The sequence below is a fragment of the Ochotona curzoniae genome, unplaced genomic scaffold, assembly GCF_017591425.1.
Source record: "Ochotona curzoniae isolate NIBS_2020 unplaced genomic scaffold, NIBS_Ocur_1.0 contig_3368, whole genome shotgun sequence".
NCBI lineage: Eukaryota > Metazoa > Chordata > Mammalia > Lagomorpha > Ochotonidae > Ochotona > Ochotona curzoniae.
Genome location: NW_024465837.1, coordinates 813,518 through 885,606, shown reverse-complemented (window position 1 = coordinate 885,606; position 72,089 = coordinate 813,518). Strand labels below are relative to the sequence as shown.

General features: G+C 38.7%; 1 long non-coding RNA gene across 3 annotated transcripts; it reads left to right on the top strand.

Moving 5' to 3' along the window:
* The first annotated feature begins 18,222 nt into the window (after positions 1 to 18,222).
* On the top strand, positions 18,223 to 46,916 carry LOC121156344. Of its 3 annotated transcripts, none has more exons than XR_005883848.1 (5): positions 18,223 to 18,449; positions 19,362 to 20,211; positions 27,458 to 27,602; positions 44,586 to 44,735; positions 46,680 to 46,916. It is a non-coding gene; the product is annotated as an uncharacterized LOC121156344 (long non-coding RNA). The 3 variants fall into 3 exon arrangements; XR_005883847.1 differs by lacking the exon at positions 46,680 to 46,916 and having other exon boundaries at positions 19,362 to 19,452; positions 20,133 to 20,211; positions 44,586 to 44,990; XR_005883846.1 differs by lacking the exon at positions 46,680 to 46,916 and having other exon boundaries at positions 44,586 to 44,990.
* Positions 46,917 to 72,089: the final 25,173 nt, after the last annotated feature.

Genomic DNA, 72,089 nt, shown 5'->3' with positions numbered 1-72,089 from the left:
TTAAACAATGCTAATTCTAAAGATATGTGAATACTAAGAATACAACTGTACACAAAATATATGTGTCTTCATTTTTATATGGAAATATGTCCCTCTTTAGAATAATAACAGTTTAGTGTTTGGCATGTTATAATTTCATTGAGTCCCATTTGTGATCTCCACAACGTATTTAAGTTTGTCTTTAAAAGTGAATGTGTGTATTTCAAGGGAGGGCTGGGGATCTCCATCCACTAGTTCACTGTTTCACTGCCCAGATTAGCCAGAATACAGGGGGTTGGAGCTCAAAGAACTCAGGTTTTGAGTCATTATCTGTTGCATCCCAGATTACACATCAGCAGGTATTTGGAATCAGGACCAGAGTAAGTGCTCAAAATCAAGCACTCTTACAGGCAATGAACATACCCCAAGCAGTATCGTAGCTGCTGGGCCCAATGCATATCTTTTATAAATGAATTTTTGAAACTAATAACCAGGTAATAAAGATTACATACAGCTGAGTTTGAATGTGCATTTGAAAACCAGTGGCTGATGAAGGAAGGAAATAAAACAGCCTTTTTCACGAATGATTTTTAGAGCCTGGCATATATTTTCTGGTAGTGTTTCCCCACCCTCCACCCAACAAGCCTTAGGTCACTCTCCTTTTATCTTAGTGAACTTCAACTTTGTCCTTTTTTTTCCCTCTCATCTGACCTCCAATTTTTTAGAAACATGGCCTATGATTTAATATACATTTTATTTTCTTTACTGTATAACACTTAATCTCTTACGTGGAATAATTCCTCTTTTGGTCTTGATTTTATTTCTTCTGCATCTCCTAATAAAGAACTAAACTGGTAATGATGGTAATGAAATTCTTTCCCTTTCTTGAGAAGATGCCTCTGTGCCCTTGATTAATTATTCAATATTTATTACGTTTTCTGTGTTCCTTTTTATTCTAGATAAGCTGACTTGGCTTATTTCAGAACACAAGTCACCTGAGGACAGAGAAACTATGATAGAACTCATATTATGTTACATTTTGGAAGCCAGTAAATATTAATAATGGTGAACTCTGAAGTTCATGAAAAGTATGCCCAAGGTCACTTAGGAGCTAAGTAATATAAACCTAATTCTTTCAAATGCTATCAATAGAATAAAGCAGAAGCAAACTAAAAAGGAAATAAAACAAACTGAATAACACACTCAGTTTATTTCAGGTGAACTTAAAAGAACATATTGCAATGGCCTTACCACTATCATCTTATGAACAATTAAGAAAACATTATTGCTGTACAACTCCTGCATGGTTCAAGTCTGTTGGAAAGAATATGTGTGGGAAGCTAAAATCTCAGTGCAGCAGTGTTGAGAAAAGATCTTTAACAGCAAGTGTGGAGGTGATAAAGGACCTGACCCTGCAAACAGTTTATGAAAATTATAAAAGGGACTGTTCTCTCTCTCATTCTGTCTCTTCTCTCTCTCATCCTCTTCCTCTCCTGATGAGGCAGGTGCACACTCATACTCTTCCACTGTACTCTACAGGATGACCCATCATGAAGTTCTGCATCAGACTCAGGCCTCTTGATCTTGGACTTCTCAGCTTCCACAAGTGTGACAATTAAATCTTTCTGCTTTATAAATAATCAACTCTCAGGCATCCTATTATAGCAACACAAAACTAATTCAGATCTGCATAAAAAATCATTTGTTGTGATGACTAGAAGGAACTTCAGGGTTTTCAGTATTCTGTGTTTGAATTTTTATGTATATATATATATTTTAAAGATTTTTAAAAAATTTTTTTGATTGGAAAGGCGGATATACAGAGAGGAGAGACAGAGAGGAAGATCTTCCGTCTGATGGTTCACTCCCCAAGTGAGCGCAACGGGCCGATACTATGCCGATCCGAAGCCAGGAGCCTCTTCTGGGTCTCCCACGTGGGTGCAGGGTCCCAAAGCCTTGGGCCGTCCTCGACTGCTTTCCCGGGTCACAGGCAGGGAGCTGGATGGGAAGCGGGGCTGCTGGGATAGAACCGGCACCCATATGGGATCCCGGGCGTGCAAGGTGAGGACCTTAACCACTGTGCCATCGTGCGGGGCCCCTGTGTTTGAATTTTTGAGAGTTCAGTACTGACCACCACTTATTTCCCTTCTTGGATTCAGAATATATTAAGACTCACTCAAGAGATGGGGAGTTGGAGAATCTACCCTAAGCAATAAAACTGCTGTTGAAAAACATGAAGATTGATTTGTGAGCAAGATGAGGTTGTTAGTATTTCAGAGACACTGGTAGTTCTGGCCTACTGCAGGTCCTTCCCTCTAGAGACTCATCTGGGTAGTACTTATGGCATGGAAGAGAAGATCAGGCTGGTAGACACTGAAGAAAGAACCCACTTGATTTATGCTCTTAAACCGGCCTACACAATGGTTACCCTCCCTTTAAAGGCAGGTAGCTCCCCACTGCTTAAACTAGGGTGAAGGAAATGAGAGTAAGATAAGTTAATGCAGTATATCATGTTACTTTTTCTGAAAATTTGTTTCATCCATCATCTATTTTTGACATGAACTCATTTTATTTTAATTTTTACTAAAATCATTCTGTTGATTATTGAAGTTTTAGTACCTCCTCTAATTTTATACTCACCGTGACAGCCTCAGTCATTTTGACCTATTTTGAGTTCAGTAAGACGCTCACAAGGTAACTCTATTAAGTCCCTTCTGCATAGTACTTCCAAGAGTAGGGAACCTTGTCTTACTAAGCTAGATGTCTAGATGCTTAATAGTCCACGCTCCATTGTAGTTGTGTTAAGAGAAGAATTCTGGGAAGCGTTTTTCTTTTGTCATTATGTTGGATTTCTCTTGTAAAATGAAAAACAAAAAAGACAGGCATCACAGACACCAGAAAGTGATGTAATCACCAACAATGTTACTCTACGACTGGTTCTAAAAACAAAGCTGTTCCTTGAAATAAATCTTACTATTCCTAGATTTTTCCCCAAATAAAGTCCAGAAAACATTGGAAATCTGGGGGAAAATAACAGGGAAAAATATAAATACATGATTTCATTTGTGGAATTTAATGCAGAAATACATCTTACTGAGTCTTCAGACTGTGTCCATCAGAAGGACAGTCTGTTCTTTAACAAGAACATGCCTGCCTTTGGAATTCACAACACATTCCAGGAAAATCATATCCTCACAGGCTTTTTTGTTTACTCCAAAGAAAGCATATTTGCACCTCATTTTTCTGTTCCTCAGTTTGTTTACACTGAAGCAAAACATTCTCACACAGGAAGACTGGATAATCTTTCTCAACGGAGGGCAGTTTCTCTTTTCAGGGTCAGGAACTTTATGTCTGCAAAGTTAATTATCAGGAGATTGTAGACCAGTCCTTCAGGCTCCATGTCTGTGTCTCTAACTTTGCCTGGGGCAGAATGCCACTACAGATAGGTCACAAGATACGCAGATGATGCAGTCTAACTGGAATAGCATTGTTGGCTTATTTTCTCAAACCATACAAAGATTCTCATTAACAATCACTTTGCTGGATTTGGAATAGATGTGTTCAAGGGTGCAATAGTCAAGTATTCAAATCATTAGGCAGTTTACTGTCATGTGTTAAATGCTCACACTGCCCTTGACATAATTCCTACATTTGATTTGACTAAGTTCATCAATTGTGTAATTGTATAAGCTCTGACCACTCAACGGTAACATTTCAAGCCAGTAGCTAGTTTTCTCCAAGCAGCATCCAGTAGCATGGCCCTAGGACTAGGGTTAATCATTTACAGAAGTTTAATAAATCAAAAGAACTGTCCTGGTTGGGGGGCTTGACTTATTGATGAAGATGCCAGTTGAAATGCCCATATCTTACATCTGAGTGCTAGAATTCAAGGCTCTGCTCTGTTTCTGATTCTAGCCTCCTGTTAGTTGGCACATTGGAAGAAGCAGCTCCTTGTTCAAATACTTGGGTCTTTGCACCCACAGAGGAAGTTTGGACTAAATTACTTGTTTCCAGTGTGTCTTAGTCCCGTGTGGACTGTGATGGGCACTGGGGGACTCTTGTCAAAGCAGATGAGTTACCTGTTACTCTCTCACATACACACTCACTCTCTCCTTTTTCTCTCAAATAAATAATGAAAACAATGAAAAAAAAACTAATTGTTCAAAGTCTAAATCTCAGTTCTGGATGACTTTGGCTAGCTAAACTGCTAAGCCTGTGCTCTTCAATATTGTAGCCACTAACCACGTGTATTGGGCACTTGAAATGTAACTCAAATGAACTGAAACATAATTTAAGTCCAAAGTGCCAATGGGATTTTAAATATGTAGTTGAAATGCTAATATTTTGGATATAATGGGTCAAATTACACATATTTGTATTATTAAAATTTATTTTATCTCTTTCTTTTGATTTTACTAGATGATACAATCAGGCGATTTAAAATTACATGTGTATCTCATATTCTATTTCTATTGAGCACTGTTGGCCTACATATTTGAGAAATAAACATTATGGAAAAGACTGCAATACATTTTGTGCATTTATAGTGCCTTTGAAGTATTCCAGAAGCAGTAATTTATACAAAACCCCTGTGAGGAGGATAGGAAATGCCTCTTACTAACATCTCAAGGAAAATAGCTTCAAAGGATGTTGTCATTTTGGCTATGATACATAATTGAGAGAAAACCTTGGGATCATACTTCAGAGAGTAAATCATTTGGGGTCAGCTGTTTTTTTTTTCTTAGTATTAACTTTTTCTTGAGTCTAGTTTAAAAGAAAAATTTTGAGCATGGGAGTGGTTGTGGATTTAAGGTGTTAGGTATAGGTAATAATTTTTATGGAACAGTTTGCGAAGTCCTCAACAAATGCTTGTTAAATTGAGATAAGGAGACAACATGACTTTAAATTAAAATGCTCCTATTGTCAAATCACTGTTGGCTCCATGGTAGGCTATGACGTGAAAGGAGAATCAATTCCTTGTTTCAGTGGTGAATTTTTCTGTTTTTCCATGGCAAAGCTACCAAGGTGTTAGGCATAGGGAGACTATAATACAGTACCCAGAGTTCTGAGGGATTAAGAAGGGTCACAAGTTCACACACATCAAACAGGCATACACAATGCCTGCTGGTACCAGACTGGAAAGCGTTGGGAGGCAAGGATTCCAGCAGTATCCCGAGGTTGGTGTGGGCATAGTCGTGACCTCTGATAGAAGGTTGGGTCATGGACAGCACAGCTGGACTCAGCCACGGACCTGGGATCTACTTCTTGCCTGAGTTTTGACATGTTCCACATTGTGGGTCAGTCTGAGCCTCCTGGAGTTGATAGGAGCCAAGTTTGTTTGAATGCAGATAGTAAGAGAATGGCAGCTGAACCGAGATGCAGACTGCTTGTATGGGTTTAGAGTTTCGCTATGTAAAATGTGAGCTAGGCTTGTTAAGTTGCTCAACTTTGGCTCTGGATTGGAGGAAAAGGGTTGCGCATGAGGATCTTCAATGCTATCACGGATTTTCTTACTGCTAAGAGATCAAAATTCCCTTTTGTTTCTCCAACTGCTAAATCTACTAGGTGATCTAGATGTGTGGCTGACTGACTACGCTTCCTACTGTTACACTTTTTTTGCTCACTTTGAGGACCAGAAATAAAAGATAATATTTGACATATTAGAAGTCATATATGAAGACTACCTACATATACTGCAATAATCTATGAACTTAGTTGAAGCTTGTCTCAAAGTGACTGTAGCATATAGTTGCTCACTTTTACTTTGCCATTGTAATGCATAGATAGTGTCTGATGGAGTATGTGCCATTATTATTTTTATTTTAAAAGATTTATTTATTTATTTTTACTGAAAGTCACATATGCAGAGAGAAGCAGAGACAGAGGGAAAGATGTTCCATCCGATGATTCACTTGTCAAGTGACCACAATGGTCAGAAGTGCGCCAATCTGAAGCTAGGAGCCAGGAGTCTCTTCTGGCTTTTCCAGTGGATGCAGGGCCCCAAGCTTTGGGCCATCCTCACCTGCTTTCCCAGGTCACAGACATGGAGCTGGATGGGAAGTGGGGCTGCCAGGATTAGATCCTGTGGCCCATATGGAATGATGGTACATGAAAGTTATGGACTTTAGCCATTAGGCTACTGTGCTGGCTCGCATTATTCTTTTTAAGATTTTACTTTTATTTTAAAGAAAGATTTACAGACAGAAAGAGAGCAAATGAATTTGTAGCTGCTGGTTCACTCTCCACGTGGCCACAATGGCCAGAGCTGAGTTGATTTGAAGCCAAGAGCCAGGAATTTTTTTACAGGTCTCCCATGTGGTGCAGGGTCACAAGGACTTGGTGCTTCCTCTTCTGCTTTCCTAGGGCATAAGCAGGTAGCTGGATAGGAAGTGGAGTAGCTGGGACATGAACTGAAGCCCATGTGACATGCCTGTTGAGTTAGTATGCCAGCCCCACGTACATGACTTTAGGTAATAATCCTGTGTCATAATCTGAGTTGGAATTATCACTGTAGTGAACAACTGGTTCTGGCAAAATGGTCAATTAACAATTAAGCAGCAGCTGCTTGAGGTGCAATTGCCCTATTCGTCTGAGTCAACACTTGGTGTCTTCTGTGCTATTTTTATTGCTTTGAAACCAAATTGTTGGCTAGTGTGTGACTATCAGTAATGATTTAGTGATGAAGAGCCAATAATAATGACAGCATTTTATTTGCCCTTTGAGAACCTGAATCATAACTTCTTAAAAAGCTTCTGGACAAACTTGGTCCCTCTCAAAAGATGGGTCATCTTTCCCACAAACAAGCCATGTGGTAAATCATAAAAATAGATACAGCTCTCAAATCTGACAATTTAACACTTTTCCTCAACACTGAATTTACTGAGAAAATGAACATCTTCAAATTTTTGGTTGTGGAATGTCTGAACAAGCAGAAATACTTGTACAACCCATAATTGCCAGCTTGGACCTTGAAAAAAAAAGGCAATTGCTTTTTGTAGATTAAAGACTAGCATTTCAAGCACTGCCTCCCCAACCCCCACCACCAAATGCAGTAGACTTATAAATACAACATAAATTTTCAGGCACTGTAATTATTGTGGTCTATTATGCTAAACCAAGCACATAGTTTTTCCTCCAACGTCTTCATAAGTCAGGAAAAAGTTGCCTTCCTGACTCATTTTAGAGATGGACTGACAAGTTTGGATCATATGAGAGCTGACTCACTTTTTTTTTCTTCCACATTTAAGATGCATTCACATGCAGGGGAAACTAATTAAATTCACTATCTGTTACCTATACTGGAGCTAAATGAAAAAAAAATCAAAGTTTTTAAATTGTGAGAATATCTTCTTAAGCAGTAGATTTATTGTGTTTCCAGTGATTTTTGATTAGATACTTTCAAATGAAATGTTCTTTTGTTATTGCTGGTAAGCATCCTTATGTAGGTATAATTGACATCCTGTAAGATTTAGTCATTTTAAGTTTACAATGCATGCATTGCAGTGGATTGATAAAGGAGGGAAACCATCATCACTTCCTAGTTTTAGAACAGTTTTATTGTCTCTGAGAGCTCCTTGTCCCTGTATGTAGTCCATCTTTACTCCATTCCCTTCCCCCTCAATGATTCTAGGAATGCTTTGATTTGTACTTTCTGTTCATAAACTGCATAAATATTACATCTAAAGGCAGGTATTTCTCCTATATCTTATCTCTTACAGATTGATCTGTATTGTCACATGTATCAGTAATGCAATGATTTTATTGCTGAGTAATATTCCATTTACCAGTTGGATATTTCTTGTCTTGGACTGTTGCGGACAGTGAAGTTATGAACATTTACGTACACTTCTTTTTGTGCTTAGACTTTCTTTTCCGTTTTACAGATACACAGCAATTAAAGTTTTATATATTAGTAATTGCATGTTTACATTTTTTATGAAATAAGCAAATGTCTTTTAAAGTGGCTCAGCCATTTTATCACACCCATTGACAATACATGAAGAATCCCATTTAATTATGGCAAGTCTAGTAGAACTGAATTAGTTTTAATTTGTATTCTCTAATGGCAAATGAGTCTTTCATTTTCTTAATTAATCATGTACACTTTTGCCTCTTTTTACAATAGGGATGTTACCTGGCGCGGTGACCTAGCAGCTAAAGTGTTTGCTTTGAATGCACTGGGATCCCATATGAGCACTGGTTCTAATCCCAGCCCTGCTTCCCATCCGGCTCCCTCTTCCTGGCCTGGGAAAGCAGTCAAGGATGGGCCAATGCCTTGGGACCCTGCACCCACCTGGGAGACCTGGAAGAAGCTCTTAGCTCTTGGCTTCAGATCGGCTCAGCTACAGCCATTGTGGTCAATTGGGAAGTGAGTGAATCATCGAAGGAAGATTTCCTTTCTGTCTCTCCTCTCTGTATATCTGACTTTCCAAAAAAAATAATAAACGTTTTTTTTTTAAATTGGGATACTGTTTCTATGAGTTGTAAATGTTCTTTATATATTTTGGATACAAGCTCTTTATCAAAAATGATAGGTAAAGATTTCCTCCAGTTTTTGTTTGCCTTTTACCTTAAAAAGTGAAACCTAAAACAAAAGTGTCTTTATTTCAATGAATTATGCAACGGTTTTTAGGATTTACTTATGTTTATTGTTATTTATTTTTACATTTATGTCCATGATTAGTTTTGAGTTGGGTTGTTATATTAAACTATTAGGAATTGAGTGATTTATAAACATCAGGGATATGTTTTTTATAGTTACAGATGCTAAAATATCCAAGTCCAAGGCACTTGCTGATTTCCGGCAAGGGCCTGCTTCTTGGTTTACAGATGGCATGTTTTGTTGTTCCTGTTACTTCTTATGTGACAAGAAACAAAAGATCTCAGAGCTCTCTTTTGTAAGGGGAGGACTCCCCCTCCTGTGAGCTGACCTCCCACGGTCTGCTCACTCTCAGAAGGTCTTGTCTCCAAATCCATCATGTGAGAATAAGGTTTCTGCGTATGATTCATCCTCTATTGTAAGGGAACAGTTTAATGTGATCTTTTTCCCAGCATTTTTCTGCTGAGATGACAATGTGCATTTTTGTCCCTTATTCAATCCTCTGCTCTGTTATGTTAATTGAATTGTGTACAATGACCAAATGGTATTCATTCCAGGAACGCAAGTTTGAACTTGGAAAATCAATTTTGTGTTTCTGAATTGGCTTGCGCATGCTTTGCTAGAGTTTTTGTGTTTAAAGTGATGAAAAACGTTCACATATAGCTTTTTCACTGATGTTTTGTTACTTTTTTCTAACTTTTTATTTGCTATCTAAGGAGGTAGGTTTTGTGAACCTTCTTAGAGATTAGAAGCCTGAAAATTGTAGCAAGCATATCATACAGTTGCATTTAAAGATGTATTTTATTTTTATTGGAAAGTCAGATATGGAGAGGAAAGAAAGGCAGAGAGAAAGCTCTCCTGTCCTCTGATTCACTCCCCAAGGAGCCACAATGCCCGAAGCTGCACCAGTAAGAAGCCAGGAGTGAGGAGTCTCCTCCAGGTCTCCCACATGGGTCAGGCTTCGTGTTGTCCTCTAGTGCTCTCCCAGGCCATCAGAAGGGAGCAGGATGGGAAATGGAGCTGCTGGGACACGAACCGGCCACCATATGAGATCCTGGTGTGTGCAAGGTGAAGACTTTAGCTGCTCTGCTACCACACCAGGCTCAAGCCCATCATATAGTTTTACAGATGGATAATTCAGGGAGTTTCATGATGTATGTTTAAGAATGATAGTTAAAGAAAGCATTATGGGGCTGTAAGTTTTGCCACACTAAAAAGAAAGGCTTTATGAAATGAAACTGACTCTTCACTAAACTGTGTAGGGACAAGCTAGAGGCAAGGTGTTTGTTCCTTTCCTTTTGAGACCGAGTTGTCTGAGAATAGAGGCCTGCAGCTGGGTCCGGTGAGTACCTGCGGTGTAAGTGTGTTTCCCATGCCTACACTCCCAGCCGCACCTGACACCAGGCAGCCCTGGGAGCTCCAAGGTAAGAACTTCATTTTGTGTACATGTGTTTTCTATTCCTTTCTCTTGCTTCTTGTTTGCTTTTTTCCAAAGCATATTCAATTCAGTCTTGGTACATGTTATTTTATCAAAAGGAATTATAGTTTATTTTCTTTCCGACTTAAAAGATAAATATATATCTTATATATATCACATATATGCTCTAGATATTATATATATGTGAGATATTATATATACATATACACATATAATATATCTGTGTTTCTGTAAGTGTTAAGTTGTTCCTGCTGAGTTATCTGCTTCTGAAGTAAAATATGAGTCAATTGATAGTCCTCTTTGGGAGATTTCGCTTCATCATCCAATTAGTTTATTCACCGTGAAGTCCAAATATGATCTTGAGGAAACCTGCAAAAGCCACAGATTCCCATGCTTTGGAGAAGTGCTTTAAGGTAGGCAATACAATGTGTCCAAATCCCAATTTCTGGAAATTGAAAATATGTTACATTACACAGAAAGGGGAATTAAAATTGCTAGTCAGTTGATTTTAATCTAGGAAGATTATCTTGGAATATTCAGCTGGGTTCAGTGTAACCATAAATGTTCTTTACAGTGGAAAAGGTGGCATAAGGAAAGGCAGAGTAATGCAATACGAGAACATAATCGGTCATCGCTGGTTTAGAAGACAGAGAAATAGGACTCTGAACTTAGGGCAAGTGCGTAGCCATAGTGCCTGGCAAGTCTGAAAAAAACTAGTTCTGATTTTGAGATTTCAGAAAGGAACACAGCCTTGTGGGCCCCTTGACTTTGGTAGCGGCAGTGTTCAGAATTTCAGAGTTCTATAATGATAAATTTGTGCTGTGTAAACCATCAAGTTTGAGATGTTTTTTCGTGTTTCCCATCCCACACTTAGATTACCAGTACTTCCTTTGCACAGCTCACAGAAGAACTATTTTCACTAGAAGCTTGCGTCATAGATTGGTCTTGCTGCATAGGTGCTAGACATTAGGAGAAGAAACATTTTCATTGCTTCTGCTGTATCTACATTGTGGGAGGATCATCCATTAGAATACCATTCCTACTTTTTCTGGTGTGGAAAGATGGTCGTTGTGCTCAATGAATTTGAGGAAAGGAAATGGAACTTCAACACGTGGTATCTTCCCTTTGTGATCCACTGGTCTGTAGGAAGTATATGCTATGCTCTGTCCTCTGAGTTCAAATCAGGGTGGTAGCAGTAGAGAGAAGATCGAAGCTGCATCTTCATGTCCAGTTCTTAGGGCAATAAAGATTCTATGACTTTCTGGATTATATGGTCTCTTCAATAGTTCCAAACTCTGGTAGAAAACAAAGGTCATGCCAATAGGAGCTCTAAAACGCCGACTCTGGATGTTTTAAAGCATTTCATCATTACATGAAAACAGAACCCACCAACTTTCTAAATATTTTTCTGATTTACCATCCCATAGGATGTCTAGGTGGAGTCCTGGGTCTGAAATGCCAGTATAACTAAAAAAAAAATTCCATTTTCTTTCTCAGAGTTTTAAGGTTTAAACCACAGAAAGCCTGTGTTTGTATCTCCTGGGAGCTGCACTGTGGTACAACCTAGGTACATGTGGTAAGACAGAATGACAGGCAATTTTTATGTGTAAATGGTTTATGAGGACTTGCAAAGCCTATTCTAGTTCCATCTTCCTGTTTTTACCAGAATTATCTTTCTAATACTTTTCTCCTGACTGTAATTATTTATGGATTTTTCCCAAGCCATAAAGGCACAATCCAAAATCCATTATATCACATGTATCTGCCTTCTGTTCACCTTGGCATGGTTTCCAATCTTCATATGATTTTGGTTCTTATTCTTTGTCCCAAATAAATAGTATTTAATCTATACTCTTAATTACCATGTCCCACTTGCCCCCTGTGTGCTGCTCAGACATCTGCTGGCTGGAACAACCAGATCCCTCCCCACTGCCTAACTCATAGTAATCATCGTTCTTTAGAAAACTCCCTGTGCCCAGTGCTGTAGTCATCTAGTGGCTAAAGTCCTCACCTTGCATGCACCGGCATCCCATACGGTTGCCGGTTTATGTCCTGTCTGCTCCACTTCCGATGCAGCTCCTTGCTTGTGGGCTGGGAAAGCAGTAGAGGACAGGTCAAAGCCTTAGGACTCTGCACCCATGTGGGACACCTAGAAGAAACTCCTGGCTCTTGGCTTCAAATCGCTCAGCTCGGGCCATGCTGCCAGTGAGTAATCAGCAGATGGAAGATCTTCCTCTCCTCCAGTCTGTATATGTGATTTTTCAATTAAAAAGAGAGAAAGAAAGAAAGAAAGAAAGAAAGAAAGAAAGAAAGAAAGAAAGAAAGAAAGAAAGAAAGAAAGAAAGAAAGAAAAATTTTTCTTGTGTTTTCTCCCTTTCTAGCTTGGGTTTGGGGGTGTGGTTCTCTCTCTCTCTCTCAGTGTTTTTGTTTGTTTGTTTGTTTGTGTTTTTTAAAGATATTTTTACTTTCATTGGAAAGACAGATTTACTGAAAGGAGAGAAAGATCTTCCATTTGCTGGATCACTGCTCAGGTGGCCACAACGGCCGGAGCTGAGCCATCCCAAGGCAGGAGCCAGGAGCTCCTTGGAGTGTAACATACCTGCTGAGTGCAAGGTCCAAGTCCTTGGGCCATCCTCCACTGCTTTCCGAGGCCACAGGCAAGAAAGCTAGATGGGAAGTGGGACAGCTGGGACAGGAACTGGCACCAAATGGGATGCTGGCACTTGCGAAAGGAAAATTTACTGATTGAGTCATCATGCTGTTTGTCCTCTTCATATTATTTTTCCAATTTCATTTTTAGTATACCTTTCATTGTGTTCTGTAATTTTCCGTTAAACTATTCTCCTTATCAAATAGTGAAATTGTGTAGAAAAGTATCTTCATGGAAAATATGGCAATGAAGCAGCAAAGGTTATTCAAGGAATAGTTGGCCAGGCCTGTCTGGGGAGTGATAAAAATGTCACAATAGCTGGAGACAGAGCATGTGGGCACAATAGGCTGAGGACACAGGCACAACTCTTAACCTGGCCTCAGAGTCAGCAGCAGAGCCTAGAGCACCTGGAGGCAGCAGGAGCTTCTATTTGTTCATGCTCTTCTCTGCTGTCAGAACTGTCTTAAAAAATAAGTTTTAAGATGTAGATCTTCTTCTTCAAAGGTATAAGATAATCATCATACAGCGACAAGATACAGATTTTGACAGGGCTAAGGATATGCCACCTTGAAATATGGTATTTTACTATTGGAGAAAACAGCAGAAGCAAGAAGGTCTCTCTGACCTTTGCCACTCTCTTCTGAAGTAAGGCTCAGAAAATTTCTTTGACCATTCTCTAAAATAAGATTTGAGATCCTTATTCTAGAGCCTTCTATCCTGTATGATGACACATGAAAGGATCTGAACAAGCAGATGCAGCTAATTTACTCCCAGTGTGTTTGTTTTCTTCTTTCCTTCCTCTTTCTTTTCTTTTTTCTTTATATTTCTTTCTCTTTTAAATAAGTATGTACTCAACTGACAATGAGTTAATGGAGAGAGTGGGACACACACACACACAGAGAGAGAGAGAGAGAGAGAGGGAGAGAGAGAGAGAGAGATCTTTCATCCACTAATTCACCTACCAGATGACAATAGCCAGAGCTAGGTTGGGCTAAAGGCAGAAGTCAGGAGTTTCTCCTGGGTTCCCCACATAAGTGATGGGGCCCAAACATTTTGACCATTCTCTGCTACTTTCCCCAGGTTATTACCAAGGAGCTGGATTAGAAGTGGAGTAACTGGGACACAAGTTGGCACTCATATGGGATGCCAGCTTTGCAGGCAGTGGCTTTAGCCACGACCTCATAATGTCAGTTACTCCTCTCAGTTTATTACTACTAGATCATAGCCTTTTGTTTCCAACCATACTTCTGCATGACTGTCCATAAAAACAGACTTGTTTATTTCTTTCAGGCCTCATTTATGAAGGAGTTGTGTCGTGTAAAATTTATATTAAATAAATTCATATGCCTTTACGGCATCCATCTGTGTTTTGTTGTAAGGATCTCAGTCATGAACCTAGCTATGGGTGATGAAAGATGCTTTTCCTCCCTCACAGTTTTCACATTCTGATGAGGCCCCTAATGGAGCAGACAACGGAAGTACTAGGGAGGAAGGATCAGCTCATATTTTCTTTTGGTAATTGGCCTTTGAAATGGGCTCACTTCTACCACCTTGTGTCCCTCAAATGGGGTGGCCTCCCAGCGCCCCTCCTCATACCCAGCTGAATGAAGGTACAGAAAAAGCAGGGGCACGTCTCTTCTAAGGCTCGCTCACACAATACATTGATGCTTCTTTCTTGTGCTCTCGGATTATTTACTAAGGGGAAACCTATCACCATGTTCTAAGAACACTGAGATAGTTTATAGATCACCTTAGATAGCAAAGAATCCTGCTTTCTAATCGCTGTGTGAGTGTGACAATCCTACCATCAGTCAAGCCTTCAGGCACTGCAGCCACAGCTGGCATCTTGCCTGCTCTCACTCCCAAATTAAAGACTTAAAACAATTGTTTGAGGGAACACACATGCGCGCACCCACACACACACATATTTGGTCACTGAACTTTGGGGCACTTCCTCATGCAACAATCAATAATTGTCACAATCATTCATTCAAGTTAAATTAAATTCTAGAGATTAGGCAGAGCAGGTATTGATAATTGGGTTAAATGTTTTCCATGAAACTTGAAGCATCTATGGAATACTTTTCTATTTCTACTAATCTGTGAAATCTTTCTCTGTTTCTGTTGGCATACACATTGAGGTGATTCTAGCAGACTTGATCTCAAGAGATGCACCATCTTGTCTGAGCTTGCAAGTCTGGTTAGATGATAAGAACTCAATTTTTTTATCACGAGCCCAGGGTTTTTGTCACTGTGTTGTGCTTCCGTGCATTCAAATGGATTAATTTAACCTCTTTAATTTGTATAAAATATCCACCCCCTTGATGAAGATCAGTCATTTTTCTTGTTAAGAATTACTCATCTAGAAAGAAGATAATAGGCTACTTGAAAGAGTGGGAGACAGTTTGAATGTTAATTATAGTAGGCTGAATAATGGCCCCCAAAGATATCTGGGTCCTGTTCCTTGAACCTCTGAATGCTGCTCCATATGGCAAAAGAGATTTTGCAGAGGTAATTAAGTTAAGGATCTTGAGATGGGGAGATTATCTTGAGTCAGCCAGGTAGGTCCTAAATGTAATCACAAGTGTCCTTATAAAAGGAGGTAGACTGAGATATGATAAAGAAGATGAGATATGATGAAAGAACAGGGAGAGATAAGGTGATGCGATGCCAGGCCATGAGCCAAAGAATGAGGCTATCATCCATGCTAGCAGAGGTCAAGAAACATTCCTGCCTGGAGTCTCCACAAGGAGCCACCCCTATTATCCCTTGATTTGAGCCAAGGTGACTGATTTTTTGGACTCCTACTGTCCTGAAACTTACATATGTACGTCCTTTAGGCCACCAATTTGTTGTACTGCGATACAGCTGGCATAAGAGATAAAACATATATATGCCTCTTAGGTCAAATGGATCCTAGATCTGTTAGCTCATAAAGACAATTCTTCTAAGACACTGTATTATTATCTATAACACAGTCATGGTTAAAATACTTCACAGGATTTTTTGGAGAGTGAATGCATGCTCAGCATAAGATTTGGCAGTTGATAAGTTTGCTGTTGGCTGTGAATCACATCTAGACTACAAGATCTCAATATTTATATGCTTTCGTTTTTTTTTTTTAACTGAAGTATTAAGCAGTTCTAAGACTATGGGAAGTTCTAAGTATGTATTAATTATTCTATTATTCTAATAGGATATTGGAGCCTGTTAGTTTCTTCATCTGTAACTATCCCTTCTCAAGAGTGTGGACTGTAAAATGACACCAAAGGCAAATGTGTAGGGTGACGGGAACAGAACCAAGAATGACAAAGCTGAAGATGATTTTAAAGGATCTGACTTATCTAATTTCTGAGTAAATGACACAGAACAGGTGAAAGGTTCTGCTGGTCGAGAAGATCTCTCAAGTAGTACCATGCACATCCTTTCCTGGTATTCCCCTAGGTACATGGGAGGCTGTTCTTCTTTTTAAAGAAGACCGTATTGTTGACTGCATATTCCTCTTTAGAAAAACAGTCTAATAAAGGAACACTTTTGATTTTGAAAATTGTCTGTGACCCCTTATTACCTAAATAAGCTGATTTCAAAGCTGCCATGGATTAGCTGCTCATGCTTCTAGGGCTGCTTCGGGATTACACTAGCAATGGAGCATAATATTCCAACCATTTCCCTAGTCCCTAGATTTTAAACATTCTTTTCATGAAAAGATTATAGCAATCATATTTACTTATATAAGCATCTATAATTCAGTTTTCTGTACATTTTAATATTTCCTGCTAAGTAGTAACATAAGTTGTATTCTGTTGTTTCTATACTCTTATCATTTTCATGTAGATAAAGTATTCTGTGGTTTCTATCACAGTCCTACTGGGCAAGAACAGTGTCTGCATAATTCTCTTGAATAGCATTGGCAGAATATCTTATGCAGTTTGATGATAGTTATGATGCTGTTAACGAACCCAAAGACACCTTTTTATTAGGGTCTGATGCCATTAGGTCTTCATCAGATATCTGTTCATTCATACAATGAAGAACTGAAGGAAAATTGTTGTGTTTTCATAATACACAACGATGTAACCAGGACAGTAATTTTTTAAAGTTCTATAAAATCTAGTCCTGTTACTCAGAGGTGACTTATGGAAATAAATGAAGTTGGCTCATGGCCTTGGCTTCTAGTACCAGCTCTAGAAAGTTATATTACTTGGCACAGGAGCAAAGCCAATCTGAAGTCAGCTGACTAGAATGTAATTCTCTAATGCAGAGACTCAGCTACCTAAATTGGTGATAGATCCAGACAACTCCTAATCAAAGTGGCCTTTCTTGGTCAACAGATGTTGTCAGCAGAGACAAAGCTCGCCTCTCCTTTCTTAGGTCTGCCTGTGAACAGTGGGTCCTAACACTTCCCACAGTGCTGTATGTCTTAAAAGTATCAGTTAAAGCAAATTCTGGCTGCTTTGCTTCCAATTCAGATTTCTGCTAATACACCTGGAAAAGCATTAGAATATTGCTCAAGTACTTGGACCCCTGCCACTCATGTGGAAGATTTGGATGAAATTCCTGGCACCTGGCTTCTGGTATGTGCAGTCATTTGAGGAGTGAACCAGCAGATGGAAGATCTCTCTGACTCTGCTCTCACTAATTCTGCTTTCAAATAAATAAAATAAATAATAATAAAACCCTACCCCAAAGCAGAACTCAGACAGCAAATACTGTATTCTGTGATCCAGCTGTTCTCAGGTCAGGGTGAGTGAGGAATGAAAAACGCCCTCTCCAGACTGTGAAGACTCCCTTGCTCCAGAGACCAGGCAAGTGCTAGTCTTTTACTTTGGTAAGAAATTAAAATTTGATGCACAAGAGTCACAAAGAAGTACATTCAGAATGCTTATTGTTAAATAAAACAATGTGCGGATTTCAAAAATATTTTGTCACAAAACAAATATCTCAATTCATTTTCATGAATTTTTAAGTATCCACATTGCAACCTGAATTCCTCCAAGACTTACTGACCTCAGTTTACCAATCACAAATTCTCAGAGAGAATATGAAACTTATGTATTTGCACTTTGCACATGGATAAATACAATGCACAATCACTTCAGCCAAAAATCTTGTAGGTTTTGATGCATTTTGTCTGTTTGCATGAGGTCAACAATGCTTTCCTTTTCCCACAGTACGTACTGAGTGCTGTTTATGACAGAAGGGCAGTTTCCGCAGGCAGCAAACACAAAACACTCCAGACTTCTCTTCTCCTTTTTTTCAGGGACACCAGGAACTTGCTTGCGCACTGTTTTGCCAGCAACCTTAAATCATTAACTTAAAACCCTTTCTTTTCTTGCTTAGACCTGACACAAGCAACTGCTTTTCCGTCACATTGATTTTTCTGTCCTTGCAAATTCAAAGACAGGGTTGAGTCCTCCTAACAGGGTGAATTCTCTCACAAGGAAGTTTTGCAACCTAATTTACAGCTGGAGTCAAGCTTGTCAGTGAGTGCCAGAGGGGAACTGTCGCAATCAGCTGGTTAAGTATGCATTTAATAGTGTTTATCCAAGCAAGTCTGTGATTTCTTCACTCTCCCTTACAAATACGCTATTTGTAATACCTATCTTCTCCAATCTAGGTGTTTGAAAAATGTCTGTAACTTGTGTGGGCTAGAATGCATTTTGTTTTTATACAGGTGTATTCATTTAGCCAGGGTCACCTCTGAGGACCTATGAAAAACTGCTGGGCGTCTTTGCAAATCATCTCTCTGCAGTGACCATGTCTTAATCCTTAAGGAAAACAAGGTAATCTTTTCAAATAAACATTTTCAAGGATGTTTAGAAGGAACCCAATTGCTAGTACACAGTACCCTTCCAGTGCTTGAAAACAGTTATGTTGGCAGAGTACAATTACAGCAAGTTGGAGTGTTTGTAAACATTTGATATTTCCAGATGATTAGCAATAATAAGCTAAGTTGCAAACAAAGATTCAGTGTGTGTGTGTGTGTGTGTGTGTGTGTGTGCATGTGTGCATGTGTTCAGAAAGGCACTCAGGGTCTTGGTTTTCGATGCTGCTGAAGGCAAATGAGGCACAGAGTAGTTGCAAGCATGTATTATGTAATCAAATTGAAAGACTTCTGCAATATAGATGCTCCTTGATTTACCAACATGTTACATCCGTAGAAGTCTATTGTAGAGGTACAGGCAGCTTACTGAGCACCACGGTGTTGCATAATGGTACACTGTAGAGTCCCAGATGTTAACTGTTTCCAGCCTATTTTGAGACTGGGAGTTGTCCAGCATTGCAAGAATGTATCACAGTGTATATCACTAGCCTTGAAGAAGCTCAAAATTCAAAATTAAGAGTAGGCTGTAATTGAATTTCTATTCCCTTCTTGTTTAGCCTAAGCTTGGTAGTTTCCATTAGGGTAAGTTGTGTCTTGGTGAGAGTAGGAGTGAAATGAAGAAACATTTGCTTATTAAATAAAAAGGAAGCAATAAACCTAACATCATTGGTTATGTAAGAATTGTTAATACAATAACCTTAATTCTATGGAACTTAACAAAAAGAGTGAATTTGGAGTATGGATTGGACAAACAGTAAATTAGTTGGATGATGCAATTAATTAAATCAATAAGAGAATATGTTAGAACTTAAACTACTGACAACTTTATTTCATGTCAATGTTCTCTTTTACCTGTCTCTTTTCCTTTCAGATCTCGCAGTTTCTGAAAGACAAATCTTTCTTCTTACTTGGTATAGATATTCTGAAACTTAGTGCTTGTTCTGGCCCGAATCATGACAAAAGTAAGTGGTCTTGGTTTGACATTTTTGTCTGTCATTGCTGATGGGCCAAATGTCTAATTTATCATACATTGATTAAAGTAGCTGCATATTCATAGCACCTTTTTAATATGCCTTTCTTATACCTAACATAAACATATGATTATTTTCTTAAAATTTCATATAGTAGTGTTATTCAACAGAAATACAATGTTAACCATCCATGTAAGTTTAAACGCTATATAAGATATTTATATTACGTGATAGATATGATTCTAAGAAGTAACCATATTCCCCTAATGACTTTAAATACTCAAATAGCCATTTACAGGAACAAAAAGCAATAGATCACACTGATTTAAACAATCAATTATATTTAACTAAAGAATCATGTATTCAAAACATTGCATTTTTAACCTGTAGATACAAAATTACTAGTAATGTGTCTAACATTCTTTTTTTTCTTGCTAAAGTTTTTAAATCCAGAGTGAATGTTATACTTCCACACAATCTTTCTAGGACAATACGTGTGCTGAACCCAATACATTACAATTTATCTGCTCTGTTGCCCATTATTTTACCTTTTCCAATACCCAGTTTCTTTACTTTATAATGCCAATATTTTGCTTGCTTTTTTTGCATCATGCGAATGCTGTGGTTTAGATATAGTTTGTCCTCCCAAAGGTTTACATGCTATCATCTAGGTCCTCAATGAAGTAGTGAAAATTTGGAGCCATGGAGCCCGAAGGGCAATCATCGAACCACAGGAGTATCCCTTTGGAAGTGAGTGAGTAGTTCACATGGGGCCTCATTTTTAACTGATTTTCTGTCCTGCAATGTGATGGTTCCCTCTCTCTTGTGCTCCCACTGCAATGCAATCTGCTGATGCCATCCAGCCAAGGAGGCCTTGCCAGAGCCAGAGCTGTGTGTTTGAACTTTCCATCTTCGAAGCTGTTCGCTTAATTACATTATTTTCTTGTAAAGCTACTTAGCCTCAAATAATTTGTTCCAATAAAAGCAAAAAGACAGGTAAAGAGCCGTAAGGGACAGATTTCACATTTGTGACACATTAAAACTGAATTCTTCACTCTGGATTTGCTCCTAATGGGGTTTGAGTTTTCTACTTGTGGAATAAAGTGGGTCCATTTATTAACAGAACACCTCAAACAGAAAGCCCTGTGAATCTTGCCCTTCTATTGTCCTCATTCACAGGCCTTCTATGGAAAGTATAATCCAGGATCAAGGTATAAAGAAAGCTTGGAAGCCCAGCGCGATGGCTCAGTTGGCTAATCCTCCCCCTTTAAGTGTTGAGATCCCATGTGGACATTTGTTTGTTTCCTGGCTGCTCCACTTCCCATCCAGCTCCCTGCTTATGGCCTGGGAAAGCTGTAGAGGATGATCCAATTACAAAAATGTCTTCTTTTTGTTCTTTAATAAAAGCTCAATCAGGAAATGTTTCATTTTCTCTTGTGGTTATTAATATCAAATTGTCACCCCATTGTAGCTTTAGGATGTCTTTACTCAAGAATAGTCCAAGAGAGAATGAAAATGTGGCAAGTGAGGTATGTGACATGCTTCTCCAAACATCGCCTTGTAAGCAATGTTAGATGCACAACTGATAAGTTAATGTGTTTCATTAAATATTTAATAGCCAATAAAGTCTCATTTTGAAAGCAAACAAAACAGCAACACTGAAATCTTACACTTTTGTGTTGATGTATTTTTGAAGTCTATTAAATTTTAATCTTAGTATCTGGATTTTCCAATAAATCAGCTTTTTTGAGATTTATTTATTTTTGTTGGGGAGGCAAATTTATAAGAACAGAAGAGATAGAGAGAAAGATCCTCCATCAACTGGTTTGTTTCTCAAGTAGTCATGACAGCTAGCTGTAAGCTGATCTGAAGCCAGGAGCCAGAAGCTTCTTCCAGGTCTCTCATGCAGTTCCGGATCCCAAGGCTTTGGCCCATATTCTGTTACTTTCCCAGGCCACTAGCAGGGAGCTGAATTAGAAATGAAGCAACCAGAATATTAACTGGCACCCACATTGGATCCCGGGGCTTGAGGGGGAAGAATCAGTTGAAGTATTGTACCAGTCCCAAAGACTAGCTTTTTGTTGTTAAATCTTGTTGTGCCTTGGAATGCATTGTGTATGTGCTTAGTTATGAAATCATGGGGAGAGACAGAAAAAACTGTTGTATTACTAGAATTTATTGTATGTCTCCTTCTTGAAGGTGGAGGTCATTTTACGATTCTATTAAAAATAAATGTTAATTAATTACTTTTTGATTATTCTATGAACATTTATGACAATTAATATAGGCTGTGTAATTATAATATTAATTTATAATGACCTTAAAATCCATAGAAGACTATTTAATCTTTATAAACTGGATGTTTTTCCTCATTGTGGATTGATATTAACCTACTTCTCTGCACTATGTTTGTGAAAGTCCTGCCCACATGGTGATTTAGTGGAGGAGTCTACTTACTGGCAGTGATGGCAGTCTTCCAGAATTCAATTGATTCCCACAAAGATACCTCTGCAAAAACAAATCTCCAAGGGCCTGGCGTGGTGGCGCAAGTGGTTAAGGTCCTTGCCTTGCATGCCCAGGATCACATATGGGTGCCGGTTCTAATCCCGGCAGCCTGCTTCCCTTCCAGCTCCCTGCCTGTGGCCCAGGAAAGCAGCCGAGGATGGCCCAAGGCTTTTGTGGCCCAGGAAAGCAGCCAAGGATGGCCCAAAGCTTTTGGACCCTGCACCCGTGTGGGAGACCTGGAAGAGGCTCCTGGCTTCAGATTGGCATAGCATTGGATGGAAGATCTTCCTCTCTGTCTCTCCTCTCTGTATATCTGCCTTTCCAATAAAAAAAAATAATAAAAATAAATCTTTAAAAAAAAAACCCAAACCTGAACATGGCACAGTAGGAAAGTTATCCATCTAAGGATACCAGAGTTAGATCCAACATCTACTTCTGTTATCACCGGCCTTTTCTGTTTTTAAAGACTTATTTATTTTTATTGGAAAGGAAGATTTACAGAGAGAGAAGGAAAGACAGATGGAAAGATCTTCCATCTGCTAGTTCACTCCCCAAGTGGTTGCATGGTCATAACTGAGTTGATTTGAAGCCTGAAGCCAGAAGCCAGAAGCCAGAAGCCAGGAGCTTCTTCCAGGTCTCCCAGGTAGGTTTTGAGTCCCACAACTTTGGACCATCTTCTGTTGTTTTCCCAGGCGACAAGCAGGGAGCTGGATGGGAAGTGGAGCAGCCAGAACATGAACCAGCATGAGTATGGGATCCTGCTGCTTGAAGCAGGAGGAGTAGCCAATTAAGCCATTGTGCTTGGTTCTGTTTTCACTGGTTATTGGATAACACTGGCATGGAAGTCTTTGCTGCTTTTAATTATGCTTCTGAGATATTGATCTGTCCACTGATCTACTCCCCAAATGACCCCAACAGCAAGGCCTAATCTGGAATGAGGCCGTGAGTTTTCCTCGTGCATGCCTGGGGTCTAAGTACTTGGCTCATCTTTCCCTGATTTTCCTGTGCATTACCAGAGAGCTAGATTGGAAGCAGAGTAGCAGGTTCTTGAATAAAAACTCTGATACAGGATTCTGTTGTTGTGGGTTGTCACTTAACCAGTCGAGCAGCTTCAGTCTTTGGTCTTTTCCTCCTAAATTGTGTTCCTTTATGCCAAATCCATTATGATACTGCATCATGATTGGCATTTAAAAACCAACTGAAGATGTTCTCAATTGTTAACAGTTGTAGTGATAATTTTTGCTTTATATGACAGTCAATTCTGCTGCTGCTGTTATCACTATCATTAGTTAAGCTGCCATTTATGAAAACTCTCAAGCCTTCACTTTAACCGAAGCAGGTGCCTCTTTAAGACATAACTTCCTCTCAATATCTTGTTTGTCCTTTTCCTATTCTTTCTCCCTGACCAGGATTCACTCTGCTTATACTCTAAATACATTTGTAAAAGGGCTTATTTTTATCTGGTGACATATCTGAGCAAACTGAGCTTGTAATGCTGTTTTGCCTCATAGTTTAGTTTCTTCTCTGGAATTAATCTCTCTGATTACAAATTGCAAAAATTTAGAGTTGAATTTGTTCACAAAACTGCATCACACATAGGTTAACTGCCACACCAGTATCACCTGCTCTCTGTCCACCTAATCCACACACCAAAAAAGTACCTCTGAAATGTAGGCTATGCTCATCTTGAATGTAAACCACAGGTTGATGAACACTTTTCTTTTTAATCTCCAGAATATTACCTGCCTCTAGCATGCGACTTGTATATAACAAGAGAAGGGTCACATATGATTCAGCCAACAATTGTTTTATTCAGATCACTGATCTGGAAGCATGGACAAGGCAAGAGTCAAGTTCTTCCAGACTTTGCTCATCTGGTCTCTGTCCCATTCTCTGTCCAACATGTTGTGTTGATCCACTCATTAAGGAACTTGTCAAGCAAGAACAGAAACTCTCCTTTGTTTGCCTTGGATTCATTTAGTAAATGTAAACTTCAGGATTATTGGTTGTAAAGCATTGGATTTCTCAGTGTGGGCCATAAAGAATGCAACATGTGGTTCCCATCCTGAGATGGTCACCTCTGCTCATATACATCTGACTTTTTGACCCAAGCTCAGGGGGAAGCCGTAGAATCTGCTTGCTTCTTCTGGACAGGTCTCCTAAAGTAAGAAAGCTGGGAAAATTGAAATTTGATACCTTCAAAAACCTGTCTTCTTTTCCAGACTCCCTTTATTTTGTTCCCCCAATTACATTTTATGTGGTATCCAAACTACGTTTTACTTCCCTTATACCCAAGCTGCCTTTTCCTACCTTTGTGCTTATGGGAACGCTTCCTTGTGCATCTGCCTGTTCTGCCTGCCATCATAAGGGCTGATGGTTCCCTTCTATTCCAAAGGATTATTTCAAAAATCTATCTTTTAGTTCAGAAAGATCCTTTTGTGTCTGGGATGCAGCAAAATGACATAAAACCTAAGCCCTTTGGAGCTTAAAGAACTCTCATTTTATGTCCAGTTCTCCTGCTGACTGTGATGTTCTGTTGGAAGAATTAATCAAAATTAATGATGTTTAATGAGCTTCAGTTTTCACATTTGCAAAATGGACATTAATATTACCACAAAAATGATTATAGCTTCCTGGTGAGATGGTTTACATAAATGACAACATAGTGCCTGAAAGTCTATGAATTCTCCATAAATGACCCTAAACATCAGCATCCTGTCTTTGAAAGCTGAATTATTAAATGATGTGCTGTATAGTTGTTGGCCATGTTATCTCCTGCTAGATTCCAAACAGCTTAAAAATAGACAAGATGGCTTATTCACGCAGGATTCCCTGCAGTCTTGCACAGTGCTTTATATGCAGCAGTTGCTCAGGCATATTGGATCCATCAAGACATTACAGTAAAAATACAAGTGATCATATGTCTGGGAAGAGCCAGGCTCAGCAGGGAGAAGAGCTTGCCTGGGGGGTACAAAGCCCAGGTTCCTTAAGTTCTTTGCCTTAGCTCAGCAAGGCTTCCAAGGGCGAAATGATTGAAAGAGCAAACAGCAGGCTTCAGGTGCAGGCTGATGTGATTTAGAGACAGGGAATGACCTCTGCAGGGGGTCACCCACAAGATGAATCAGGAAAACGAGAACAGAGATGGAGCCAGCTGCTTCCAGATCTTTAGACATTTTAAACAAGGAGGGGAGACTCAGTTTTACCCAATTAATCTTTGATGATTTATCCTTTGAATAGCATCTAGAAGGAGCATTTTGAGGTAAATTAATTGATCTACCCTGGCCTTTTACCCTAATAATATCATGTAAAAAATATGGCTTAGCAAGATAAGCCATTTGGAACGCCTGCAGCCCATATCTGCGTGTCTAGGATCGAGTCCCACTTCCACCTCCAATGCAGCTTGCTGTGAATGTGCACCAATCGGCTCCGCAGGTGCTGGGGGGGCTCCAGATGGATCTCCTGGGTCCTGGCTACCAACTAGCCGAGCCTTGTCAGCACAGGAGTTGGAGAGTGAGTTGATAAGTGAAAAATTTCTCTCTATGTGTTCCGTATCTATTTTGTATTTTGTTCCTTGAATACATAAAAACAAATACACATTATCTTAAAAAAATTTAAATGAACTTTAAATGATTACTGTTGTGACATACAAACTACTAAAGATCATCAGTTTATTTATTTTATTTATTTTTTTCTTATTTTTCTTTTTTCCTCATTTTATTTATTTATTTATTTATTTATTTATTTATTTTTACATTTTATTATTATTGCTATCATTTTATGATTCAGGTCCATATTCCCTTATTCCCTCCCCAATTCCCTTCCCCCCAGTTCCCATCAGTTTATTTCTTTTTATTAAAGATTTATTTTTATTTTTTTTTTTATTGGAAAGGCGGATATACAGAGAGGAGAGATAGAGAGGAAGATCTTCCGTCCGATGATTCACTCCCCAAGTGAGCTCAATGGCTGATGCTATGCCAATCCGAAGCCAGGAGCCTCTTCCAGGTCTCCCAGCGGGTACAGGGTCCCAAAGCCTTGGGCTGTCCTCGACTGCTTTCCCAGGCCACAGGCAGGGAGCTGGAAGGGAAGCGGGGCTGCCGGGATAGAACTGGCGCCCATATGGAATCCGGGCGTGTAAGGCGAGGACCTTAACCACTGCGCCACCGCGCCGGGCCCTTGGAAAGGTTTAGTTTTTTAACTAATAAATAACACTAGTTTTTTTCAGCAGTAACTTGAAACATACTAAGGCTGAAACATCCCTGTTTTAGCAATTAAATGTTGAATGACAGGTGTCAAGGAACTGTTGGTTGTCTTTAGAGCAGTTAGTTGTTATTTTCTTTTATTGTCTCTATACATTAGGAAATCTCAGGCACATGTGGCCATGTTCAGGGATAAAGTGGGCCAGGAAGTGAGAAGTGGAAGCATGAAATGTTCTTCCATTTTTTTTCTCTATCTGCAGAGAGGGGAGGGTTACATGATACCATTTCTACCACATGATTATTAATTCTGAGTTTGTTTTTTCCTCATACGATTTGAGTAATTAGTGGTGAGTATTACAGTACTTTTTAAGTGCAGGTATTGGTCTTCTGGCAGGTCCTGAAATCAATTTTAATGGTTGAAATTAGAATATTTATAAAAATTATGAATAAGACAAAGTAGTAAAGATAAATAAAATAGGAAGCATCTGAATGCATTATGCAGTAAGAACACATTGTGATGGAGTGCAGCCAGTGATTGCTCCTTCACCTCTCCTTCTATACTCTTCCCCCCACATCCTAATTCATCCTGGATGTTGGACGCAGATGAGTCCAATTTGTCTTTTTAGGTACAAGCCCAGTTCCTGTTCCTGCCCATCCCAATGAGCGCCAATTAACTCCTTAACTCACAACACTTAGGTATTTGCTGCTGCCCACCTGTGACTCGTCTATCAAATTGGACGGGACGGTATTGCATTGTTGCATAACCACACCCCTCAGAAGCCCCTTTAAAAGATCCATGAAGCGGGGGCTCACTCACTCTTTCTGGTCAGGTGTTTCCATTACTCTGGCACCTCCACTCTTGGCTGATCCAAGACAGGTAATCCCCTGAGCATGGTCCCTGTATATTGCTTTGATTGGACTTGTGATCTGTTATTTTAGTATGTTCTGTTATCACCAAGCTTGGTTAATAAAGACTCCTTAATAAAACCTTAGACATGTCTGGTGTGATCTCGCTTGCACCCCATAACAACATTCTATAAACTTTGATTTGTGTTTTGTGTGTGCATAATGCCTATGTGTCTAATGAGCTGGGACATAAATGTAAATTTTCAATGTGATCATAGCTCAAAAGTGGATAGTTACTGGATTTCTTTTATTTCATGCTATATTATTCATCAATCAACGATGACAATATAGTTTTGGTCTGTTGTCAATGGATAAGGTTTTTTCCTACAGTACCAGCACCGTGTATAGGTTCATGTCTCTGTGTACTAATTGTTCCACTTCTAATTCAGCTTCCTGTAATGACTTGGGCAAAGCAGGAGAAAATTGCCTAAGTTTGCATCCCTGCCACCTACACGGAAGACCCAGCTGAAGCCACTGAATCCTGGCCAATCCAAGCCTGGGATATTGCAGCCATCTTGGGGAGTGAAACAGCAGGTGGGAGATCTCTCTTTCTTCTCTTGTCTCTCCCTTTCTCTCTCCTCCCTAACTCTGACTTTAAAAGTAAATAAATAAATCTGAAAAAAATATTCTTGACCAATGAGATATTGAGGGATGTCTTGTAGGATGGGCAGATAAAGGGAGACAGGCATATGAAGAGATTCTTTATTCAAAAGCATCAAACAATGTGAATCTCTGATCTTGTTTGCCAACTGCCCCCACACACATTTAAGTGTTATTTTGCTTCCTGGGATGGCAAAATCATTCTATAGTTATGAAAGAAGTTTAGAATCATGCTTAACCTAGCAAAAATGGGAAGCCACAAGGAATCTAGGTTACAGATGTGGTATTAAGTTGTGGTGGTAAATATTTCTGGAATTGTCCCACTTCTGGGCTTATTATATATGGTATAATAAATACTCCTAAGTTTTAAATAGCTTGAGTTGCTTTGATACTTAAAGCTTAAAGCATCTTAAAGGATAAAGAGGATTTATTTCAAAAAGGATGAATAAATTAACTCCTAGCACGGAGAGAAAATGCACAATGATCAGATCATGAAGCTTTCCACTCCAGGTTCAGTCAATGCCAGTGCAGGCTTCCATTGTAAGATCAACTCAATGATAGTTTACCTGGGGTTGTATTTCTAGAGGCCTCTAACTTGTTAGCTGAGTTACTTTAAGAAAGTTAAAGCATTTGAAACATCATGGTAGACTACTAGACTGGAGTTGTTATCTGAAAGGAATTGGAGATAGGAGACATGGGAGGCAGTAAAACTAGTTAGATGACTGCTATGGCAAGCCATGGGTGAACAATGAGTACCTATGCTAAGGAAGCACAGAGGAAAAGCAGGCCTGATAGACCAGATATGGGAGATAACGCTGGGAAGGTGATTGAATCTGGCTCTATAGTTTCAGGGTTAGATGTCTGGATTGCGGAAGTGGATGTGTAGTGGGGTGACTTTTTAGTCTTAGGCTCTTTTCCTCAGCAAATGGTGTTGTATTTATGATTTCCTCATGTCACCCTAGCTTTATGGATGGGAAGTCAATGTCCAAAAAGTTAAGGGGTTTCTAATGAACGGTGTAGTAAATGACACAACCAATGTTTAGTCCCAGGCTTTTTAAATTCAACTCCTTCCTTTGTCCCATTGCACTTTTTTTTTAAAGAGACTTATTTTTAACAGATGTTTTTATTTATTTGAAATACAGTGAGACAGAGAGGGAGAGTTTTTATCATTGAGTTCATTCCTCAAATTCCTGCAGCAGCCATCAAAACTGAAGTCAGGAGCTAGGAACTTCATTCAGAACTCCAACATTTGTAGCAGGGCTCACGGCACTTGGGCCATTCGCTGCTACTTTCTCACATGCGTTATCAAGGAGCTGGATCAGAAGAAGTGAGGCTGGGCCTGCACTGGTTCTGAGATATGGGGTGCTAGCATTATTACAGGCAGCAGCTTCTGAATTAAAACTGAATTGAAACAAACAACACCAGGAAAGTCGTAAAGAGATGATGTTATTCAGGGAGAAGACAGAAGTCCTGATCCATAATTCAGATGGGAATCAAAAGAAGGAGAGAGTCCTGGCTTAAGGTTAGTGCCTTTTAGAATGACAACTTCCTATTGGAACAAAACCGTGGAGGGAGAAAATGAAAGCAAGCATTAGAGGAAGCGATAGGAAGTTTGCAGAGTTTCAGAGAGGAAAATCAGCAGAAGAGAAATGTAGTAAAACCCAGTGGAGGAAGGCACAAAGGGATGTTTTCATAGTTTAACAACTGGAGATACGGGAAGTGAAAGCTGAGAGCAAACTCAAGGTATCCATATACAAGGTATAATGGTGAGTAGGGAAAATTGTGGGCACCTGTTGTGAAATTTAGTGTGAATTCATAAAATAAAATTGACAAGGAAGGGGTATTTGTTTTTCCTTTTCAAGTAGGAAGAAAGGAAGATAATTTGAAAATATTTGCACAAGGGAAGTAAGTGCAAGATAGAAGTAGAGAGAGAGATTGATGGCATAGATAGATAGGTAGGTAGATAGATAATGCCTGAAATCACTCCTACAACACAGGGAGGATTTAAGTGTGGAAAAAAGGAGAGCCATGCAATCCCTGTTGAGTTAAAAAGTCATGGAACTCATACACATAGATGGCATTACAACTCCATAGGAGGTGAGTGGAAAGGTAAGTGAATGGTGTCTACAAGTCAGGAAAAAATATAGGCTGAAACTTGTCCAGTTTTGATACCTAACGACTTTGGGAGAAAGAGAGGAGAGAATGTCCTTTGGAACAGATACAGCTTTGTTTCCTGTGACCAGGAAAAATGCACAGGGGGGTTCCTGAAGCAGCATGGACTCGTGTTAGAGTCCATTCTCACACAGTGCATTCCAACAAACACGGCTAGTGAGGCATCAGGATTCCAATCATGCCAAGTCTTCAATCAGTTTGCCATAGAACTTGGATTTCTTCTATATGTTTACTGGGATACATTGATTATGGCTCCTTAGAATTTTGCTGTGGAAATTTAACAGCAACAACAATAAAATGATGGTGATACAGCACTGATAATGAAAACCCATAATGATAACAATATCTGTTACTCTTAATCTGTAACTATCCAGTCTATTCCATGGCTTTTCTATGGTGGGGTTGATATTCTCGTTTTCCAGTCTTTTAAGTGCGAGCACTTAAAAAAATTGAATGAAAAACTGGACATTGAAGTTATGTTTCTATGGAAATAAATTTTTAGAGCAAAAATTTTGAAAGCTACATACTTTTTTTTACAATATGCTCTTTCGTGAGCTTTTTGAAAGTAGTATGTTAATTTATTTACCCTTTCCACCAATTTTATGAGGTTTCAATAAGACTGAAGTTTTATGCCAGTTTACAGAAGGAACTGAGGTACAGGAAATTTAGTTTTACCGCTAGTAAATGAGACAGCCAGGATTCAATCTAAGCAGTCTGGCTCCAGAGAAAGTTTTAAAAACACAGAGTCTGATATTTTGCAAAATATTATTGCAAGAGAAATGAGATGAGGTAAAAAGATTTTCAATAAGCAATTTTCAACAGAGGATCTATTTTGAATATATTTACTTGTTTGATTACATATTTTTCTAAGCTTGGTAGGTTATTAATAACATTGTGATCCAATTAGGGTTTTCTTTTTCCACTTGGAAAACAGGACTTTCCATCTTCATGTAATTTCCTAAGGAAGATAAAGCTCTGATGTGGCTCCCTGGTATTTATTTCTGTGAGCATGGCATGCCCTGGGAAGGATGTGTCTGCTCTGATGAATTGCTCCTGCAAACAGGGGATGGCAGCTGCTGCCTCCAGCTTCCTGGCTGACCTTAGCCTGTCCAAGTTATCAGGAAAAGATGACTGAATTGAAGAGAATACAGATATTTTAAGGACTAAAGAAAATTCTCCATGATTTTATTCATAAAAAATACATGGAATCAAATTTCGAATATTTATCCTCAGTGCTTCTTTTCAGTGCCTTTTGCCTCAATAGCAGTTGCATTAGATTATAAGCAGATTACACTGGGTTGGTGACATCTCATAACAAGAGCTGTATAGCAATGATATGGGGTCCCAGACTGTTTATTAAAGCGTTTTAAAGCTGCTTGGGAGGCAAGCATTGCTTTCAGTACTGCAGCGGCTTGAAGAGGTCTATTTGTAAAATCTTCAAATTTGATTGGCTACAGTTCAGAATTGCTGTAGCTACCTGGGAATTTGATTGAAGTAAAGTTTAAGGAAGTTAAGTCAGGGTGACATCCTCTCTGAGCTTCATCAACATGCCAACGATGCAGGGCTTAATCACCATCCTGTAATCAGGATAGGAGCTGGGGGTCTGCTCCCACTGGTACAAGTAAGATTTGGAGATTTGGAAATGGCAGTGAGTCTACAAGTGATGAACCAATGCTCTCAATTCCGGGACTTTGTAACTCCCGTAAGGTGGTGTTAGAGATTATCTTGTCAGTTTCCTATCACACACAGCCACAATCTCAGATTAGTGTTCTATAGAGTGAGCAATAACATTTTGACACTCCAAACAGGTATACTTTCTCTTTTGAAGCTTGTCTGCATGCTTTTAAGAGAAGCTTCTGTGAAAACAAAAAAGAAGTTACTGATTCAGAGCCATGAGAGCTGAACAGTAGGACCTGGGAAAGCCAAGAAACCAGGTCAGCACATTGGGTGTCAGCCCAGGCAGAAGTCCGCTGCATAAACCAGCTACCTGGTGCTGGGTGTCCAGGGACAGAACAATTCCAATCCAACAGAAAAGGGGGTGGATTGAAAAATCAAAGCACTTCGAAGTCTGAAAACACAGCTCAGACTCTGAGGGAGGTAAATTTGCCCTCTAGTTAGGCTTCAATTTGTTAGGTTTGTTAGATTCTATTTGGTTTCATAAAATATGTTTACAATCTATTTGCCAACCTTATCTGTTTTACATATTTGCCAAAAAATAAAATGCTGCATCAAATGCAGAATAAATGGATCTCTGATGTTAAGCAGCGAACATGTCAATACTTGATGCCATCTGTGGACAGGAATTCCGTGGGCTTTCACTTTTTCACAGAATGGAGGCATCTATTGACTTAACTTACAAAATCTACCTTGAATGTATATCCAGGTCCACTTTTGTTCTACCGAATCAAACAACACCTTACCTGTTTTTCAGTTAGTATCTTCATTACTTTAGGAGAATCACAGCGAATCAGGTTTATGATACACTTTACTATTGCCAATGTTTGAATGTCATATTGACAATATTTACCATGAAAGTGAACCATCCCACTGCAATTTTTGTAGTTTTGAATTTTTGCTGAACTTTACCCTAAGCGGTTGTGCTCCTACTGTCAAAAGTGAATGTGGTATGCGTATGTACACGTGTGCTTGTAGGTCTGGGCTTCTCAACCTCTCTGATCTCTGTGGAATCAGAATCATTTCCGTTTCTAGAATTTTTTAGATTTTGAAATATATAAACACACATAATGAGATGACTTGGGGATGGGACTGAGTCTAAGAGTAAAACCCCTTTAGGTTTCATAACTACATATATACATACCTGAAGCTGGTTTTATATAAAATCTTTAACGTATTTATGTTTCAAATGTGACTGTCACATGAGATTAGCTGTGAATTGCCCTACTTGTGGAAACCCTTTTGATTCCCCAAAGCTTTGCATTTTGATTTTTAGGTTAGATAGGCTTATTTGCTACTTAGAGATACTATTTATAGAGCTCAGTGTAGTGGCCTAGTGTTTAAGGTCCTCATCTTGTTTGCACTGGGATCCCCTGTGGGTGTTGGTTCGTTTCCCAGCTGTTCCTCTTCCCTTCAAGCTCCTTGCTTCAGGTCTAGGAATACAGCAGAGGATGGCCCAAGGCCTGGGGACCCTGCACCCACATGGAAGACCTGGAGGGGCCTCCTGGCTACCGGTTTTGAATTGCTTCAGCTCCTGTGGTTTTGGCTGCTCCTGGGGTGAGCCAGAGGTTGGAGCATCTTTCCCTCTGTTTCTCCTTCTCTCTGTAGACCTGACCTTATAGATGAAGTTTGGGAGAATTGCCTCTGTTTGAATTGCTTTGAATAGTTTGAGAAGAATTGGGATTACTTCGTTAAAGTTTTGCTAGAATTCAGCAGCAAAGCTCCCTGGTCCTGAACTTCTCTATGTTGAAAGGATCTTTATGACTGACTCAATCTCAGCGCATGTTTGTTTTGTTCCGCCATTTTGGATCTACAAGAATTTTTAAGTGCTAAAAGTTTTCTTGTGCCAAAAGAAACTCATAAAATTCGATTCTTTTCCCAATTTTTTTTAAAGTAACCTCCAGTTATATATCAGTCACTTAAGAACAGGAATGCTTGAGATGATCTAGAGTTTTCTTAGAATAAAATCAGAAATAAATGCATATTTGTACAATATAGTTTCTTCATGTTTTTGTTTGACACTTTAGTTGAGCTGTTCATGTGGTTTATTACAGCATCATTCCCAGGTAATACAGAGGCATATCTTGGCTATCAATGTCCCTTTTCTCTAAATATCAACTACACAATGGTAGAATTTCACTTTTTAAAATTCTTGTTTTTTTAAAGACTTTTCTGTGCCATTTATTTATTTTTATGGAAAGCCAGAAATACAGAGAGAAGGAGAGAGAGAAAGAACTCCCAGCTGCTGATTCATTCCTCAAATGCCACAATGTCCTGAGCCATGAGTTTCTTCCAGGTCTCCCATGTGGGTGCAGGAGTCCCAAAGCACCATCCTTGACTGCTTTCCCAGGCCACAAGCAGGGAGTTGGATGGGAAGTGGTACAGCTAGGCCATGAACGAGTACCCATATAGGATCCTGAAGTGTGCAAAGTGAGGACTTTAGCCAGCAGGCTACTGCACTGGACCCTAAAATTCTTTATTGACTTTCTATAACATAGCAAAAAAAGAAATTCTTTGTACAGCTTCCCAGGATCTACATGATCTGGCTCAGCCTAACTAGAAGTCGCTGTTCCAATTCTCTGCCTGATACCAAACAGTCCTCTTAGTTTTTGCCAATTTAGTTCCACCTCAGACTTTCCACATATGCTGCTCGCTCAAGTCTGGAATTCTCTTCTGCATGGAAGATTTTATTTATTTATTTATTTATTGATATCTGAATGTCATTTTCTCTGCTATGTCTTCCTCAACTATTCAATTTGAATAACTCCCCGTCGGGTTCTCTATGATCTTTGTTTCTAATTTACACATCTTAACAACCACTCTAATGTGTAGTAGCACTTATAGTTAATTCTCTTTCTAGTTGTTTGTCTTTCCACCTACCTATGAGCTCAGCGAGGTCAGGTGCAACATGCTTATGTTATTATTGGAGTGTAGTTGGCCACATGGCACACTGTGGTATTCAACAAGTATTCACTGAGAAGGCCTATGGGTCCAGGATGGAAGTGATGACATATGCTCCAGACACTTCCATTCCTGGAGTAGGGGAACAACAACAACAAAAAAGACATTGAAGAGACTGACTTTACGGATGGCCTTAATATTTTCTAATACATTATGCTCAGTAAAGTGTTTTTAAGCATGATGGCTTATAAAGATTGATCTAACAAAGAATATGTAGCAATTTAGTTATAGCTGAAAAATTGCCCTTAGAGAGATTGGTAATGGAAATAGAGGGAAATGAATGAAACTAACAGGAATGTCTTGGATTAGAACAGAGTTGATTACAATGTTCATCCACTACAGCAGGTGGTGGAACAAAATGTTTTCTCTTGGTGACTATTTCATTTAAAATCTGTTTTTAGCAGTTGTTGGCAATGAAAAAGAAAATAAAATAATCATAGCCATCCTAACTCTGCATCCTAGAAAGGTAACTTCAAAGGATACAATTGGATGTACAGTTTTCAACTGAAAGAAATAAACTCATACAAACTTGCTACAGCATGACTCAGCAGTGTCTAATTTGAACAAATATAAGTTTGAAAAGGACCCCCTCACCAAGTTGAACACTGGTAAGATGGATATAAGAACAAAGACTAAATTGATGAAGGATTATGTGAATGACAATGAAATCTTGTATGCTTATAAACAATGCCTTCAGGAAAACAATGTTTAGTAATAGGTAGATCATGTTAGAAAAGGTTATAGAATTTGAATCCCATAGCAGCCTGTCATTCACATAAACTTTTGAGCAACAACAAAAAAGAACCTCTTCATGCTCTAATTGAAGAAAATGATTTGATTAACCAGTAGAAAATCTTAACTAATGTATTAGACACCTCAATTGGTTCAGTTTACATAATTATGACTAAAACACCATAGTTGAACAAATTTTCTGTTTAATGTATAGTTAACTTTTGGACCTAATCCGTTTCAGAGAAATGCAGAGTTTTGAATGGAAATTGAAAACAAGTAGCATAAAGACTGAGAAACATTTTCTTTTTTTTTTTTTTTTTTGAAGAACTGAAACAGGAAATGAAACATAGCTTTACCACCATGCTTCTGAGTCCAGACAAAGCACTGTGCAAAGCATGGTTACCAAGAAGTGGCTGTGGTCCAGTCAAAACAAAAGTGCAAATGTTAAGAGATTTTTGAGTTGTTCAAAATTTTTCATTGACCGTCTAGAGAGTCAAAAAATGACAACAATTCTTATTGAGAATGTTGTGATACCGTCACCCAAATGATTGAGCAGAAGTAGGCCTAGGAGACCTTCACCAGAGGATCCTTCCTTACCGTGACGGTTCCTTTGCTCATTTTCATCAGCCAGGACAATTTTGCTAGAGTTTTGATGCATAATCACTAGGCATCTGGTTAACCATCCTGATATGACTTTTGACTTCTTTTTGTTTCCTAACATGAAAAATTAGCCTTTAAAAGATACCCATCTTTCTTCAATAATTCACGCAAAGTAGAGTGTATTGACATGTTCAAGTTTTTGGATGCTTTAGCTCTTTGGGAATTTACTAAAGGACTGATATCACAATTTAAACAAGTGTTTTGAACTTGACAACTTAGGTTGAGAAATAATGCTTCTGTTTAAATTTTTGTCTTTATAAATATGCATGCTTGTATTTGAAATGCAGTGTGTGCTTGTGTATGTTAGTGTTTCTGTGTCCATTTGATGGTTCACTCCTTAAATGGCTGCAACAGGTTAGTATGGGCTAAGCTGAAGCCAGAAGCCAGGAACTTTATACAAGGACTCAGGTAGTTGGGCTTTCATCTGCTGCTTTCACAGGCACTTTAGCAAGGGGTTAGATTGGGTGTTGAGCAGCCAGGACTCAAACCAGGTACTCTGATATTGAATGTGAGCATTCAAATAACTGCATAACCTCTGCCTAAGTGCTCACCCTCTCCCAAGTAGTTTTTAGGGAATTATGACCAAAAAAAAATCGATATATGGTCAGAGAAGACACACTACTTAATAATTTGTGGATGGGGGCCCAGCGCAGTGGCGCAAGAGGTTAAGGTCCTCACCTTGCACGCCCGGGATCCCATATGGGCGCCGGTTCTATCCCAGCAGCCCCACTTCCCTTCCAGCTCCCTGCCTGTGGCCCAGGAAAGCAGCAAAGGACAGCCCAAAGCTTTGGGACCCTGCACCCGTGTGGGAGACCCGGAAGAAGCTCCTGGGTTCGGACCGGCATAGCATTGGCCGTTGCACTCACTTGGGGAATGAATCATTGGACGGAAGATCTTCCTCTCTGTCTCTCCTCTCTGTATATCTGCCTTTCCAATAAAAAATAATAAAAATAAATCTTTAAAAAATAATTTGTGGATAGGCTACATGCAGAAATAAAGATAACTGTATTGCAATCACACATGTATTTTCAAAAATAGAAGTCTGTTATTTGGATGATCAAATTGAAAAACACAAAAAGCATATATTTTCCTCAGAAAAGACAAAATTTTCCCCCAAATTGCTTTTTATAGTTAGAACTCCCATCCTTAAAAGAAAAATGCGTACATTTATATTAATTTTGTTTTCTGTTACAGTAGTAGGATTTTAACTTGGATAGCCCCTGAAAACCATCACAGAGACAATTTTCTTCCAGAACATCAAAATTTAAGCACAAATTTAAGTGTCAAACTTACAAAAAAAAAATCAAAATCGAGAACCTTCTTGAAGAGAATGATGCTACTGTATGATCTATGAGTCACTGAAGAATTTAGTCAGAAGAAAGTGTTTTGAAGAGGTGAAACTAACAAAAAATATCAAAATTGAAGAGATACAGTTTCCACTGATCTTTGTTGGTGAAATGTTTGCTGTAGGCAACAGGTAGATGGGTTTTGTTTTTTAATCCAGTCTACTAATCTGAGACATTTGATTGATGAGTTTAATCCGTTTACATTCAGGGTTAATATGAATTGGTGGTAATTTGGTCCTGTCATTTTAGGAATGGGTTGTTCATTAGTTTAGACTTCTATTGTTATTTTACTGGGATGTTCTTCCCATTTGCCTTTGGTTTTGGTGGGTGCTGTTACTTTTCTCTGTCAAGAGAACATCTTTGAGTATCATTTGTAGGGCAGCTTTGGAACAGGCATATTCTTTAAACTTTTCTTTACTGTGGAAGAATTTCATTTCATTTTCAAAGACAAAGGAAAGTTTTGCTGGGTATATTACTCTGGGCTGACAATTTTTTGCTTTTAGAATCAGGAATACATTGCGCTGTTCTCTTCTGGATTAAAAAAAAAGTGTCAAATTTAATAAGGGCCAAAAAGTATAAGTGTTAAGATTGAGGGTTATGTTTGTATGATTAAGCAAATGTATAAAGCAAGTTGCAGAAGTGAAGGTCATTGAAAGAACAAGATTATTCGGGTGAAGATCCAGCCATGAGTAATGCCTTCTGAGACTCTAGACTGGTAATGTAATCACCATCATTATTAGAATCATTGCTAACCATTGGGCTGATACTCTTAAGAGATTTTTTCTGAGCTTTTATTTTTATTTATTTGAAAGGTAGAATGGCATGGAGAAAGAGAAGTCTCTTAGAGAAAGAGATCTTCTATCTGTGTTTACTCGCCATATAACTCCTACTGACCTGGGCTGGACCAAGTTGAAGCCAGGGGCCCGGAACCATCTCTGATCTCCCATTTTGGTGCCAGGGTCTAAGAACTTGGGCTGCCTCTCGAATTCTCACCCACATCAACATGCAGCTGAATCAGCAGAGCAGTAGTCAGAACTCAGACTTGCTCTGATGCCTGTGTGAAAAGCTATTGCTATATCTTAACCCCCTTTGCCACAGCAGTAGCCGCTCTAGAGATTTTCTTTAAACTCCTTAGTGGTATTAACTCTTCCTTTAAAATAGATTTTATTATTATTATTATTATTCAATTGGAAAGTTGTATATACAGAGAGGGGAGAGAGAGAGAAAGAACTTTCATCTGCAGAATCACTCTTCAACTGGCCACAATGGCTGGAGCAGAGCTTATCTGACGTCAGGATCCAGGAACTTCTTCCAGGTCTCCCAAGCAGGTGCAGGGTCCCAAGGCTTTGGGCCATCCTCGACTGCTTTACCAGGCCACAGGCAGGAAGCTGGATGGCACTGCCAGCATATGAACTGACACTTATGTGATATCCTAGCATGTACAAGGAGAAGACTTTAGCCACTAGGCTAACACACTGGGCCCTGAATTTTACTCTTTTTGGTCTTCTTTGTAATTAGAAGGATTAAAGACAAAGTCAAATATAAATCAACAGAAAATCTCTTTTAAGATAAGGATTTTTTTAGCCTCACAGTTATTTTCATATTTAGTTCGAATTTCACTGTTTTATTAGAAATTAACATCCCAGAAGAAGGCTAGTCATATTACAGTGAAACAAATTATATTAGATCTCATTGTGCAAGATAGCTGGGTGTTGAGGGTAATTTCCATGAGTGCAAACTGCATTAAATGTAGATCTTAGTAAATTGTGTTAAAGAAATGACATTATCTTGTCAAAAGTCAGAAAAATCAGTGTCTGATCTTCGCAATAACTACCTATGGTTTGCTGTTGCGATCTGATGCCTACCTGAGGTTCTAGGAAGCAAACATACTTCTTCTGCAAAGGAAACTTACACTCCAAATTTTCACAAAGTTCTTTCATTGCCTCTGATATCTGCTCTGTTTTCTACCTTGTTGTGGATGCAGGAAGTTTGAAGTACATGTTAAGATAAAGTGATAGTTTCTCTGACAGGATGATTACAGGATGATGCAACTTGAAAATAATAGGAAATGGTCCAAAATACAAAGTAGGAAAATGATTTTTAATGGAAAATTATACTGACTAAAAGCAAAATTAATAAAGGATTATGCCAGTTACAAACTGACTTTAAAAATTAGATTAGGAGAAGTAACACGTACTTGTGGTAATGTCACAATTCATTTTCCATGTTTTCCTTGCTAATGGACCTTAGACAGACACTTGTACTAGGCAGATTCTGAATTACAAATATTGGCAACTGAACCCAGTACAAAAAATCTTCTAGGAAACAAATCAAGTTGGCAAACTAAAGCTGTTAATTAAACAGAATCTTAGGAGAAAAAAAAATTGATTCAAAAACTGTTTTATGAAAACTTTTAAAAATGCAAAAAATTCCCTACCTTGGAAAAGAAAGACAATCTAGTCAAATGTTTCTTTGAAAATAGAAGGGTTCAAATGAGTGTAAGTGTTATTCTTTTAGCAATACATGTGACATGCAAGGGGATGACATGTGCCACACCCTTGTACCCTGTAATGAGTATACCTGAGTTGCAATGGAAGCACTTCAGTTGAAGTCCTGAGACTGACTCCTGACTCTAACTTTGTGGAGTTCAGAAGTGACAGCTCCAGGAATCAGGTTCCTGGTACCCGGATGGCAGACCTAGACCGAGTTCCCAGCTCCTGGTCTTGACCCAGGCCATTGCAGGCACTGGAGCATCGGTCAGCTGATGGGAATGTTCTCTAGCTGCCGTTTCACTCTATTTTTCTCTTTGATTCTCTGCCTCTCAAACAAGTAAACATTTTAAAAGCAAATTTAAGACCAAAGTGAGCATGTTTCATAAGCCGTATGAACTGAGGATTTTTGTATAGAGTAATATTCTCTTTGTGTAATAGTTACATCAATTATGAGAAATCACTGAAGAATTTACTATTTAATGTCTAAAGTCTGGCTCAATTTAGTATTAAAAATTTATCCCATAACTGTAATTAATCTAGATTCATTTTGCCAGTTAAAATGATAGAAGTTGGGCCCGGCGCAGTGGCGCAGTGGCGCAAGTGGTTAAGGTCCTCTCCTTGCATGCCCGGGATCACATATGGGCGCCGGTTCTATCCCAGCAGCCCCGCTTCCCTTCCAGCTCCCTGCCTGTGACCCGGGAAAGCAGTCGAGGATGGCCCAAAGCTTTGGGACCCTGCACCCACGTGGGAGACCTGGAAGAGGCTCCTGGCTTCGGACCGGCATAGCATCGGCCATTGCGCTCACTTGGGGAGTGAATCATCGGACGAAAGATCTTCCTCTCTGTCTCTCCTCTCTGTATATCCGCCTTTCCAATAAAAAAGTAATAAAAATAAGTCTTTAAAAAAATGATAGAAGTTTTCTTTTGCAATAGTTATTCATAATTGGAAAACCCTTTGATTAAGAGTTTACTTAAGTTATTTCAGAACTTGAGACTTTGACCTGGTACCATGAAAACGACATTGAGCATTTATTGTTATGAGTTGATGAATGAAGTAATAATATGGTAGAAGTTACTGCTTGCAGCCAGTCTAATGTGACTGAGACAAAGGAACTTTTTAGGGGAAAACTGGGACACCGAAGTCTCTGCTCCCCTTCTCCTCTGCACTACTAGGTCCTTAACCGGAAGACACTTCTCACTTTTTCTCTTCTCTACTTCAACTCTTCCTATTGGAAAATTTGGGAAGAGGATGTGTCAGGCAGGAAGAACTCCGCCAGGCTTCTGTGAATGGTAAATAATGTCAATCATCTTTATAAAGATAGTGATCTGTCTCCTGTAAAGTGTTTAACTTCAGTCATGGCTTCTCACTTACGGTAATGTATAGTGATGGAGTACTGGGGTCTATCATATTCAGACGTGGGGGTATAATGTGAACATGCATCCCTGCATCCAGACAAAAGATGGATTCCCAACGAAGCTGTTGGACATGTGTACACAATGGGATGCTGGGCTCTCTGACATTGTCTGTACCAACAATGTCGGGGTACACTTAAATAAGAGATTGATAGAATTATGATTCCTTATGAAGGACTACACTATTGTAACAAATTGGGAAAAAATCTGACTGGGGGTGGGAATGTGGGGGAGGAATCCCAGCCTACACAAATTGTACCACACAATTCAACATTCAAAAGAAAAATATATTAAAAAAAAAGTCAGTACTTTTTATGAAAGCATGTCTTACTGTGCAGGTGAATTTGAATTTACTACTGAGTAGGTGCAACTGATTCAGTGCTTTCAGCATGTTTATATGACTACACATGAAATGTTCTATTTTTTTAAAGGCTTATTTTTATTATTTTTTTATTGGAAAGGCAGATATACAGAGAGAAGAGACAGAGAGGAAGATCTTCTGTTCAATGATTCACTCCCCAAGTGAGCGCAATGGCCAATGCTATGCCCATCCGAAGCCAGGAGACTCTCCCGGGTCTCCCACGCGGGTGCAGGGTCCCAAAGCTTTGGGCCGTCCTCGACTACCTTCCCGGGCCACAGGCAGGGAGCTGGAAGGGAAGTGGGGCTGCTGGGATAGAACCGGTGCCCATATGGGATCCCGGGAGTGAAAGGCAAGGACCTTAACCACTTGCGCCACCGCGCCGGGCCCGAAATGCTTTATTTTTGAGCTACTTTTGATAGTCTTGATCAAAACAATGACAAATTTGAAAGAAGATCCAGCTGTGGATAAAGTTCACATGAGAACAGTACCAACAGTGTTCTTGGCTCTTTTTCTACAGATATAGCCTTGCAACAGACATAGCTTAAAGTAACGGCCCCTTCACCAAGCAAAACTTACAATATCTCCACACAACCTTACACTGTCAAAGAGGGGAGGGAGAGAAAAAAGTGGGTGTTACATTGCAAACAGCATACGTCAGAGATTCTATGGTTTTGAAACCCCACAGGACTCATAACGTTTGAACCTACTTAGAGATTATAGAAGCAGTGAACTGTGATTTAAAAAGGGAAATAGAAGTCTTTTTTTTCAGTTGGAATATTTTCCGAGATATTGCACAGAAAACAGTAACAGGTATGTCAGAGCTGAGTCTCTCTTTCTTTGCAGACGGGATCAGACTTGAGCAAACAGAATAACAGAGCATTTTACCAACACTATCAACCAGAAAACAAAGCACAGGGTTACACTAAGTATGAGACCAACACCCATTCCAAAGGAGCACCTTGAAAGGGCGCAAGTGCTTCCCCAAAGTCTGCTACACAGGGTACCCTCAGATTATAAGGAAGTCAGTTTAAATGGAGAAATAAGTAGTTGCAATACAAAGTTACTTTGATGAGCATAAATACCCAGATGAAACAAGGTGAGAAAGAAATTAAAAAGTGAAATAACCTGGCATGTGCTTCACCAGTGTCATTTCTAGGTGTATATAAAGGAAACAAAATCAACATATCAAAGAGAAAGCTTACTTTCATGTTTAATAATTAAATATTGAGTCAGCCACGGTGTCCATTCGCAAATGAAAAGAAAAATAAATGTGGCATATATACGATGGAAAATTATTCAACTACAAAAATAAAATAATCGTGTACTTTTATAGGAATATTGCAGGTGTGGAGGCAAGAGGACTCATTCAGTCCTGTATCTCATCCCTAGGCAATGTGGTATATGATTTTTTTTAGATTCTTTAGGAACAACAAGCTTCCACGAAGCAGCTCCTGTCTGTGCTGTAGCTCTGTGTGTTACAATTATGTGTGTGGCCGCTCCCTAGGTTACAACTGCTGCTTTTCCATGGAGTCGCACTTTTCTCTCTGACAAGAGTATTACAATTTTCTCTTACAGCTTCTCTTCTCTGACCATGAGGATGAGTCTCACAGATAGAGAAAGAGAAAACAGCTAATTAGAGTGCCTCTTTGGGTTATCAGCCAGGACTGCCTGGCTCAGGAATGCTATCTGCTTCTAAGGAGGAAGTTTGCCTGACTGAATATCCTAATGAGGTCCCTAAATGGACCAATCAGGACTTGGAAGAGTGTGCATTTGACTGGTTCAGCCAGGAGTCAACCAGTAGCAGTCTAATATGGAGTCATATCACACAGGAAAATGAAGGATGTACTCAAACAGGTTCATGTTGGGCTGACTCTGGTGAGAAGCAAAAACCAATCAGTAATAGCCAGGTGAAAAGCTTATGACGTTAAGAAGCTGCACAACAATCAACCTCCAAATGTTCTGGGACTTGATCTGGTGTCCAGGCTCTCTGGAAAGTGACCAGTGGCCTCTGTATCAGCAATGTGGATGGGGATGGAGGACAGGATGTTAAGTGTGAAGAGTCAGACTCAGACAAATCGTACATGGTCTTTCCTGGATTGAAAATTTAAAATACGAATCTCAGGAAGAGAGAGCAGGCTAGTGATTACTATAAGCTAAGAAGGGTAGGCAGAAAGGAAAATGGAGGTTGGATAATGTGTACCAAAATACAGTTAGGTAGGAATAATTCATATAGGGGCTGGTGAGGTGGCTCAACTGGCTAATTGTCCTCCTTCCAGCGCCTGCATACCACATAGACACCAGTTCATGTCCCAGGTACTCCACCTCTGATCCAGCTCTCTGCTTATGGCCTGGAAAAGCAGAGAGGGATGGGCCACGTTCTTGGGCCCCTGCACCCAGCGGAATCTCCTGGCCCCAGTTGTGGATCAGCTCAACTCTGGCCATTGTGGTCACTGTGGAGGGAAACAGTGGATGTAAGATCTCTTTCTCTGTCTCTTTTTCTCGCTGTAAATCTTCCTTTCCAATAAAAAAATAAGTAAATTTAAAAAAGAATAAATTTAAATTTTCTGTAGCACAGTAGACTAGTTTACTTCATATACATTTCTATGGATTTGAATATTGTTTTTAAATTTTTTTAATTTATTTGATGGTAATTACAGGGTTGACCAGGGTAGGAAGGATTGAGGATCAGGGGAAAGTGCATGAAATCATTGCATTGTAATTCTCCATTTCTTTTTGTCTTTGAGGGAAGGGGTGGAGGACAAAGGGGGAAGCCTCATCCCAGCACCCAGGGATGAGGAACCACCACCCAATATCAACCCAGGGTCCCACTATGGTGCATGTTTCAAGGTTTCTGATCAAGTGGCTTGGATAGATCTGCAATGCTGTCAGTTTCACTAATCCAAGGGTGATGCAGTCCTCCCAATGCCCATTGGCTGATATAGATGACCTCAAGTCTCCATTCATCCAGATTTGTACTGTCATCATCTGCAGAGTTAGTGGTCCAATTCTCTCTGTTCTCCTTCTTCTGTGATGGTACCAGATGGGCTGTCATATTCTCCATGTGCCTCAGGGCATGCATCCACAACTACATCTTTTTGTATTTGCAGGCAGTTCCAGGGCCAGGTGACATGAGCCCTGCAGGGTGCCCTATTCCTGGGGATCATAGACCTGGCACCCACCTCACAGGCAGACCCCAGGACCTGGGCCAGGTGACTTGAGCCCTGCTGGATCCAAGAATGAGGCAACCATATATGTAGGTGAGAAACGACTCCTGAGAGACTCTGAATGAAAGGGTCACAATGCTTACAGGTAAGTGAGGAGGTTGACACCCAGTGGTGTAGAGGAGAGAGACCAGATCTATAAGGGTCAGACAGAGGCACCCATCCACATGTGAGTCCTGAGTTGGGCTTGTTAATATGGAACATTGCTAATCACCACATGCCAGTCCACATGAAATGATGCTGGAGGTGTGTCTGGCAGTGATAGATTTCAGAACCCAACTGCATGTCACGACAGCAGATGGGTCACATTGGGCAGGGCCATGACTCTAGCTAGCATGCAAGAGAACCAGGTCCCAGGGTATATTCTATGGGGAATTTGTGGGTTCAAGCTTATGGAAGCATAAATTCCACCGTTTAGATTAAGAATGAGTGGGGTCTTGTGAAAGAGTACTTCTTGTTTATTTACTGAGCAGCATAGTAAGAGAAAAATAGATCCAGAGACAAAGGATTTGTATTCTGTGGCATTCACTCCCCAAATGACCACAATGGCTAGTTCTTTGCCAGGCCAAAGAAGAGATCATGAACTCCATCCTCATACCCCACAAGGGTGTCAAGGTGTCAATGTACTTGGGCCATCTTCATCTACCATTCCAGATACAACAGTAGGAAGCCTGATCAAAAGTGGAGCAGCCACAATCAGCTCTCCAATTAGGGATGCTGGTATTACTAGTGATGGTTTAGTCCCTGCATCACTGTATCAACCTTAATAGTGTATCTTTTAATGAAGAACTAGAAGAGAAAGGCTAGAAGACTCCCAAGAAAAATATAATAAATATTAAAGGATCTGAATGGTTGATTTCTCTTCTTTGTTCATTAAACCTGTATTTATTTAACTATCACACTATCCTGCATAAGTATCTATAATTATTACATGCCAGTTAAAATGATCAGTGAGAATTGACTGAAATATGCTGTACGCACATAAAATTTCAGCAGCCTAATTTCAAAGTGTCCAAAAATGACCCCCGCAAAACAGGTCTGTATCCTATTTCCTGTGGAATAAGAAGTGGTTGAATGCCTATAACCTATGAGGGTTGCTTTATGGAGCAAAGGTGTGATGTGGGGTCAAAGTTCTTGAGGGGAAGAGCACAACTTGGGTTTTCAGGTGTGTTCACAAAGCAATCACATGTATCCTTGTAGTAAATATCACAAGAGAAGGAGGGGGAAATGTAGCCTCACAGCAGCACTAGGAGCATAAACCAAGGATTGGGGAATGCTTCTGGAAGCTGGAAGAGACTAGGAAGGGATATCTGCATGCCACCCCATCCGCATCTTTGGAGAGAATATAGGTCTGCTGGCATCCTGATTTCTGACTCATGACTTTCAGAATAGCAAGGGATTAAATATCTGTTTCTTCAAACTAAACTAAAACCAAAACATGGTTTCTGGATGTTTTTGCTATGTCAGGGTCAAATAGCATTTTGAATATGATTTTGACCACAAATGGTCAGTTAGAAGCAGAAGGCATTTCAGACCTTCCCTCAGTCATAGAAGTACAAATCCATTGACCTGAATGAAAAGAGGTTGAGTGGAAACAGTGACATGATACCTAAAAGTGAATGTCAGAGCTGGATCCAGTACCTGTGTGATGAGGTGATCTGTAGACAAGCGAGAACAGTGAATGATGAAATGCACACATGTCATTTTTGACTTCAGTAACATGCATTTGCATCATGACATTCTGGAATTCGCTAATGAATTTTCTTGATATTGGACTAAGTTCATTATCAAGTGACAATTTTGAAAGCAATCCTGAAATTCTGCAGTTTGAGAAAAACTAATGTAGGAGAATTCAGTTTAATTTACATTCATCTGCACAAATTGCAAAAATTGTTTGAAATAAACAAATGTACCTTAGCAACGTATTCAGTGTTTTTCCTCCACTTATGTTCTCTCCCTTCTCCCTGTTCTCTTTTACAGTCTCTCCAAAAAGTTGAGAAAAGCCAGATAATACTCCGTTCTAGATCATCAATGTGTTATTTGGTACACCAAGAGAAATTCTCATATAAATATAAACTGCATTTCGGTTCTCATATGTTTTCATACAAAATATCAAGAATAGTTTGTGTTTTGGGACATTTGAGCCACTTCCCTTCAGTCTTCCTCCCACAACCTACTCAGTTCCTATTGATGTAAAATCTCAGTAAGCTGGTAAGCAATTAGAGTTCATTGCTCTTCAAAGTTCCAGGTATTCCTGGGAACAACTCCAACTGGAAAATCTCACTTTTTAAAGATAAAAAAATCCATGTCAAAAAAGTAATATTTGAGACTATAACAATTACAAGACATATACAATAATCATGTATATATGTATATGAATGTATACATAAATAAAATAACTAAATCGGATATAATTCAGCAACCTAGAAACCTAGAGTCTAATGAGGAACATTAATGCAGCGGAAGTGGGAGGTAAATATATTTTGATTTGAAGTTTTAAAGATGTATTTCTATGTTTTATGCTATACTATTAGTGTTTTATGTTATTCTTTTTAAGAAAAGCTTTCTGGAAATTTTTACCAGCATATTGAATTTATGAAAGCAATATTTTTACTTTACTAGTTCCTTTGTGAGAAGAAAGTTATCGTTACTACACAGGATACTTTTGCAAGATGAAAATATCCTCAGGCTAGAACAAATGAAAAATCATGGAAATAAAATAAGTAAAAAGTAAAAGTGTGATGAAAGAGGTCTGGATTTGACGTAGGCATCTTTGTTAGTGTTGAATAACAAATGATCACAGAGATTATGCTTTTCAGGATTGGTAGCAGGGTATAAGAATATGCAAATCTCTGTGAACATATTAAGCAAATAGGTATCTGTGCAGGTGGTAAGAGTCAGTAATGATATTTTCCTGAGACCTAGTTTATCTTTGCATTAAAAGTGAATTCATAAACTCAGAGCACAGATAATTTTTTAAAGTAAGGTGACCCTTACATGTATTGCTTACATAATAGCAGGATGACGCTCAATATCCCGAAAAAGACGTGCTTAATTCACAGGTGAGCTAATAAGGCAAATAATGTAGAAAAATAGCTATTTCAGAGGCAGAAAGCAAAAACAAGAGAAAAACTGCCTGCCCGATACTTTGCTTATTTACAAAAGAAGATATGAGTTAGGATGATCGTATCTGTGAGGTCAGTGGCAATTGGATAGCAATGGATCTGCCAGGTGTTTTTTAGAGTTAAATTTGTACAGGGTATCATGATGGATGCTCATGTCATGGGGAAAAGTCTAGGTTCAAGAAAGTTTGAAAATGTTTGGGTTCAGTAAATAGTTGTGGTCAATATACTGATATGAATGTAGTGTGACTCCCCAGAAGGGGGAGTGTAGTTCAGCAATCCCCCATTGCTTTTAACCACAGAACACTTTTTGGAAGAGTTAACGGGGGAAACAGCTTCTTGGGAAGTTTCAGAGTTTCTCTGAGTCTCTCTGGGTTGCAGGGTTACAAGAACTTGGGCCACCCTTTGCTATGTTCCCAGGCACATTATCTGGCAGCTGAATCATAAATGGAGCAGAATGGTCTTACACCAGTGCCCATACGGGACACTGGTATCAAGGGGGCAGTTCCATCTGCCACGTGGCAGTGCTAGCCACTCTTCCCACATTTTTACATATAGAAGCTTCAGGATTCAATCATGTAAACATTCTTTTGGCATCCGGGCCTCTTCCTTATTTGGAATGAATCACTGTCTACACAGAAATTCCATAGCACCTTGCTTTCCTCCTGACATCCGTGGACCTGATCCAGTTCTTGACCTTGGGTTTAGGAGGGGAAGTTTCTCTGGCTGAAGCAGTTCAACTCGTATGTTTTGAAAGGAGATAACTTTAAAAAGAGACCCTGGTGTGTTATACATGCTAAATAAGTGTTTTTTATCTAGAGGGAAAATCCCGCTAGTATCAGATCCTGACTAGCATGATTATGGTCTGCTTTTCTTCCCTACAACTGGGATTTTCTTGCAGGACTCCATTGTTTTAGACATCTTTTTAGTTGCACTTGGCTTTGCTGGAATTCAGCAGATGCTTTGTGGAAAATAGCAGCCCTTTGATTTATGATACTTTCTGCTTGCTTGTTTGGTTGCTTTTGAAATAAGACAAAATTTTAAAAAATTACTACTGGTTTGGAATCATTAATAACCTGAACTGTAACATCAGGAACATGCTTAAAGGCAAAAAAGTTAGATATATTTCCAAAACTCTTATTTATTTTTTTAACCTCTCCTTGCTTTATCATTAAGTTATGGGATATTAAGAATAAATCAGAGAAACAGAGCATGTACTCCCTAGATGATTAGAAAACCCACAAAAAAATAAGAAAACCCACAAAACCTTCTCTACAAACTAACAGTCCAGCTAGTTTACAAAGCAATTTCTGTAATTACAGAGAACATGGAGCATGAGAAGAAAAAAAAAAGTTATTTTAAGATTTATTTAGTTTCTTTGGAAAGGCAGGTTTACAGAGAGGAGAGACAGAAAGTTCTTTCCTTTTCTGGCTCACTCCCCAAATGGCTGTGACAGCTGGAGCTGGCCCAATTTGCAGCCAGGAGCCAGGAGTATCTTCACTGTACCTTCACAGAATGGACTTAACGGTCAGAGCTATGCCAATGTGAAGTCAGGATCTTCTTATGAATCTCCCACATGGACACAGGGGCCCATGGATTGGGACCATTCTCTGCTGCATTCCCAGACACGTTGATACGGAAATTGGATTGTAAGTGCGACTCATATAGGTTATCAGTGCTTCAGGTGGAAGTTTAGCCTACTATGTCACAGCACTGGCCTCTACAGGCTTTTTTGCTATAAAGGAACAAATGATAGATATAACATGCTATAGTTCATACAATCTCTAAAGCCTCTACTTAGCTTCACCATTGCACACACAAGAAGCCGTGGATTCTATGCAAATGAATGGCTATATACAGTAAAACTTTATGTACAAAAACAGGCCTGATTTAAAGCAGCGATACTGCAAAACATCAACATTATCTGTGACAGTGATGGAAAGGAAGAGTGGGCCTTTTAGATGCCAAAAAGAGCAATCTCTGTGTGAAAAGTACTTGCTTCATATTCTCACTATGGTATTGGAGTTTGAAGTTCTTCTCTATTTGAATGGAAGCGTTCTACTCTTCTTTTCATTAGGTGAATCATGTGGCTTTATCCGAAGCCAGAGTGAGTTGTCTTTCTGCTTCTTGTTTCCAGGAAGGAATACAAAGAATAGGTACAACTGAGCTGTCCACTCAACTGAAAGGTAGGAGGATATGGTAGTCACTCTAACTCACGTGGCTAGGCTGAACTAGAGAACTCATGGGTTTGAATCAGGGCTCCAGGTGAGACTTTCTTGAAATTGTACAACTTGTTCATGATTGCAGTTGGACCATCATCTTTGCCTTACATAATCTTTCAAAAAGCTCTGCAGGTGATACAATTTGGAATGCTGTGCCTATGCACAAACCATAGAGTACAAATTAGACTTGATCACTTCTTCATGCTGTGCTGGAAGACATGCTGGTTTTGCCATTTTCAAAGTATTGTAAACATCTTAATCCTCTGGGAAGCTTTTATAAAAAGAACATTGTCTTTTTCATAATGCTCACTTGTCCTCTTTCACAACTTGGAACATCGTGCTTATTGGAAAAAAAAATCAGCAAAAATGAAGAGAAGGCAACCCAGATGGTCCTGTTTATTCTTGTTTCTTAAACATTATCTTGTCTGCTCTTGACTGCTTGGAGAGTCTACCTTAAGCTTTCTCCTGTGGCTTGTGTATTTGCAATTAAAGTGAAGCTTTGAGTAACCTGAATCTCTTCATGATTTCTAAGGAATGATTTGGATGGGTTCATGGCAGAGGCTGGACCTCCCCAGTAGGATGGTTTGTTCAATATTTGCATTTTCCTAAACTCGGTATGTGTGTGCGTGTGTGTGTATGTGTGTTTTAAAGCAACTCTGTGGTTTGTCAAACTGCAGCTAAGTTGATATGAACTATTTTACTGGGAACTCCCATTGAAAACAAAAGCGATGGGTTGATAGCAGAGAAGCAAGTGACTAATATGCGCCCAATATAAGGATAACTAACAGCAAGTCAGAATACAAGCTGGAAGGAGATCTAATTACTTGTAGGTCCTACTGTATGACTACTTAAATGCATTTCAGCTAATGAGATCTGTCAGTTATAACTGTTTTAGTGGTTAAACCAAAGGGATGATGTAACTAACTAATTAAACTTGGATGTCACTGCCCCACATTATAACAAATAAATGTTTATGAGAAGATGAGGATTCAGATTGGGCCTAGTTATTAGCATGATCATTGAGATAGGTTATTGTAACTAATCCTTAACACAGTCCTCTCTGGACAGTACTGATACTTTTTTGTGTCAAGGAAAATTGATATGCAGAGAGGTCATATAACAAGCCTATGATCTCATTAGGGAGCCAAAATCCAAGTTAATCTGACTCTAAACCATGTATAGTTCTCTAGTCCCTCAGACTGCAAACCAGCTGTAGATGAATTGGAAATAATGCTCATTTCTTGGGGGGAAAGAAAGATAATGAATTTTCTGGTGATCCATCTAAAAGGAGGGTTTCTTTGTTCTGACACCTTGAGGTTCACTACCCAAATGGCCACAATTGCCAGAGTTGAGCCGATCTGAAGCCAGGAGCCCCCTCTAGATCTCCCATGCAGGTGCAGGATCCCAAGCCTCTGGGCCATCTTCTACTGCTCTCCCAACCCCAAAATAGGGAGTTGGATGGAAAGTGCATTAGCTGGGATTTGTACTGACATTCACATGCAATCCTGGCATGTGCAATGGGAGGACTTCAGCCACTAGGCTACCATGCCAGGTCAATATTTTGTAATTAAGGGTAGAACTTTATCATTATACATCATAATGTCAGCACTGTTTTAAGCCTAATTTTACTGTTATAAAGTATTAAATTGTATCTCAATATTGGGACCTATCTACCCACACTTATGCATGTCTTAAATAACTATTACTTCTATAGATCTGCAAATGAATTGACTAAAATTTAAAATGAATTTAAATTTAAAATTTAAATGAATAGGCTAAAATTTAAATCAGTACGTAATACTCTTGAGAAAATATATGGAAACTTAACATTGATTCATTAAATAACAATCTCTGAGTATAATCTTTGATCTCCCTTACAGTTCATCTAACTAACTTTCATGCATGCCATGATTGAAAGCATTGCTGTCAAGTACTAAAAAATCTTTGGAATAATTTGGAAAATATATGCACAATCACAAAAAATACTTAGTCTCAAAAAAAAAACTACAGAGCTTATTAAAATTTATGAAGCTGATTAATGTGAAATTCAGGTAGGTTATTTGATTCTGTACTCAGTGATCATTTTATTACCCAATATATCCCTTAAATGTCCTGCAAAAATGACACACTGTGATTATCACACTTTTATTTACATCTGCATGAGGTTCATTTAAATAAAAATTGTTTAACCATGATTATTTTCAAATAACCCATAAAATTTCTGAACAATTATTGCTTCTGTTTTAATATGCTTATTAGCCATCTGTTCATAATTAATTTTAATCCTAAAAATATCTTCTTATTAGCCAACCTATCTTCAGTTAGTGTTGTCCGTCTTCTTCAATTTCAAGGGACTGTAATATTTCTATCAAAAGCTTCAACATTTTGCTTTTCTAAAGTTCTTTTGGCTGGTAGCTAAGTAATCCAAGGGAGCTCAGTGTGGCATAAGGACTATCAGATAATTCATTATTGTAAAACTGGGAATTGTTTCTTGTAAACTATTAAGTGTGGCCACTTCAGCATGCCTACATATGAGAAGAACTTAGAAGGAAAAATCAATCCGGCAGAGGAGTGTTATTCGTACTTGCCTTAACAAGCGTGGCATGTTCACTGGTTGTTTTGTTTAGATTTTATGTGCATGTGATATGTTTCAAGGATTTATGGAGCTTGAGGAGGGAGGAAAACACTGCCCCCACTACCACCCTTGCTGTTGCCACTGGATCCTGGCCAGTTACTTCATTGGCTTGAATTCCCACCTCAATCAGGTAACAGGCTCCTTCTGCAATCACAACACTCAATTATGACCAACAACTGAACAGAGAAACCTACTAATTGTCCAGACCACTCATGTCTGGCTGCCAACTGGCAGTTTCCTCTGAAATAGTAGTGCATTGCTCAGTGAAAAAAATCACAGCAGACCAACCAGAGACACTTCCATGCCCTCAGGGGGAACACAACATAGGACTCAAAGACTTTGCCAAACAGAAGTCTGAAGACTTAATTTCTCCAGGGAGGAGCAGCCTGCTATGCAAACCAATAAAATCACAAACCAAGAAATCCAACCTATAAAATATGTTTCTATAAAATTCACAGTGTGATGCAGGTAGAACGATAGATCTATGCTCAATCTCTATATTTTAACTTAGGATGAAAAAAGACGAAAACCTAACAATTATTTTTTAATTGAGCAGTTCCTTGGAAAACAAATAAACGGTAAATCCAGTTCTGGAACATATTACACCTCTTGTTTGAGCTTACCTATGTGTCAGACATTTGATTATACTAATGGCCTCCAAAACTCATAGGAAATGTATATTACGGAAAAACTATTCATGTATTTCAAGATTTTGGCACTAAAATTTAATGCTTACTTTTTAATTCCAAAATTTCATAGCATAAGGGCAATTCTCTATACATATTTCTAATTTGATCAAGTAATTAGACATTTTTTGACTTTTCCAAACCTTAAAAATCATGATGCCAGTTAATTTATCATAGAAAGATAAGAGCTGGTATTATAGTGCAATGGGTTAAACCAAGACTTGGGATGCCTGAAACTCATAATACAGTGTAGGTTCTGGTCCCAGCTGCTCCACTTTCAATCCATCACTTAGTAAATGCCTCAGACAAGACAGTGGAAGATGGCACAGTGGAAGATGTGCCACACATATGGAAGACACAGATGGAATTTTGGTTCCTGGCTTAAGCCTGGCTTCCAACCGCATTTGTGACTATCTGGGTACTGAACAATCTAACAGAAGATTTGTCTCTCTTTCTCTCTCTCTCTCTTCCAACAGATTTATTTATGTATAGTTAATCAAGGAGACAGAGTTCTTCCATCCACTGGTTCACTTCCCAAATGGCTCCAACTTTCAGAACTAGACCAGGCTGAAGTGAAGAGCCAGGAGCCAGGAGCTTCCTCCAGGTCTCCCAAGTGGGTACAAGGGCTTAAGTCTGTGGGCCATCTTATACTGTGTTCACAGGCTATCAGCAGTGAGCTGGATCAGAAATGTAGCAGCTAGAACAGCAACTGGCACCCATTTAGAATTATAGCATTGTCAAGTGGCGGTGTGTTTTCTATGCCACAGTGCCTGTACCACCCCTTCTCTTTCTCATATATTTCCAATATTATGCGGTTCAATTAAATAAACCATTTTAAAGAAAAAAACACACAAGTCAAATTGTTAAATCAACTTTCTTTTTATCTTCATGTTCTAAAAATTGATGTCGAGGGAAAAATACTGAAGTAAATATTCATAAACACTAAGATTTTAATATCACTTCATTTCCTTGATGATTGTTCAGCAAGAATGTTCTTTGCCTATATTGAAAAGAAACTCTATCTCCATTGACAAATTGTGACTGTTCTCAGAGGCTGGGGGCTTTCCTTAATGTGGGAACTAAAGAATTAAACTTTCAACTCTCACAACATTCTTTTTATTTTGTCTGTCCTGTAGGTTTGTCCAGATTTAAATACTTGGAAAAAGCATTTAACAAAGAAAAATGTAAAGTGCACATTCATGGGAAATTATTCCTCCACCCATGAAAAGATAAATGGTACTTAAGAACTACTCTTCCCAAGTGAGATGTTTATTGAAATAAGGGAGGCTAATTGTCAAAAATGATGAGAAACAAATGTGAAAAAGCTCTCTGTTTGGAGCTCTGGCCACATGGAGCGTTTAAACAAGCATATGCTGTATTTCAAATGAAAAGGCATAGTTTTGGAAGTTGCCACTTAAAAAAAAATGTTCACCATAAGATTAAAAAGAAGAGCATGTCTGGTAACAGCAGTTCAGGAACACAGAACTAGAAACACTGAATATGGTTACCAACGTTATGTTCTCTGCTAGATTGTAGCTCCACTTTAATATCAGCTACATAGAGGAGAGACATCCTGCTGGTTCACTCCTCCAAATGGCCACAATGGCTGGTACCAAATTGGTCCTAAGCCAGGAACCAGAAGTTTCTCCCGGGGCACCCATGTGGGTGCATGGACCCAAGAACTTGGGCCATTCTTTGCTGCCTTCCCAGGAACACTTCCATGGAGCTGTATCATAAGTGGGATATCCAGGACAAGCTGGTGTCCGTACAGGATGTTAGTGTCATGGGCAGATGCTTGTACCAGAATTCCTTGCAGATACGGAATCTAAAGCTCTGTTTGGTCAATCTCTGAATCCATCCAAGGTTCTGTACTAACTCCCAGAGCTTCATATGACAATGATTCTCAAACCCCTTGTTACAGACATTTTGGTCAGTAATTCTTTGTTAAGAAAAAAATATTCTATACGGTGTAGGATATAGCGTCCCTGGCCTCTACGTATGAGATGTCACTGACAGTTCCCATTTAGTTGTCAATAATCAAAAATTCTCTGAATCTGGTCAAATGCCCCTACATAGCTGTAAAGTGTGGGAGGGGGAATTCTGGTTGCTATTCACTCCTCAACATTCATGTAGGGTTGTCAGCTAAGCCGTGTGCTGTATATTTACAAATGTATCAACAAATGGGTGAAGCAGCAAATGCAAGATGTTTCTCTCTGTTTCTCCTTCTCTCTGTTTCTCCTTCTCTCTGTAGATCTCTCTCTGTAGATCTGCTTTGCAATTGAAATAATTTAAAAAATTAGAAAATATCACCATTTTCATAAGATGGTCAAAAATAGTAACATTTCAAATGAAAAAGGTTGAAGAATTTAATAAAATATAAAGTGTGAGAAAAATTCAGTAGTGGTCCAAACAAAGATAGATAGTTTCAAATACAAGGACATTTTTCATAAATATTTATTCATTTGAAAGAGAGACACACAGAGAGAATTTTCCATTTGTTAGTTCATTCCCCAAAATGGCCACAACAGCATGAGCTGAACCAACTCAGAGTCAGGAGCCAGGAATTTCTTCTGAGTCTCTCACGTGCATGTAGGCCCTCCTTTGCTGATTTCCCAGTCCATCGTTACGGAGCTGGGTTGTAACTGGAGGGTCCAGGGCTGTATCTGGTTCCCAATCAGATGCTTGCACCACAAAAGGTGATCTTACCTATGAAGCTACAGTGCTAGTCCCAAACGGAAGAGATTTAAAAAAAATTCATTTGAAATGAAGAGAGAGAATGCACTGGTTTACTCTGCAAATCGCTGCAAACTCCTGAGTCTGGGCCAGGCTGCAGTCAGGGCACTGGATTGCCACCTAGGTCTCTCACAAGGATGGAAAGAGCCCAGTGCTCTTCCGGTTATATCAGCAGGGAGAATTGGATTGAAAGTGGAACAATGGGGACTTGAACCAATATCCGTGTAGGTTTTTGATATTGCTGGAGGTGGCATCACCCACTGTGCCACAATACTGGCCCCAAACTGAAGGGATTTGAAAGACTTAACTGAGTCTCTCTCAGCTTACAAAAGACAGTTTACAAAAGACAGTTACAAATATTGCAGCACTGTGTGTGTTTTATATTCCTATTAGATGTTTACAGAATAAGCAAGTGACCAAACAAATACATGAGTGAGTGATTATAGGATTTGAACACATTTTTCTTCAACACATGAGGCCTCATGTTTCGCTCAAGGAGTTTTTGATTGTGGGGGCAAGCTATGCCCGCAAAAGAGACAGTAATAGATGCAAATTAAAGTAAGCATGTACAATGATGTATACAACATCACATGCTGAAAGCTTACAAGTTTGTGAGAATATGATAGGAAAAGAGTCTATTTTAACAAAACTGCAAAATGCATGTATTTTTTTTTGCACTATAAGCATATTCTGTAAACATTTTGAAGATCCTTTATATTTTTAGGCAAATACTCCACTCCCCCCAATCTACATGTTTCTTTCAAGCTCTAATATTTGTCTCGATCTCTATTTCTACCTCTGTTTCTCTTTTACAGTCTTTAAAATGCATGATGAGTAAATCTGTGAAAAAATGGTGAAATTTAGGAATGCTCCTCTTGATATTTCTGTATAGTACATGATAGGAAAGAAGATAACTTAAAAGCAAAAGAAAATGAGAAAGGCAGAGCAGGCAGAGATTAAGCCAGACTTAAGTTCTTGAAAGGTATGAAAAATTATAGATTTTGTGGATCATTAATAAATGAGTAGAACATAAAGCAGGCTCCTACCGTTTGTGAAGAATTACTCTTGGAAACAGATAGGAGGGCAATGTGGTCTGAGTTTATGTACGTATCTGATCCTGAGCCAGGAACAGATTCCAGGCTTAGCCACAGAGCTGGTCACATATGTGAAGGTCCTGGAAAATCCAGCCATAATTCTATTTCCCCACACACTCAGCCTCTCCCTGAAATGTTCTTGGAAACATAAATATGCAGCACCCTGTGGGAATCAAAACAATTTGCATGATTGTTTTTCTGAAGAGAACTGTTTTAAAGTTTGTAGCATATAGGATTGGTATTCCCCAAGAATTGTTTGCCATTTTCTGATTAAGATTCTAATGGTATTAAGCATCCTTTATCGTTCCTCTAAAGCACTGTAATAGTTTCCACCTTACTCAAGCCAGTTTATTTTACATGTAAAGGAAACAGAAAGAAAATGGTAGGAGTAAGATGGAAGGCAGTTAAACTGGAGATTTCAGCCACAAAATTTCAAGTGTCTTAGTGGGTATTTTTGGTTCCTCCTAAGTTTTAATAGAAAGTTTGCCATCTTTGCAGTCTAAAATTACATTGTTTGTAAAGTGTATGATATTTAGAATCAGAGGCTTACAAAGCTTCTAGGTCAAAACAAGTTTTTGAAATATCACACGTACAAAAATGTTTGCCATAGTCTGGCTGCCTGCAGTATATCCCCTCATTAAAGAACGCCTTCCAGTGACAAGTGCTGGGCAAGTAAGCCCATTGTTTATTAAAAACGGGTCGCAAAGAAAGGTAGGAGGTATTTCTTAGGTATTTCAAATGCTATTTTCATTTTCAGCAAATATTTGTATTGAATATTTGTAAGATTGTATTTCCATTAATATCCAAACCATGGGGTAGGCATTGAGGAAGGGCAATCCTGTAAGCTGCCGTTTGGGACAGTCACACCTTATTCTGGAGTGTCAGTTTCAGCCCTGACTACAGTGCTTCCAGTCCAGTTTCCTGCTAACACATATTGGGGGGCAGTAGATGATAATTCACTGAGCCCTGGCAACTAGATGAGAGATTTGGATGGAGTTTTGGGTTCCTGGCTTCAGCCTGGTCCAGTCTCGTCTGTTACAAGCATTTGCCAGTGAAACGATGAGTGAAAGATCTCTGTCAGGTAAATGAAAATAAATTTCAAAGTTAATAAACCTAAAAAATATTATGACTTTCAGTTGTTATGGGCGTCATAACAAGTGTCTCTTTACAAAATCGTTCAGGTTCTTTCCATCTTCTGCTCTTTCACATGTGTTTTGGAAGAAATCCAGCCTATTCTTCACTCTGATTCATTTACAAAGTTGCTGTGTTCAGCTTGTAACCCTGACAGTCTGTGTGAGATGACTGATGCAGCAGGCTGTGATTGATGGCCACACGTGTGGCGTCGCCGTTCTTCACTTAGCTGTGCATTCCAAGTGTAGAAGGAAATCTTCATGGAATTCTCTAGTGCGTAGGCCACAGAATTCCAAGTATTTATTGGGCATTCTGGGTTTTCCCGGGTTTAAGGATAAACTTACACTCTTGGTTTAGCAAAGGCATGAGATAGTTTATCATAAAATATAATTTCCTTTGAAACCTGCAGGCCATGGGACTCTGTTGTGGTACTTTCTCTTTTTAAATCCTTCCCTTTCTTCCTTCCGCATAGTCAATCCACTTCCACCAGCTGGAGCGCCCTTGGGTTCCGCAACTGCTGGGTCAGAGAGTGAGGGGTATTGAACCTCCATGTTACTCTCAGGCTGATGTATTACCAATTACAAATTTTCTTGTTTCTTATTGTCCTATAAAATTCAAGGACAATTATTAATATGTATCAGCAGTAATTTACTAAAATATAAATTGCTGATTTTTTTGCAATGCTAAATAAAGAAATACTCCATTAGAAATTTTCTTTTCTTTCTTTTTTTTCTTTCAAGTTGCTGAGAACAATGATGGCTGGCTAAATAAGAAAGAATTTTTTTGGAAAGAAATGAGGTAATTCCTAAAATCAGGCTCATAGAAAAAAAAGAAAGCAGTGACATGTACAGCAGTGACATGCTGTATGGTGCACCTGAGGAGAGATGCGGCATTGTCTGGTCAGAAAGCTGTACCTGACACAGCTACTATTAACCCTTCGTGTCATCCGTCATAGTCATCACACCCATCTCTGTTCCCCTTACACTGAGACCTACACAAATGCCATCCAACATTTTCATCATAATGATAGTACATCTTCACCATTCAGCATCATAGTCACTAGCCTCGTGTCACTACTGAGCCTGAGCCCTTGAAATGTAAGGGGAATTTTATATATAGAGAAAGAAAGAGACAGAAAGAGATCTCCCAACTACTGGTTCACTTTCCAAGTGGCTGCAATGGCCTGTGCTAAGCTGATCTGAAGCCAAGAGCCAGGAACTTCTTCCAGATCTCTCATGTAACTGCAGCAGTCCAAGGACTTGAGCCATCCTTTCCTACTTTCCCAACCTCTACCAGGGTAGAATGACGAATGAAGCAGCTGGGACTAGAACTGGTACTTATTCGGTTGCTAGTGCTGCAGGCAGAGAATCAGCTTGCTATGCCACCACACTGCCCCCAAGAATTTATTTTGAAATTTTATTTAATTTAGTTAAGGTTAACTTATATAAACATACATAACTATTGTTTGCCATAACAGAAAACACAGTTCTAATCTATCAAAACCCAATGCTTAGAATTGTCAATCAAAAGTTTTCTAGGAGCTACAGGTATGAAAAATATCACCAGTACATTTATTTGTTGATTTCTAGACCTTTATATTGTTTCACATACACAAATTCTCCCAGTAAGCATTGTCCTTCAGACATTGAACTAGCATGGTTTTAGGAAGCCCTTCCATCATTTGATAAGTCCAGAAGCTTATGCGAAAACTTATGGAGCTAAGCTGAGTGCCGCAGTGCCAAAGCCATGCTGCATGGGTTAGAATTCTCACCTTACTTCTCAACAGGTTGGTGACCTTTAATAAATCACTTAATCAAGACATTTTTGCCTGGCTGGCTTCATCCCAATGAGAGTAAGAGGAATGAACCAAACTCAAAGAAAACAAAAACAAAAACAAAACAAACAAGCAAACGAACAAAAATATTTTATGCATGCACAGAAAACCCTCAGATACAGAGCAATCTTTCTGTGCATTTTAACTTTCATTGTGATCACGATAGTAGTCACCCAGATAACTTGCAGTGAGAAATCCAATGGATCAGTTCTCTTGTGAAGCAGGTCTCTCAAATTTTCAGAGTTATAACACAGACTCACAAAGTTAAGGATGCCTAAACACACTGACTTAAATGCCTGACTCCCAAAAGGACAACTCTTAAGCTTCTTAACTGATTGCAAATCTATCCTATTTTTTTTAATCTTACCTTCTAGATGCAATTGCTAAATTATTTATTGATACAACTCCTACTCTCTATGTTGAAAAAATAAGGAAAACTTAAAATTCTGTAGACATTGAGGGAAAACAATGTCAATGTGACTAATTTGTGCGGAATCTGAATGATAAAATAATGGCTTCAGGAATTACTTTTATTATCTTGAGGGTTTTTATTTTATAAAAGCAGAAGCCCTGAGCTTGCACTATGGTGTAGCAAGTAAAGCTGCCATCTGTTGGTGTCAGCATTCCATATGGGTATCAATTCCATCCCATCTGCTCCACTTCTGATCCAGCTCCCTGCTTACGGCCTGGGAGTGGGTGGAGAATCACCCAACTAATGTACCCAATGGGAGGCCTGGAAGAAGTGTCTGGCTCCTAGCTTTGGACCAGCCCTGCTATGACCAGGGAGGCCATTTGGGGAATGAACTACTGGATCGAAGATCCCTCTCTCTGTCTCTATCCCCTCTTCTCTATAACCTTGCCTTTCAAATAAATGAATCATTAAGAAAAAAAAATAGAAACTTCAAACCCAGAAAAGAACTTCAGTGTTTAGATTAAAAGATGGAACACTACAATGTTGAAAAAAATGATACTTGCCTCAGAGTTAGGCATTTTTTCCCCTGTCTTCAAACTGTTTAGACTTCACTGTGGGCCTTCAACAGTCACCTTTTAGAAACTTATAGACCTGCTTCCCATGATGAATAAGATTACCCCACTCCATTGCATAAAGGAAAAAAAGAAAAGAAAACAACACAAATGTGCAATTATCTTAAACCCTCAAAAACAGTTTATTTCTAAAGAGATTAAAAAATAATTTTCCGGGACCGGCAGTGTGGCCTAGTGGCTAAAGTCCTCGCCTTGAACGCGCCGGGATCTCATATGGGCACCGGTTCTAATCCCAGCAGCTCCACTTCCCATCCAGCTCCCTGCTTAGGAAAGCAATCCAGGAAAGCCCAAAGGCTTGGGATCCTGCACCTGCATGGAAGACCCGGAAGAGGTTCCTGGTTCCTGGCTTTGGATCAGTGCAGCACTGACCATTGTGCTCATTTGGGGAGTGAACCACCGGACGGAAGATCTTCCTCTCTGTCTCTCCTCCTCTCTGTATATCTGACTTTGCAATAAAAATAAATAAATCTTTAAAAAAATAATTTCCAACTATTCTTTAAAAATAACATAGTTACATAAAATGTTGTTAGGAGTGAATTCAAAAGGTATAAGTCGGTCTTACTCCTCAAAAGAATAAAAGCTACCTGGGATTTTAGTTCATATGAGATCAATAAAAGTTCCCTTGCGTGCACGTGCATATAAATTTTGCAAGTCTTTTACACATGTGTTTCTCAAATGCCACTGGATTGTACAAAATAACAAATCTCCTACTTTTCTAGAAACCAAATCAATAAGCAATGGAATTGTCATCATTCAAGAGCTAAGTACTTTGAAGTATTCATATGTAACAGCTGGGAGAAGCATACCATGCTCCACTTAAACTTAAACATATGTACTGCATGATATTACTACCAAGTTGGTGATGTGTGTGTACACACACACACACACACACACACACACACACAGTGGAGTTCAGTTCTTTCAATGCAACTTAAAATGTTCATGCAACTTGCAGGGTAGCAGGCAGCTAGTTAAGGAGAGAGAGAAAGGCAACAGACATCTACAAGGAAGCTTTAATGTTTTGTCACTCATTTTCTAAAAGAATATGCCTCATTTTAAAAATAAGATGTGAGTTAAATTTTGAGTTAATTTTCTGAAAGTGAAGATGAGTTTTCCCTCAATATTTCACCTAATGGCTCCAAGAACAAAGCACACATTTGAGAGACAGTTGGCCAAGGTGAGAAAAATTTTATTTACAACCAGGAACATGTTCATGTGATAATGAACTCACAGTAAGTTCACTTTTGAAATATGTTTTATTCAATCATGTGAGCAAATCCGAATCTAAGTATTTACCTAGATTTTCCCAATATGCTTTTGAGGTAAAAACCAAGAACACCTATTTTCACACGAAATTTCCGTTTTGCAATAGTAATTACAAGAGCAACAAGGAGTGCCTTAAGTCGAGGAAAATGTGTCCTTGTCTAGGAACACAGAGTCAGACATGGTATTCGTGACTCCACTTCTCCCTCATTTCTGTCTCTAACGTCAGGCTGCGACTTGGCTTTTTTTACTTCTGATTTTATGTAAGAGGTACGAGTTTGTTACCTATCTAGAATATTTTAAAATAACAATTGGCAGGGGAATAAGACCACCACAACTAATAGTCTTTCTGCATGGAGATTTCTCAAAACATAAATGATAAACTTTCCTACAGGAAAGTGACCTGTGAAACCACTCCTTCAATTCACATGCAAGCATTTCCCTTTCTTTCTTTGACTTATTTCTCACAACTTCTACAGTCCTAGAACAGTGTCTTGTTACTGAAGAAAGAGAATGAAATATTATTTAAATACTATTCACTGATAGATGAGAAAGAAAAATCAGAAAGAAAATCAGGTCTCCTTCCTTTTGCTTTGGAAATAAATGCATAAGGATGCACTATTAGGGGGAAGTACATAAACATAGTGTTTATTAAAACACCAAGGAATGGCCCAGCATGGTAGCCTAGCAAATTAATCTTCCACAATTGCACTAGCATCCAATGTGGGTGTTGTTTCATGTTTCAGCTGTTCCACCTCCAATCCAGCTCCCTAGATATGATCTGGTAAAGTGGCAGAGGATGATCCAAATTCTTGTGCCCCTGAGTCCATATCAGAGACATAGAGGGATCTCCTGGTTCCTGGTTCTTGACTTTAGATTATCTTGGCTTTGGTTGTTGTAGTCCTCTTGGGGGTAAATCAGTGGATGGAAAATATCTCCCATGTTTTCTCTCTCCTTCTGCTTGTAAATCTCTTATTAAAATGAACATTTACAAATATTAAAAATCACAAAGAGCTATCAGAGTACAAATAATAGATACTTTTCTGAGTAAATCTTGAAGGCTTAAAGGAACAAGTGTAAGTGATTTTTGAAAGTGCTCAGTCATTTTTTAAAATGTGTTTGTGCAATGCTCTAATCAGCTAAAAGTCTATTTTATGTTTTTTTAAAGATTTGTATTTTAAAGATTTATTATTTATTTAAAAGATTTATTCATTTTTATTGCAAAGTCAGGTATACAGAGAGGAGAGACAAAGAGGAAGAGCTTTCATCCTCTGGTTCACTCCCCAAGTGGCTGCAGTGACCGGATCTGAGCCAATTCAAACATAAGAGCTAGGAGATTCTTCTGTGTCTTGCACAAGTGTAGAGAGTTCCAAAGCTTTGGACTTTCCTCTGCTATTTTCAAAGGCCACATGCAGGGAGCTGGATGGGAAGTGGAGTAGCTGGCACATGAACTGAACTGGTGTCCACATGGGATCCCAGTGCATGCAAAGTGAGGATTTTGCTACTAGGCCATGGCACTGCGTCCAACCTACGAAGGTTTTTGTTTGTTTGTTTGTTTGCTTTTGTTTTTTTTATTTTTAAATCCAGCATTTGATTTCTGGTGTAACTCTTATCTGTTTTTGAATGCAGAATGTGAAAGAGCCACACTGTAATCTTGCAAAAGACAGTCCTACGTCTCTGTTGTTCTCAAGACTATCCTCCTACACAAAAGAGAAATGCTAAGTTTATTCTCCCTTTACTTTCTTTTTTAAATTTTTCATAATGAGTATTTTATTTACAGACTACTCTTTTGGAGAACTGATTTTAAATATGGAGTTCATCACCAGATTGTCTCTGCTTGGGTGATTTAGGAACTCCACATTTTGTTTTATGTTTCTTTGAGATGCCTTTTCTTTCACATTCCTTAAAAACCTCTGTTGCCATTGTTCCATGCTGGGAACTCTTAGAAAATAGCTTGATGGTGAATTGAAGTTCCAGTTCATGCCCTGGAAGACTTTCTATGAAAGTTGACAACAACTAGGAACAAAAAAAGAAATAGATCAAAGGTGTGAACTCCATCCACAAGAAAGCTTGCCAACACAAAACATGTGGGATTTTGTTATTTTAAACTTTCATCCCTGCTTTCTTTAGGGTGGAGGAGGAAATAACACTGAAAAATAAAATAAAGGAGGGAGTCGGCACTATGGAACAGGATTGTGTTTGTGCAGTAGAATGAGCCTCAAAAGAGTAATTGCAGATACAGTTCTGAGTGTTTCATTCCTGTTGACACTGGTGGGACGCTGAGGCCACAGGCAGGACAACTCGTTGCTGTGAGCAGTGATCTTCACTTGAGAAGCCTAGGCTCAGTGGAGAAATCCGAATTCCAGAAGAACTGTAATAAGAGGAAAGTCAGAATAAGTAACAAGTCAGAAAATACAGTCAAATCATTGGCTTTATAAGTTGACACAAACCACTGGTATCCTTTTCAAAAAATCTGTATTGTTTTCATGTTTAAATAATGATGTGAGTAATGATTGGCTATGCCATAAATATCAAATTAACAACACAATTTTAAGCTTTATGGTTTAGTCTTGCAGTTTTATGGTCTGTTCTTCTTAGTTTTATGGTCTATTCTTTGTAAAGGTTTATATATTTGTACTGGAAAGGCAGGTTATAGGAAGGAAGAGAAACAGAGAAAGAAAGATTCTCTATCCATTGGTTAACTCCCCAAATGACCACAATGGCCAAGACTTTGGACTGTCGTCTGCTGCTTTCCCAGGCCATATGCAAGGAGCTGGATGGCAAGTGAAGCACCCAGGACAAAATCCTGCACCCATATGATATGCGGGCGCTTTCAAACAAAGCATTAGCTTCTTGAGGCGTCACTTTGGACTTTTGTTTGCGCTAGAGAATATGAAGCAGTTCTGTGGAAGCAATGGAAGCAGCAAACAATGGATTTGGATTTTGATAATCAGTATTTTTTTATTCCTGCTCAGTGCCTTCCTAGGGCTCTGAACTTGATCATATATCTTGTTTTTTTACTGATTAATTATCATTCATTCCGCGAGTTACAATGAGCCTTTTATTTGCTCTTGGTAATCTCAGCTCCAAATAAATACTCAAAAGATTATGCTAATTATTCCAGCTTTCATAATTCTTGGGGTATAATTTGGATGTTTCTGCTTAAAACGATCTAGTTTGGATAGCTTTTATTTTTCTAGCTAAGTGTTAAAGCCAATGACAACTGTCAACTGAAGTTTCAAAATGGTCCCAAGGAAATGAAGAAGAGCATCAGCCTTTAACCTTCTGATGGCCGTTGAACACATGCAGGATTCTGAGGCGAAAAATTCTTTTGTATAAATTGATGTGGTGGCAGAAAGCAAAGGTATTGTGATTGATTTTAAAGGTTGTCTTTCATTTTAAGAAGCCCCCCTTATATAAACAATTACAGATTTTATATTTTTTTAGGCCTCTAAGGTTTAAAAGGCTTTAGGTTTAAAAATGTTTTGAACTGTTTTCCTCTGTTACGGATTTGTATAAAGAAAAAGATAATTGTAGTTAAAAGTTTGCAAAAACATGATCTCAAATAGTGAATAATTCAGTTTATATTCAAAAGGTGTACAGATTTTAGATCAGAAAATACAAATTAATCTTAAGTGTACAGATAATATGTGAATCAGTTGGTTGGACAAATTAACAAAATTTATCATATATTCTGAAATTATTTTGTTGGTAGTCATTCACACAAATTTTATTAAATGAAAAAGATTTTTCTTAGGTTAAATGATTCTAAGGGTCACTTTTAGAATTTCATATCACTCAAGTCAAAAAAATGAAAGATAAAAATTACTTTTGGTTTCACTTATTATGCGTACCTAAGTCAAGTAACAACAGCCATATAAACAAATGCTAAAAAATCAACCCACAGTATCTTCTGATCTTAATTTGCTTATATAAAATAATAACCTAAAATAATTTGCTTTTGTGACACAGCTTCCAGAAATACTATTGTGGTGAAAGATATGTTTCTGTCCTTAAGTAGTATAACTTAACAAATAATACATTAATTAAATAGAAAGGGTAACATCCAGTTTCCTACCTTGATGAAATGGAAAAAGACATAAAGTAGAAACAAATCAATAGCACTTTAGAGTGATCAAATTATTTCCACAGTGAGTGGATGGATTCATGGACAAGGTGGATTTTTAAAAAGAGAGTCAGCCCAAGGGAAAATAGACAGCTATTTCAGGTGAGTAGGCTTATGATGGGAAGTTAGTACAGGAATTTAATCTAATAGCATGGCTACACTATTTGGTTATTTGTAATAATGGGGGAGGGCAAGATCTCTCTATATATAAATTACAAAGCCATTTTTTTCTACCTTTTTTTTTTAAATTGTATTTTCTTGTAGATAATAAATTTATTTAAGCAAAGTACGGTCTATTGTTTTCATCCTTTTAGTCTGATTAATTTAATAATACATTATAGAGAATATCTGGTTTGAGGGAGAGAAACATTATGGAAGGATATTTAGCTAGATGACCAGTACTTGATAAACTGAATTATACATGTCCTTAGCTACAAAACAGAATAGGGCTGACAGGAGGAACAGAAATGGGAAGGGCCACCAGAGGAGACTGATTCACAACAGGTAACCATTTCATAGTAGACAGGCGCTTTGGGCCTGACTCTGATGCTCGTAAATGGAGCAATGCTCACAACAGAATTCAAATTGCTTTTTCTACTAGAGGAGGGGATGGGTGCATCTCCTCACTTGCCTCTGTTCAATGGACAGTCTTCTCCAGCTCCATCTTCTGTCGTGTTCTGCCTTCTATTTGCGCTTCAGAAACCCAGAAGAACTGAAATCCAGACTATAACAATACGAGTCAAAGTGTGGTCCATGAAGTGGTTGCAGAGTGCAGCATGGGAATCTGCTGTTCTGCAGTAAGCAAAGAGTTGGAGTAAGCATGTAGCAGCTCTTCTTTACCACCTAACTCGATCATGCTATCCGAGCTCATGCTTTATCACACTGCAGAGCGTAATGTTAGTTGAACTACTGCTAAATTTTTACGAAGGATCGTGTGTGGTATGAGCTACATAACGATCATGAACAGTAACCTACAACACTATGTGATAGCTTCAAGTTAGACACCTGTAACTCTGAAGTATACACAAGCAATATGAGAAAGCACAAGCACTTGTTCATTTTATAATGCAAACATTTAAAATAGCTATATTTTAATAAAGTCAAAATTATATCTTAATGTTATTACATATGCAGTGGATGTAAGTTCTGTTATTTCTTTATATTTCCTTTTGGATTATATTTAATCAGAAAAGCATTCAAAAGCTAGAAATATCACAGTGAGAGTAGAAAATTCTAATTACAGATATTTATACAGTGAGGACTACCTTTTCATGGATGCTAATTAAAACAGTTTTCCATGGAATTATAAATGAAACATGTTTCAGCAAAGGAATATTCAAAAGCATTAGTTTATTAAAGTTCTTACGAACCATAACTATTTAAAAAACATTCGAAGGCACAAAATACATAATATGTAGGACTAACAGGTTTTCATTGCTTTGCATAATCACATTACTAAGCCAATCATATTCCTCCAATTTCTATGTCCTACAAATCTGGTTCTTCTCCATTTAGAATAATACTTACTAAAATAAAAGACTTGTAAAATTTTGTTTAGAATATTCCATCCTCTGGGTCACTCCCCAGATAAAAATGTTGGCCAGGGATGGGCCAGTATAAAAACAGGAACTAGGCAATCCATCTTAAGACTTCCACATTAGTATCAGGGGTCCAAGCACACAGACCATGGCCTGCTACTTGCACAGGCCTATTGCAGGAAGCTAGAAGAGCAGTGGAACAGCCATCAGTTGAAACTGGCATTTGTATGGGATGCTGCATTACAATCTACAGTTTAACCTCCTGAGTTGTAATGCCAGCCCCTGAAAGAATACTGGTAAAATATTGAATGGTTCATCAAGAATCCCTAGTTGACATTGTTACACACTTATATTTACAAGATGGACATATGGAATTATTGCTCAAGTTTTTTCCAAAATATCATGCAGAATTTAGTACTCTTTTGAAAATATTCAGGAACCTGTGTGATGGATTATTGGCTAAATCATCACCTTGCAAATGCTGGGATCCCATATGGGTGTTGGTTCATGTCCTGGCTATTCCACTTCCCATCCAGCTTTTTGTTTGTGGCCTGGGAAAGCAGTAGAGGCTAACTCAAAGTCTTGGGACCCTGTAACTGTATAGGAGACTCAGAAGAAACTCCTGGCTCATGTCTTCGGATTAGATTGGATTGGATCGACTCATCTCAGGCCAGTACAGCCATTTGGGCAATAAACCTGTGGTTAGAAGAGCTTTCTGTCTTCCTTTCTCTCTGTACATCTGATTTGCCTTTCCAATAGAAATACATAACTCTTAAATAATAAAAAAGAAAATGTTCCATTGAAAATTCTTTTTAGTCCACATCATTGCCTAGTCTTTCCAACAGGAAATCAGTAAAATCTGATTACAAAGAAAAGTGTTAGATTGATTTCTGGCAACCAGCTGTTGCAGATTCACACTGGGAATTAGGGAACACAATTCATTAAGCTAGCAGATAAAAAGAAAGAAAACAAAACCACTCTAAAACATATATCAGATATTTTCATGAGACATTTGAAATATAAGAGGTCAGAAGAAATTACAGACTTGAATGCATAAAGATAATACCATTCCAAAATTTTCTGCCATAATAAATGATTATAATCTGCAAGCAAGATAAGATTCAGGATAAATAGAATTTATTTCAGCTTAAGATTTCATAACATTCAGAAAATAATAATATATTAGATTAAGGGAATATTCATAGAAGATTGTCTTCACATAATCAAAGTATATAACTCTTTTTCTGTTTGTTTCCATTTTTCTTTGCTTTTTGGCTACTTACAGGTATTTTTATGCTTTACTATTGAAACATAGTGTTCAGCCATTTTAATTTTATTTGGATTTATCTTGATTTTACAAAGAACTTTGCTCCATTATACTGGTCCAAATCTGGTTGTCATGCTCGTGTCCACTTCTATCTGTTGGAATCCACAGTTGGAGTGTTACGTTTTTGCACCTGCAGTGATTTTTTTTTCCCTAGAAAATTATTGATATTTGAAAGGAATGTCATTATATGGTGATAGATTAGAAATTTCGTGGTTTAAACTCTTTTTTCAACCTGAACTCACGACATCATTATTACTTATGTTGTGCCTTGTGGTTATAATTGCATTGAAAAAGACAGTTGAGGAAAAGAAGAGTGAATTATTTCTGTAAGTCCTGGGTGATGTTACTTCACGAAAGCAGGTGTCTGGGGGTTTGAGTTCTGCATCCTGAGTAACTTAAGCGTCATGTTTTCTTTACCAAATTATGTTTTATATTTGTGATGTAAAGGAGTCTTTAAAACATAATGTTCAGTATACGGAGGATCTTCTTAATCAGCAAACAGGTCCATTTCTCTCTCTCTCTCTCTCTCTCTCACACACACACACACACAATATGCATATGTACTGATTAAAGATCAAACTCCCTAAAATGTAGGTGTCTTTTATAAAAGAAAGGCAATTTCAGAGGCCAAAGACTGAGGATATTGAACACAGGTGCTCTGAACTTGCCTTTACCATCAGGAAGAACCAGGACAATTTCCTGTCTCTGGGTTCTTGGAAGTCAAAACATAAAGAGCAGTATCATCCTTGCATATTGTGTGGGACCTGGTGGGACACTCATTTCTACATCCTACAGCTCAATGATTGGCTATTTGTGCTGCAGTCCAAGTGTAATCTTGGCCTTGTGGGAATTAAGGCAGGTCCTATCTGCATCCTATCACCAGAGTCTTGCTGTTACTAGGGAACAATTCTCAACATGATTTGTGCTCACCCCATTGGGGACTGAAAAGATAACCTCCTTACACTGCAATTCTGAGATTTCATTTGTGTTGTATTTCCCACAGTCACCTGAATCCATTTCATGTGACCTAGGGAAAGAAGCCCTATTTGAAACCAGCTGTTTCTGGCCTATGGCTCTTCTGGCATAATTCCAAGCATAACCTATTGTCTCCCTCTGAGACCAAAGTAGCATTCTTTCTGGGTTCACCAGCACTGATTTTAATTGTTTTTACTTTAGTCTCCAGAGTCATCTCAGATCACTCAGTAGAAAGTCCTATCTACTTTCTACCATGCCAGGGAAAGACTTTCCAATGGACAATTCCAAACTAAATGTGTGCTCACACTGTGTAATGCCCTCTGGTTCTAGAAGTGCAGTTGGCAGTGTTATAAACCCTGGTGTCACTCATACATAGATGCCTGGGGAAAGTTCCACCTGTATTTCAGTTCTGTAGCCATGAATATTGGCAGCTCATGCCTGAGCATCAGAAACACCAGCCTGCTGGGATCTGTGAATGGTATTTTCTATGTCTCACTGTACCAGAAATGTAGCTACTGACATCACAAACCCCAGAGTTGACATGCAACTCTTTGGAGTCCAAGGACACATGTCACTGGAAGTTGATGTCCAGTGGACTGTCACAGCACTATCTCTATGAACTGCTGTGGACTAAACAACAACAGAACTTTTATACATGGCTGAAATTGATTGCAGCTGGGGGAATCACATGAAGACCACATTTATAAGCTCACTTAGAACAAAACTCAAATCAGTTACCCAAGTGACACTCCACATCCCACCTAAATCAAAAAGTCTCTTCAACAGAAACTGATTTGTAAAAGGATGTAATTGTTGTAACACTCACACAGACGTAAAACATGACCACAAGAGAGACGGAGATGCAAGAAAACATTACACCTCAAGGAGCAAAATATATGATATGTAAGAAAATGAAATTAGATCCCCTTTCACACTTTGCACAAAAATCAACTCAAGGCAGACAAAGAACAAAGGGTAAGGACTGACACTGTGAAATTGCTGGGTGAAAATACATGCCATACATTCAAGACATTACTCCATTTTTTGATGAATAAGACATGAAAAGCACTGTTACTAAGAATAAAACTTGGCAAATAACATTATATTGGTAGATTCTGCAAAGCAAAGGAAATAATTAGAAGACTGAAGATACAGCTGATATATTGGGAGAGAAAATTTGTAAAGTATTTGGGTAACAAAGGAAAATATCCAGGATATTTAAGAACCTCAAAGCCACAATGAGAACAGCAATTATAACACAGTTAAGAAATCGAAAAGGTAGGAATAGACATTTTTCAGAAAAGGAAATATTAATGACTCAAAAAAGTGCTCAATATAATTATTCATCAGGGAAATGCAAATCAAAACCTCCATGTTATATGACCTTATTACTGTTAGAATGGCTGTTATAAAAAAGGTCAAATGTAACCAACCAGCGCTGAGAAGGGTATTAAGTAGGGTGAACTCTTATACACTAATGGTGAGAATATGGATTGGTATAGCCACTATGGAAAACACAGAAATTCCTTTACAAACTAGAAATAGAGTTGCCATGTGCTCTAGTGATCCCACTACCATTCACATGCCCCAAAGAAAAGAAATGTCAAGCAGACGAGTGCACCACTGTGTGTATTACATATTGTTCAACATAGATAAGATG